Source organism: Lynx rufus, unplaced genomic scaffold (genome assembly GCF_022079265.1).
Source record: "Lynx rufus isolate CCGP_SWC_20201006 ecotype Redwood Valley unplaced genomic scaffold, mLynRuf1.p SCAF_4, whole genome shotgun sequence".
Lineage (NCBI taxonomy): Eukaryota > Metazoa > Chordata > Mammalia > Carnivora > Felidae > Lynx > Lynx rufus.
The window spans coordinates 60,449,408-60,521,496 of record NW_025814856.1 but is presented as its reverse complement, the minus strand read 5'-3'; positions in this window follow the sequence as shown (position 1 = coordinate 60,521,496).

Sequence of the window (72,089 nt, the reverse complement as noted above, 5' to 3'; positions counted from 1 at the left end):
ACAAATAAATATTTTATTGCAGTTTTATGAGCTTTTGTTCCCTCTTCACTTGCAAGTAGATGTTGTTTAGTGGTATGAAGACATTTTGCTTTTGTAAAATGTGCTAGAAATATAGTAATAACAGAATTCATATCTACAAAACTTGTGCTCCCTTAAGATTGAAATTCAGGCACATCAGTCCCCCCCCCAGATTTATAAAGAATAGTTTGCCAATGGAAAATATCCCGTCACTATGTTCAACTTGATTTATATTCTGAAATCTTTTCATCTCAAGTGTGGGCACTAATTCTTTCACATGACACTTTTGTTATTGTTGTCATTAGCAAAAAAAAATTTGAATTGTAGAAGGGGAGAAAGTGCAACAAAGCAAATACTCACCAAGGTGTAATTCTTCTAATTTTTCAGATTGTGCACACCCTGGAGGTTACAATGAAAGTTTTATATGCAGAACTGAGTGTTAGCAAGAATTGTAAGGATTAGGAAAGGGGAAAGCTCCAGGATAAACTGGCTCTCTGACATCTGTAGAAACTTCAATAGGGTTGCCTACTTTCAGAAAACCTCCCACAAAAACATAGAAATTTAGTATGGAAAAAATCAAGTAGTTTATTCCTTCCCATATACAATCTTTACAAGGAAACAGGTTTAGAAATGGTAGATTACCTACCCTGAAAATATTTTATGCCAGAACTAGGACCAGACTTGAGTAATCTGCCTGCAAATCGCTTAAATTTAGTAGTTTAAAAAAATAATAATGCATTAATTGCTAAACATTTTATAAGACATTTTGCAAATTTCGATTAGGCAAAAAGTCCACAAGAGTATGAGTACTCCGATCTAACCTGTTCATCATGCACTTTGGCCTTTCTAAAACGACCTTTGCTGTTTCTTTTCTTTTCTTTTTTTTAATATGAAACTTATTGTCAAATTGGTTTCCATGTAACACCCAGTGCTCATCCCAACAGGTGCCCTCCTCAATACCCATCACCTTTGCTGTCTCTATAACACAGTCCTGCTTGAGATATTGCTTACCGCTTTCCTAGGTTCATAATCTTTCACTTCAGATACATTTTCTTGTTTTATATTAAAAATTTTTAAATGTTTTATGTATTTTGACAGAGGGTCAGAGCGTAAGTGGAGGAAGGGGAGGGAGAGGGAGACACAGAATTGAAAGCAGGCTTCAGGCTCTGAGCTGTCAGCACAGAGCCCTGACATGGGGCTGGAACCCTCGAACCATGAGATCATGATCTGAGCTGAAGTCAGCCACTTAATTGAGCCACCCAGGTGCCCCCAGATACATCCTCTTCTTGAACCAATCCCCATCTCTCCAGGCTCAAATTGTGCAGGCAGAGAGACATAATTAGAAATGAGACTATTCAAAAGCACTTTTATCTCTGGCAAGAAGTAATGTGTATATGCCAACTTCACTTTATAGTCTAGCAAACTGCAAAGAATACCAAAATAATTTGCAAAGTACCGTGTAGATGAAAGAGATGGCATATAATAAATAGTGTGGGTGGGGGGAGTGAATAGGGGAGGGAACTTTCACTTCTAGCCAAGACAAAATACCAGAGACCTGATTAACCTTTCCCACCAGAAACACACAAACAATAAAAGGAAATAAACATATGAAACAAACGGTTTTGAGATCCTGGATATCAGGCAATGAAGGAAAGTGATCCTTCAAAATGAGAAACAGAAAAGGTGAGCCCTAAAATTTCCCCAGCCCACTGACTTGAGAAAGAGTCCAGGTTGTTATGCGTGAGGTCAAACCCAGGTTGCACCCAGGAAATTCCTTGAGTTGAAAAGTTGGTGTTGAGAGTCTGGAGGAAGATCGCTAGAGGTCCCAGCAAAGAGTATCAGAGAAAAGAGAGGTGCACAGAAAGAGAACTCTTTAATAAGAACCGGCCAAACACTGTATTCCCTAGTCTCTTTTTTTTTTTCCACCTGCTTTGGCCAATGAGATATAAGGAAAAGCTATATGTAGAACTTAACAGATAAAGAAGACATTTTCCTACTGGCTAGAAATTTAGTGTGATAGTTCGTTAGAGCAATCTTCTTTGACAATGAAGCCAATCTGCAAAACCACAAACATCTAAACCTTTGTGTCTTTAACCCATAGTGATAATCTGCAGAGACATCCACCATCCTATTTGGGGCTCGGCTCTTCGTCCACATAGGTTCCCAAGGTCACGTAAGTCAATTTCACACACATCATCTGTTCACATCTGAGAGCTCTCTTTCTTGCTACTCACCTTCCTTACCTGCACATTGGGCACACTGGAGAGAGAGTATTCTGTTGCTTCTACAACATAACGTTAAGGTATGGGAAACTCAGTGGAAAGGTAGAAGACTTTACACAACAGAGAATTTTTATTCTTGTAACATGCGGTCTCTGCAAGATCTACCTGGGAATTGAGACATAAACCTACTTGGGGATTTTCTACCCTTCCCTCAACCTTTCTGGTAAACAACCCATGCAGGGTGGCACAGCGATCTTACCTAGGGGACCCACTACTGTTGATTTCTTTTCTGTTTCTCGTTTTTCTTAGTGGACAGCAAGAATGTTTTGCTCTTACTAAAGTATTATCCAAAAATACTTTTTCTATGCCTGGAGCCATTTCTATTTCAACAAGGATCCAGGTTTTTGAAAATCAGAAGTCAAGAGGAGACAATCCATTTGACCCTGATTTCCATTGTTAAATCCTTTCCGTGATTCGCTGAACAGAGAAAAAAATGGCTAAGATAAAAAAAGAAAGTTGGAAATTTCAGGAGAAATGAATCAGGGAAGATACGAAAAGATTATCCTCCCACACTAGATTTCATGACCCTCAAGCTTTCCCCCTGGTTTTTGAACACATGGGTGCTCTGATCTGGAGAAGGGATGATTAACAATTTTGGCAGCTTTCTCATTTTATTTTATCTTCTTAGAAAATGTTCCCTTTTGTTTTCTAATAAGTAAAAATAGTTTATAATGAGTGCTTAGCTTCCTTACAGTGGAAGAAAGTTGCCCTTTCTGCTCTGGTGGTGCAGACTTTCAGACATACTAAAAAATGGGGCATGAAATAACCAAGTGGAACTCACTTGAAAAAGCAGGGAATGAATGCTCAACGAAAGCCCATGCAGACGGGATGAAGAAACCACAGCCTCTACAAATGCACAGATGAACACGGCATGGCCGAGACATTGAGGGAACTCTGGACCCATCATCCAGGAATGGAAACTCTGAAAAGAGCTAAGGAAAAACAGGTTGCACAAATCACTACTTTAAAAGAAAACATATGAGGGAGGTGGGGCTTGGAAGATGGCGGCGTAGGAGGACGCTGGGCTCACCGCGCGTCCTGCTGATCACTTAGATTCCACCTACACCTGCCTAAATAACCCAGAAAACCGCCAGAGGATTAGCAGAACAGAGTCACCGGACCCAAGTGCAGACGAGAGGCCCACGGAAGAGGGTAGGAAGGGCGGCGAGGCGGTGCGCGCTCCACGGACTGGCGGGAGGGAGCCGGGGCGGAGGGGCGGCTCGCCGGCCAAGCAGAGCCCCCGAGTCCGGCTTGCAAAAGCGGAGGGGCCTGACGGACTGTGTTCCGACAGCAAGCGCGACTTAGCGTCTGGGAGGTCATAAGTTAACAGCTCTGCTCAGAAAGCGGGAAGGCTGGAGGACAAAGGGAGGGTGAGCTGCGGAGCCCCCGGACGACAGAGCTCAGTTTGGCGGGGAACAAAGGCGCTCTCCAGCGCCATCTCCCCCGCCCATCCCCCAGCCAAAATCCCAAAGGGAACCGGCTCCGGCCAGGGAAATTGCTCGCTCCGCGCGAACACCCAACTCTGTGCTTCTGCGGAGCCAAACCTCCGGCAGCGATCTGACTCCCTCCGGCTGCACAGGGCCCCTCCTGAAGTGGATCACCTAAGGAGAAGCGAGCTAAGCCTGCCCCCCCTGCCGCCGTGCACCTTGCCTTCCCACCCCAGCTAATACGCCAGATCCCCAGCATCACAAGCCTGGCAGTGTGCAAGTAGCCCAGACGGGCCACGCCACCCCACAGTGAATCCCGCCCCTAGGAGAGGGGAAGAGAAGGCACACACCAGTCTGACTGTGGCCCCAGCGGTGGGCTGGGGGCAGACATCAGGTCGGACTGCGGCCCCGCCCACCAACTCCAGTTATACACCACAGCACAGGGGAAGTGCCCTGCAGGCCCTCACCACACCAGGGACTATCCAAAATGACCAAGCGGAAGAATTCCCCCCAGAAGAATCTCCAGGAAATAACAACAGCTAATGAACTGATCAAAAAGGATTTAAATAATATAACAGAAAGTGAATTTAGAATAATAGTCATAAAATTAATCGCTGGGCTGGAAAACAGCATACAGGACAGCAGAGAATCTCTTGCTACAGACATCAGGGGACTAATGAACAGGCACGAGGAGCTGAAAAACGCTTTAAAGGAAATGGAAAACAAAATGCAAACCGCCACAGCTCGGATAGAAGAGGCAGAGGAGAGAATAGGTGAACTAGAAGATAAAGTTATGGAAAAAGAGGAAGCTGAGAAAAAGAGAGATAAAAAAATCCAGGAGTATGAGGGGAAAATTAGAGAACTAAGTGATACACTAAAAAGAAATAATTTACGCATAATTGGTATCCCAGAGGAGGAAGAGAGAGGGAAAGGTGCTGAAGGGGTACTTGAAGAAATAATAGCTGAGAACTTCCCTGAACTGGGGAAGGAAAAAGGCATTGAAATCCAAGAGGCACAGAGAACTCCCTTCAGACGTAACTTGAATCGATCTTCTGCACGCCATATCATAGTGAAACTGGCAAAATACAAGGATAAAGAGAAAATTCTGAAAGCAGCAAGGGGTAAACGTGCCCTCACATATAAAGGGAGACCTATAAGACTCGTGACTGATCTCTCTTTTGAAACTTGGCAGGCCAGAAAGAATTGGCACGAGATTTTCAGGGTGCTAGACAGCAAAAATATGCAGCCGAGAATCCTTTATCCAGCAAGTCTGTCATTTAGAATAGAAGGAGAGATAAAGGTCTTCCCAAACAAACAAAAACTGAAGGAATTTGTCACCACTAAACCAGCCCTACAAGAGATCCTAAGGGGGACCCTGTGAGACAAAGTACCAGAGACATCACTACAAGCATAAAACATACAGACATCACAATGACTCTAAACCCGTATCTTTCTATCATAACACTGAATGTAAATGGATTAAATGCGCCAACCAAAAGACATAGGGTATCAGAATGGATAAAAAAACAAGACCCATCTATTTGCTGTCTACAAGAGACTCATTTTAGACCTGAGGACACCTTTAGATTGAGAGTGAGGGGATGGAGAACTATTTATCATGCTACTGGAAGCCAGAAGAAAGCTGGAGTAGCCATACTTATATCAGACAAACTAGACTTTAAATTAAAGGCTGTAACAAGAGATGAAGAAGGACATTATATAATAGTTACAGGGTCTATCCATCAGGAAGAGCTAACAATTATAAATGTCTATGCGCCGAATACCGGAGCCCCCAAATATATAAAACAATTACTCAGAAACATAAGCAACCTTATTGATAAGAATGTGGTAATTGCTGGGGACTTTAACACCCCACTTACAGAAATGGATAGATCATCTAGACACACGGTCAATAAAGAAACAAGGGCCCTGAATGAGACACTGGATCAGATGGACTTGACAGATATATTTAGAACTCTGCATCCCAAAGCAACAGAATATACTTTCTTCTCGAGTGCACATGGAACATTCTCCAAGATAGATCATATACTGGGTCACAAATCAGCCCTTCATAAGTTTACAAGAATTGAAATTATACCATGCATACTTTCAGACCACAATGCTATGAAGCTTGAAGTCAACCACAGGAAAAAGTCTGGAAAACCTCCAAAAGCATGGAGGTTAAAGAACACCCTACTCACGAATGAGTGGGTCAACCAGGCAATTAGAGAAGAAATCAAAAAATATATGGAAACAAACGAAAATGAAAATACAACAATCCAAACGCTTTGGGACGCAGCGAAGGCAGTCCTGAGAGGAAAATACATCGCAATCCAGGCCTATCTCAAGAAACAAGAAAAATCCCAAATACAAAATCTAACAGCACACCTAAAGGAAATAGAAGCAGAACAGCAAAGGCAGCCTAAACCCAGCAGAAGAAGAGAAATAATAAAGATCAGAGCAGAAATAAACAATATAGAATCTAAAAAAACTGTAGAGCAGATCAACGAAACCAAGAGTTGGTTTTTTGAAAAAATAAACAAAATTGACAAACCTCTAGCCAGGCTTCTCAAAAAGAAAAGGGAGATGACCCAAATAGATAAAATCATGAATGAAAATGGAATTATTACAACCAATCCCTCAGAGATACAAACAATTATCAGGGAATACTATGAAAAATTATATGCCAACAAATTGGACAACCTGGAAGAAATGGACAAATTCCTGAACACCCACACTCTTCCAAAACTCAATCAGGAGGAAATAGAAAGCTTGAACAGACCCATAACCAGCGAAGAAATTGAATCGGTTATCAAAAATCTCCCAACAAATAAGAGTCCAGGACCAGATGGCTTCCCAGGGGAGTTCTACCAGACGTTTAAAGCAGAGATAATACCTATCCTTCTCAAGCTATTCCAAGAAATAGAAAGGGAAGGAAAACTTCCAGACTCATTCTATGAAGCCAGTATTACTTTGATTCCTAAACCAGACAGAGACCCAGTAAAAAAAGAGAACTACAGGCCAATATCCCTGATGAATATGGATGCAAAAATTCTCAATAAGATACTAGCAAATCGAATTCAACAGCATATAAAAAGAATTATTCACCATGATCAAGTGGGATTCATTCCTGGGATGCAGGGCTGGTTCAACATTCGCAAATCAATCAACGTGATACATCACATTAACAAAAAAAAAGAGAAGAACCATATGATCCTGTCAATCGATGCAGAAAAGGCCTTTGATAAAATCCAGCACCCTTTCTTAATAAAAACCCTTGAGAAAGTCGGGATAGAAGGAACATACTTAAAGATCATAAAAGCCATTTATGAAAAGCCCACAGCTAACATCATCCTCAACGGGGAAAAACTGAGAGCTTTTTCCCTGAGATCAGGAACACGACAGGGATGCCCACTCTCACCGTTGTTATTTAACATAGTGCTGGAAGTTCTAGCATCAGCAATCAGACAACAAAAGGAAATCAAAGGCATCAAAATTGGCAAAGATGAAGTCAAGCTTTCGCTTTTTGCAGATGACATGATATTATACATGGAAAATCCGATAGACTCCACCAAAAGTCTGCTAGAACTGATACATGAATTCAGCAAAGTTGCAGGATACAAAATCAATGTACAGAAATCAGTTGCATTCTTATACACTAACAATGAAGCAACAGAAAGACAAATAAAGAAACTGATCCCATTCACAATTGCACCAAGAAGCATAAAATACCTAGGAATAAATCTAACCAAAGATGTAAAGGATCTGTATGCTGAAAACTATAGAAAGCTTATGAAGGTAATTGAAGAAGATTTAAAGAAATGGAAAGACATTCCCTGCTCATGGATTGGAAAAATAAATATTGTCAAAATGTCAATACTACCCAAAGCTATCTACACATTCAATGCAATCCCAATCAAAATTGCACCAGCATTCTTCTCGAAACTAGAACAAGCAATCCTAAAATTCATATGGAACCACAAAAGGCCCCGAATAGCCAAAGGAATTTTGAAGAAGAAGACCAAAGCAGGAGGCATCACAATCCCAGACTTCAGCCTCTACTACAAAGCTGTCATCATCAAGACAGCATGGTATTGGCACAAAAACAGACACACAGACCAATGGAATAAAATAGAAACCCCAGAACTAGACCCACAAACATATGGCCAACTCATCTTTGACAAAGCAGGAAAGAACATCCAATGGAAAAAAGACAGCCTCTTTAACAAATGGTGCTGGGAGAACTGGACAGCAACATGCAGAAGGTTGAAACTAGACCACTTTCTCACACCATTTACAAAAATAAACTCAAAATGGATAAAGGATCTAAATGTGAGACAGGAAACCATCAGAACCTTAGAGGAGAAAGCAGGAAAAGACCTCTCTGACCTCAGCCGTAGCAATCTCTTACTCGACACATCCCCAAAGGCAAGGGAATTAAAAGCAAAAGTGAATTACTGGGACCTTATGAAGATAAAAAGCTTCTGCACAGCAAAGGAAACAACCAACAAAACTAAAAGACAACCAACGGAATGGGAAAAGATATTTGCAAATGACATATCGGACAAAGGGCTAGTATCTAAAATCTATAAAGAGCTCACCAAACTCCACACCCGAAAAACAAATAACCCAGTGAAGAAATGGGCAGAAAACATGAATAGACACTTCTCTAAAGAAGACATCCAGATGGCCAACAGGCACATGAAAAGATGTTCAGCGTCGCTCCTTATCAGGGAAATACAAATCAAAACCACACTCAGGTATCACCTCACGCCAGTCAGAGTGGCCAAAATGAACAAATCAGGAGACTATAGATGCTGGAGAGGATGTGGAGAAACGGGAACCCTCTTGCACTGTTGGTGGGAATGCAAATTGGTGCAGCCGCTCTGGAAAACAGTGTGGAGGTTCCTCAGAAAATTAAAAATAGACCTACCCTATGACCCAGCAATAGCACTGCTAGGAATTTATCCAAGGGATACAGGAGTACTGATGCATAGGGGCACTTGTACCCCAATGTTCATAGCAGCACTCTCAACAATAGCCAAATTATGGAAAGAGCCTAAATGTCCATCAACTGATGAATGGATAAAGAAATTGTGGTTTATATACACAATGGAATACTACGTGGCAATGAGAAAAAATGAAATATGGCCTTTTGTAGCAACGTGGATGGAACTGGAGAGTGTGATGCTAAGTGAAATAAGCCATACAGAGAAAGACAGATACCATATGGTTTCACTCTTATGTGGATCCTGAGAAACTCAACAGGAACCCATGGGGGAGGGGAAGGGAGAAAAAAAAAAAAAGACGTTAGAGTGGGAGAGAGCCAAAGCATAAGAGACTGTTAAAAACTGAGAACAAACTGAGGGTTGATGGGGGGTGGGAGGGAGGGGCGGGTGGGTGATGGGTAGTGAGGAGGGCACCTTTTGGGATGAGCACTGGGTGTTGTATGGAAACCAATTTGTCAATAAACTTCATAAAAAAAAAAAAAATAAATAAACTAAAGAAAGAAATTATAAAAAAAAAAAAAAAAAAAAAAAAAAAAAAAATAAAAGAAAACATATGAAAGCAAAGTAACTCATTCCTTTATTCTTCTCTCTCTTCTCAATTACATTTGGTTTTTACAGAAAAAAGGAACCAAGCAAGCTTTCACTAGCAGCCACCCTCTCCCCATCCTACCATCCCACAGTCGCCCTCGCCAATAAAAAGATCATGTGATTTGCTGAGCAATTCTAAAGTCATAGCAGGGTAATATTTTGAAATGTTACTTGACATGTCTTTGTCCAAGTTTTGTTGTGTTCATTGACTGCCCTACTGTCAATGGTTGGGCCATTCTGGCAGCTTTCGTTATGCCTTGCCCTTCAGGGTAGGCAGGAATAAGCAGCCACATTCTTTGTTGGGTTATTGAAAACTTACTGAAAAGGCAATTTATTGAAAATAAAAACCTTTGTGATTTCTAACACTTGTGAATTTTGAGAGAGCAAGCCATTTTAGGTTTAAGAGGTTTAAGCAAGTGTTTGTGGATTTAATACAGCTTTTATTTAAAAACAGAACAAAACCAAAACAGAGTATGGAAGATATGGGTTGATGAAATGAGAGCTGTTTTCACACCATACAGCAAAGAGAGAGATAGAAACAGTTCCTGGACTAGAGCAATGATCTTGAAGAGGAGAGAAACTAGGGCTAGAAAAATTAAGCGTCTGGCTTGGGTATCTATTCTCTGTTTATGCCCATGTTTAGCACCTGCCAACACTGTGGTTGAAACTTTAATTAAGGATGGAAATAAGAAAGCAGAAAAGACTTATGTCTCGATACCCAACTGGAAGTCTTGGAAGAGACGGTCTCCCAACATGAATGATGATCATAATAGATTACAAATGATGACATACGCTCTGTCATGATAAAAGCTTTTAGAACAATAATCAGAGATAGAAAAAGTATTTCAATGTAACAATGTGTAAATAGTGATAACATCTATACAAAATAATACCAGGTCAGAAGCACTTGTAGAATAGTGATGTGAGGAGCTCTGTAGATCCTCTTCCCAGTAAACTAAAGTAACATGAAAAGCTAAAAAAAAAAAACAAAAAAAAAAAAACCCCTTTTAAATCCCCCGAAAGTCATTCAGTAAGTGGAGAAATATTTATTCAACAAAAGCTAAATCTTGGCAGCAAGAACAGAAATAGTCAGTAAATTTGAGCCATGACTTTCTCCCTTTATCTCCCCAGGTCAGAATGATGGAAGCTCTACTCTAAGCATGTGAAGCTAAGAGGATGGGGAGCTCTTTCACTACAGCTCCAAGTGTAGTGTTAGGGCATCTCCCCAAGAGGGGCAGGCTACCAGTATTTCTCATCCCTGCCTCTCCCAGCTCCATGTTGGAGAAGCTCTATTCCAGCCAAAACTAACACAGAAGTTATGGGTCCTCTTTCTCCCCCAGTCCCTTGTCATAGGAAGTTCTTTACTAGGCATGAGAGGCTGTGAATACTGGGTCCTAATCATTCTTGACCCATTTCATGTGCATAGCAAAAATTACATGATAAGAGAAGAAAGCCAAGAAGACCAGAGGCTTTCTTTGCCTAGAACTCTGTTCATAGAATATGGATGTCCCTGTAAGTGAAATGGGTTACTGTCCTCACCCCACCTCTGGAGCACTAGCATCCATGTTCTTCCCAGTTCTTCCCAGGGGGAAGAGGAAGGTCATACGGACAAACCCTCCATAGTTCTCCCTAAAAGACACACTTCATATGGGACAGAGTGTGGAGAAGTTCAAGTGTAAGGGCATGATAGAAAACAATGGAGATTTTGACAGTGAGCAATTAGTAGGGGGCTTGTGACTCTGTAACAGCAGTAAGAGAAAAGACAAAACAGCTAGAAGGTTAACAGAGATAACTGAAGAAAGAAGCAGCAAAGAAGGGCTCTCCTGGGATTGAAGGAAGCCTTAAGGTTTAGCCTCAAAGTCTCTTCCTACAAACAGGAGTCAGACCATTTTTGTTCAGATAGGATTGGGTCAGACTTCAGAGTCATTTATTTATCAGTGGGTTGCCAAAAACAATAGAGCAATCAGCTAGAAATGAGCACAGACTAACTGCTGGGTCTGATACCAATATAGGCAGACAGAGCCAGTAGCTTAAGAGGGCATTCATGGAAAGAGATAGTCAAAGTAAAACTATTGTCAAGCCAGTGGAGTAGAAGTTAGGGTACCTGTGTACATGGCCACAGTTGCACTCTCTGGGAAGCAACGTCAGAGGTGGCACATTTTGGGAAAAATAGTTTTCACTCAACTAGTTCAGTCATGTACCCCCCAAAATAAACAAGTAAGCGAACAACGACAAGCCTGGAGGTAGGGTGACAGTATCAGAGTTTCTACAATATATTACCAAAATATCCAGTTTTGAACAAAAAAAAAGGTGAATTATGAGACAAGCTAATAAACAAGAAGGTGTAACCTACACTCAGGATTTAAAAGGGTAAGCAACAGAAACCGCCTTTAGTGGAGCCTTAATGTTGTGCTTAGCAGACAGTAGCTATTATAAATATGTTCAAAGAACTAAAGGAATCCAGGCTTAAAGAATTAGAGGAAGGTATGATGCTAACGTCTCATCTATTAGAGAATATTAATGAAAAATAAAAGTTATAAAATGAACCAAAAGGAAATTCTGGAGTTCGGAAGTCTAATGACCAAATTACAAAATGTGCTTGAGGGGCTCAAGAGTATACAGGAGTGGAGAGAAGAACAAATCAGTAACCATGAAGCTAGATTAGTAAGGATCATCCAATCTGAGAGAAGAAAGAAAAAAAGAATGAGGAAAAAATAACAAGAGCCCTGGAGAAATGGAGCATCCAACTAAACACACTAACATACAGTTCATCCTCATTATTCATGGATTCTGTGTTTGTGAAATTGGCTACTCGCTAAAATTTATTTGTAATCCCCCAAATTAATATCCATGGCAATATTCAGTCATTCACCAACATGTGCCGAGCAATGAAAGATTTGAGGGACCCGACGTACACATTCTCACACACAGTCTTTTTTGTTTTTAATGTTTATTTAATATTGAGAGACAGAGACAGAGCATGAGCGGAGGAGGGGCAGAAGGAGAGGGAGACTCAGAACTTGAAGCAGGCACCAGGCTCTGAGCCATCAGCACAGACCCCGAAGCAGGGCTCAAACCACAAACCGCGAGATCATGACCTGAGCTCAAGTTGGATGCTTAACCGACTTAGCCACCCAAGTGCCCCTCACACACATTCTTAAACACATTCCGAGGTCACTGAAGGCAACACGCTGCCTTATTGTTTAAGTGTTCATACCGTAAACAGTGTCCTTTTTGATGTGTATTTAATGCCAAGCCTTGTGCAGTTTTGTGTTTTTGTTGTGATTTTGCCATTTTAAACTCTCTTCAAGTGTAGTTCTAGAGTTCTGTTTAGTATCCCTTAGCACAAGAAGGCTGTGATGTGCCTTATTAGAAAATATGTGTTAGATAGGCTTCACTCAGGCTTAGTTACAGTGGTGTTTACCTTGTGTTCAATGTTAATGATTCCACAGTGCATTACATTCAGGAAAAAGAAGAGGGAATCTGCTATTTTGTACATGGGACTGCTCCAGAGAGTGCTAAAGTAATATGTATAGTACATAATGAAGCTACAGAAAAGGTAGAAAAGCAGCTAAATTTGAGGATTCAAGAATTGATGATCAAGAAAAAGATCTTCTTTTAATTTTTTTAATGTTTATTTATTTTTGAGAGACAGAGAGACAGAGTGAGACAGAGCGTGTGTGGGAGAGGGGCAGAGAGAGAAGGAGACACAGAATCTCAAACAGGCTCCAGGCTCTGAGCTGTCAGCACAGAGCCCAACACTGGGGCTTGAACCCATGAACTGCAAGATCATGACCTGAGCTGAAGTCAGACACTTGACGCTTAACCAAATGAGCCATCCAGCCCTCCCCGAGAAAAAGATCTCTCTTGTATCTTTAATATTTGAGGAATATCTGTCTTGCATCTAAGAACATTTAAGGAATAAAAGATTCATAAATGTAGCTAACAACCCCTTGTATGGTTTTGTGCACCATTTAGATGTGGGATTTGATCTATTCTCAAGATTTCATTTGAGGACTCTTTATGGCTGGCCTAGAAGTGGCCTACAGTCCTGATAATAATCATTGAGATTAGTATTTGTGTCACAGCACCCAGATGTGTAATAATCTCCAGTCTTAAATGTTGTTTCACAGCTATAGTTCTAGCAAACAATACAATAAAGTATCTTCCAACAAATATAGAAGAAAGTCTGAAACTTAAGTTGAAATGATTCTTGACAGAAACATTATACACAACCATGACCATAAAAAATACACAGATACAGATTTATCCTGTGTTCAGATGATAATAGAGTCTTTCTCAGCTAACACTGATGAATCAAGAAAGGGCTGAAACGTGATAACAAAATGATTTTCTCTTCCTGTGTGGTTTTTAAAAAACGTTTATTTATTTTGAAAGAGAGAGAGAGAGAGAGAGAGAGAGGGAGAGTTGGTGCCCATGAGTTGGGAGGAGGGCAAAGAGAAAGGGAGAGAGAATCCCAAGCAGGTTCCATGATGACAGCACAGAGCCCCATGTGGCACTTGATCCCACAAATCATGAGATCGTGACCTGAGTCAAAATCAAGAGTTGGTCACTTAACCAACTGAGCCACCCAGGCATCGCATCTATTCCTGTGTTAAACAATACTGGGGCTAGGCATACTTCCTCTGACTCCATTAAATAATATCGAGAATAAGCAAAGTAAACTTAGGTACTTGCTCCAGGAAATACTTGCTCCTGGGAGATAGGACTATAAACAAACAAGAATAGCTTACTTACAGAGACTAACAGCTTACTCATCATACCCACTTCAAGACCCTCACTTCTCTGTGCATGCCAATCGAAAATAGTCATTTCATAAACTCTGCCCAGTCCCAACCAGTTCCCCTCCTGGTAAGACCCAACTTAAAATTCCCCCTTTCATAACCTAAAAGTATACAAATATTACCCACCTCCCAGATTTTCCCCTTCTGAAGTGCCACAAAGACTCTGTCAAAGTTGTAGTTTCCTTTATTACAATAATAAACTTAGCTTTGTTGGATTAACAGAATTTTCTCCTGGTCTTTTGGAGAATTGACAGTTGTCATACTGATTTTTATATCCTATGAGACAAAGATAGGCTCTTAAGCTCTATTCTCTTGGTATATGTCAGGAAGTGCCAAAAGATCATTGCCGCGTTTACCAGTCAGAGAAACTTATTGAACTGAAACATAGTCTTATATTTTTACCAATAGCTATAGTGCAAAAATAAAAGCGTTATATGCTCATGCTTTTGAGACTACAAATATTTTGTTTCATTGCTTTTTAATTAATTTGGAAACTATCTAACATGGAAAAATGAAACTCAGAGAATCATATCAGCCCAGAGAGAAGAAATAAAAATTGCTAGGTTTTAGGAAGATACGGTTTAAAAAGAAAAAGAGAGACCATATAGAAGGACTTTGAACTAAACCATGATGTGATTAGTAATCTGTTCCTAAGAGGGGCATAAAGATATCTGAAGGCATGGGAATGTATTTATTCGTTCAATAAATATGTTTTAATAGCCACTACAGGCTGAATACAATTTTTGGAATTGTATGGCAGTGTAAGGCGGTGAATAAAACAAACATGATCCCTAACTACATGGGACTTGTGTTTTAGTGGTGAAAAGGCAATCTTTAAAAGGAAATATACACACATATATAGAATTACGATTTTTGGTTAGTACTAGGAGGTAAAAGAGACTCAAAATAGACTCAAAGGGTACTGGGAAATTAAGTAAACTTTGTGGAAGGCATGGCATAAGATTAAGTTCGGATGCAGATTTTTTTTTCTACTTTGACTAGAAGGATTAGGGCTAAATTTCCTAGCAGTTGGAAATGTGCAAATCTCCCAAAAACTGAGAATGGAAATTCAATTGTCTTACATAATGGGAAGTAACAGATAACAGGAATGAGACCTCTTTTATCAGTCTTGTATCCAATGATGCACTAAGTTTGGAGAGAAAGGACTGAGAGTGTGTAAAACTGCCACCACTAGAAATTCTATTCTCGTGTACCATTTTCAAACACTTAGGCAAAGTTATTGCGAAAGAAGTTGGAATTAGGACCTATTATGAAACCCTAAAGGAAACCAAGTTTACTGGCATAACAATCTAACTTACTGATTTAATTACACATTATCAGTAAATGCATTTCACATTGCTTATCTAAAATGTCCAGGGCATAACTTGTTCTGTATTAATGAATTTAGATATCTTACCTCCAAAAGAATGCACAAATAGGATAAAAAGCATTTTAGCATGAAATGACACACAAATACACACACACATTCACCCAATCACAATTTAATACTTTTAAAAACATTTAAATTTTTAAAAATTGGACCTTATATGCATGATAAATGACAGGTGCTTTATAAGATTTTCAGTAAATCCCACAATTCAATAATGCCACTTACAGAGGAGGAAATTATAGCTGAAAATGAAATAAATTCCTAAAGGTCCACGGCTAAGTAATTGGGTAAATGAGTTTTGATGTCAGGCTTGTTTGGATACAAGAGTGCATGCTTTCTTTTCTTGGCTACTTGTTCTCATGGAGTAATGCTGAACTTAACATTTGTCAAAAATTCCTAGGTATGATCCACCAGGATATAAAAGTGGGAGAAAGTAAGACCCAACCTATGATACCTTTAGACAGACAAACAGGGTACCACAACATACAGAGTTTTCACTGCCACATCAGGAAAACTCAAAAAGTTTGAGAACACACCTGTGATTTGCAAATTGTTGATAGAAGTGTGAATTTGTGAAATTCCTAAGGAGGTAAAGTTGGCAGAATCTATTAAAATGACAAATACAGAAACCTTGGAACCAAGGATTGTAAATTTGAGCTTGTCATGTCCCCGGCCTTCTGGGAAAGGATTCCTCTTCTGATCCTCTGTCCTGCTCTTTCTTACAAGCCTGCTCAGTATTTTCACCAGCTTCTCAGTAACTGGATGGGTTCTCTTCTGAATGCACTTGTCACCTAGAACCATATTCCTAGTAGTCTTGACCTTGAATATTTCCTAGAATCTCTGGCCACCCTGCCCAATTCACTTGATAAGACTCCTTAGAGACACTTGCCCCCAAAAAAGTGTGAACCCATAATAACCTTTTCATGATATGCAGTGGCTGTGGGTTACTGCGCCCCAGTAGCCAGATTTATAACCCTCCCTCCATCTCTGTTCCCTTTGTGCAGTGCGATGGACAGATTGGAGCATACTCTGCAACTGGGTTTGCTCAGTAAAAATACTGACTCTACTGCACCCCATCAGGCACGACACTAACTCACTGAAGTCAAGAAAGGAATGTTTTTGAAATATTTTCTATAAGGTTAAGTCCTCTGCTAGCAAACTTCTACATATATTATCTGATTCAGTCTCCATTGAAGACCTGTAGTGTAGCTATTATTACCTTCATTTTCTGTTGAATAAACCAAGACCTAGAGACAGTACCTTTTTAAGGTCATATGTTAAAGATTGAGCTGGGATTAGAGCCGTGATCTTCTCTTTCAATCCAGTGCCATTTTTTAATTAAACCTCATGGCCTCTAAACCACCTTCCTTTTAATCAGAAAGGGATATTCAATCAAAAGTCAAGTTTCCATTTCAGCAGCTTTAATGAATATAGAAGATGTTTTCTCTATACAACTTCATGACTCCTCGGATACTATATAAATTCATTGTCCAATGGATTTTAATATCTTTTGTATATTCCTTTGTGTTGTGTTACATTGGCCTTTTGTTTTTGTTTTTTGTTTTCCACCACATCAAATCTAGGCCTAAGTCAAAACATGATTAATTTCTTCATTTATGAAATATCCTAGAGTATTTTTCTTTGCAAATCAATCATATGCTATGCCTTTTCTAGGTCTGAAACACAGGCAATCTCTGTATTTTGGCAGTAGGTGACTTATGAAGCCCTACAAATGGAACTTGCCATCTGATAGCTAAGGATTTCAGGCTTGATTTGTCAAAAAGATATTTAATCTGTATTGATAAGTATAGGTTTATATAGTCATTTTTAATTTTTATGAGTTTAGAGGATATCTCTGTACATGACTTTGCTCTTCATGTTGTTTTTTTTGAATTTAGAATGCTCCTGGCTCTTAACACAAGTCCAGTTGGTGTGGTCTACTCCATCTAGTCTATCTACCTTGTTTGAGACACTTCGATTTGAACTGCTCCATTTCCACTTTAGATTTTCTCATTAGTGTTAAAGTTACCTTTCAGATAAAGTTACCTTTCAGATAACTGAACTTTTTTTATTTTATTCTTCAGTCTTTCATTCAATAGAAATGGGGGCAGAGATTTCCATTCACAGTGTTAGGGGATTTAGCTTCATCTTATGTATTCCTTTTCACAATGAGATGTTTTAAATATTTTATTCCTATTTTAGATATGAGAACATGAAAGCTTAACCTACTGATGGCATTTTCATGGGATACATGTTGTTGCAAACTTCCTGGACTTTATTCCAATGTTGTATCTTCCATATTGGATACACAGTGACATGATGTGCTATCAGAAGGCAGAGGATAAATGCCACATTACCTGAGTCATCAATTTAAAAAAAAATTAACATGTATTCATTTTTGAAAGAGACAGTGTGAGTGGTGGAGGGGCAGAGAGGGAGGCATAGAATCCGAAGCAGATGTCAACACAGAGCCTGACATGGGGCTCAAACTTGAGGACCACAAGACCATGACCTGAGCTGAAGTCGGATGCTTAACTGAGTGAGCCACCCAGGCGCCTTCCCCCCCCTCCCCCAGGTCATCGATTTTACTTTAGGTATATTATGGTATAAAAAATAAAATGTTTGAATTTTTCAAAATAAAATAAGAAACTGAAGAAATTTAAAGTTTGCTGTTCATTATGTCAATTGCTTATATATATATATATATATATTTTTTTTTTTTTTTTTGCTATAGGGTGTACGTACCAGATAAGAACTTAGGTCAGCCTCATTAAAGAGATATCTGAAATATCAGTGGCTTGTATGAGGTAGAGGTGTTATTTATCAGGTAATGAGAAGTCAAGAGTGAGTTAGGGAGTCCAGTGTTGGCACAGGCTGTCGGGAAGCACCTTCTGCCATGGTGCTCAGCCAGCCCACATGGGTCACAAGATGGTTCCTACTCTGTATCACCATTGAATCTATATTCCAGAAATAAAGGAGTGTGGAAAAGATGAAAGGATAACAGACAAGCCAGCCAAGTTTGTCCCATTTTAAATGTCTCATTGGAAGCACCCAATAAAATTTTCTTTCAAATTCGTGGGTCAGAACTGTTTCACATGGGAAATGTTAGCTACAAGGAAGGTTGGGAAAAGTAAGGGTTTTTAGCTGGACAATCGCCACACCCAATAAAATTGCTATTGTGTTAGTAAGGAAGTAAATGAGAAATAGGTATTGAGTAGGTAACAGTTGCCCACCCAAATAATTGAATGTGATGGATAGAGAAGTTTCCATTATACCTTGGAGACATGTCTGTTGGTCACCACAGAGGGCCCACCCTAAGAACTGGGCCTCATAGAAATGAAATGAGTTTTAGTTTCAAGTTTTGGGAAGGACTGATTTACAAATATATGCCATCTGGGTGGCCCTTTGCCTTGCAAAATCTATTGACTGCTACTCGAACTCATAAGCAAATGATTGATTTAACCCCCTATAAATTAAGCTTAGACTACTCATGTCTGAAATTGCTAGAGATGTTCAAGCTATGAATTCTCCATTTTCTGCTGACCTTGTGAGTGTTCTGTGTCTGCTTCTTGTTGGAGCATTTACACTAAAATTGTTGTCTTAATTTCTGAGAATTTGAATGAAAGAATTCAACTGTTGAGTGGCCTTACCTGGACCATGAAAATACCAAATACATTTTAGTTAGGAGAACTCTGCTGTGGACAAATGGACTCAGAAGAACCTAAATTGGCTCAGTTATGGTGCTCTGAGGTCGGAGCAGCAGTGCCTCGGAAACTATTTTTGTTTCCCTTAGAAAATTAAAATCTCCAAACCAAGAGTCCCCAGGTGCTTATGAATATTCTTATTATTTAACTGCATTGTGGTCGGTGAACCCAGGCCCTGCTGATGATAGAGAGGATAGCATCTTGTTTTCAAAAATCTATTATGTTTATGTCAGAATAGAAGGAATACTTTTCAGTATACAAGTCCCAAGATTCAGATGTTCAACACCAAACTCTGTGATGTGCTTAGACCTGGCGACTTTAGAGGAAAACAAATGCCACTTTTTCTTTTCTTTTCTTTTCTTTTCTTTTCTTTTCTTTTCTTTTCTTCTTCTTTTCTTTTTTCTTTTCTTTTTGTTTACTTATTTTTGAGACCAAGAAAGAGAGAGAGAAACAGAGCATGAGCAGGGGAGGGCCAGAGAGAGAGGGAGGCACAGAATCTGAAGCAGGCTCCAGGCTGTGAGCTGTCAGCACAGAACCCAACATGGGGCTGGAACACACCAACCGTGAGAACATAACCTGAGCTGAAGTTGGACGCTTAACCTACTGAGACACTCAGGCACCCCGAATGTCACTCTTCATAGTGGAGGCGGGATTCGGTTACATTTCCCAGATGAAGCCCCCACTATAATCTAGTGTTTTCAATTTACCCAAATCCCACCAGAAAACATAGATTTTGAAGGGCACAGGAAATACCTGGAGTCAAAGTAGTCAGACAAAAACCATTATGAGGCTGAAAACTCCATAATTAACAGTGTAATACTTCATGTCTCACAAAAACACAGACAATTAAAATGGACCAACCACTAACAACTCAAAGGAACAAACAAGGTGAAGATGGCCTCACAGTGCCCCCTAGCAAACATCGCAAAATTCCTCTTTGTTATCGTAAATCTGGGATAAGCTATTTTGAAGCCACAGTCCAGACATTTGTTGTTCCTAATCACTATTGAAACAGTTTGAAAATTATGAAGCTATATGCTGATGGGCACTTAATACTAAACAAACAAAACATAATAATATTCTTTGATTGTAATCTGCAACTACATACTTATATGACTGCTGTCCTTCTTCCTTCCATCTGTCCTTTCCATTCTTCCTTCCTTTCTTCAGTTTAAAAAATTTTTTTCCTTAGCCTATAATCTTGAATGTGAAGCACAACAAAAGTAAAAGCAAAGCTAATAAGATTTCAAAGCTGTTTTTCTCTTTTCCACAAATTCACATGTGTTAACTTGGATCATCATTCAGTTCTGCTAAGCCAACACTTTTTATGTGGGACTAGCTGAATTTACAGCCTATTCATCTTACACCTTTTAATTAAATGGCCTCTACCTGGGGCCAGGTCTTTAGTCCACTGTCTTACATAATGTATCGGCTTGCATTTTTCCTTCTGATTAAGAGTAAGAAATGGTTATAGGGAGTGGAGTAGAAATATGTGAGGATTGCAACAAGGCAAAGCAATTTCATTTTTCACCTGGATGTGTCCTGAGCTTTTCATTCAGGCCAGCTGAGCTGCTAAATGCTGTGATTGATTGCTAATTGCACTTGGTTTTCCCAGCAAAGCTGAAGGTAATGAGAGGAAGAGATTTTGTGACAACCACAAGGTGGATAGAAGCATAAAACAGTAGTGTTCAATTTGGAGAAAGTCAACAGAAATGTTAAAAATTAGCCAACTCTTCTGGGTGTTATGGAAAATTGGAGAGTGGAAATAATAGGTAGATGACATGTGATTAAATATTTAATTAAGCTAAATATAAACCTCTTAATTCTGAATGTGTTCTGTAGAATTGTATTCCACCAAAGTGAAGTAGAGAAACATTTTTAAACAACTCTCTCTTCTGATTATATTTAATTGCTGACTTGATCAGGCTATAACACATCATCCAACATTACTCTCAAATCAAGTCCCGTTTCATATCGCTATTCCATGTATCAGACCCAGTTTTGCAGACGGGATGATGCTCAGGGTACGAATTTCCCCTGCTTAGTCACCATATTGACATATTAACATTTCGCCTTCTTGATTAATTTAACTGGCTTTGGAGAGGTTTACCCTGTGGCACTCAGGGACCAACATAATTGCATCATAGGCCACTCTTGTCAATGCTGATGTTCAAGAAGATAGAAATGTGATGATGCTTTTCTGGACAAGGACAACTCTGGAAGAATGGGGGAATATCCCGGATTAGATTTTGAAGCTCAGTGCTCTTTAGTTAAAGGAAACTCCTGAGTGGAGATCTAGCACCTTGTCCCATCAAGTTTAACTCCAGAAGATATTCACACAAATGCACCAATACTCCTGTTTCCAGAAGAGTATTCAAAATCACTGGAGGAATTCAAAATCACTAGATAGTGGTTAAAGAGAGATGCAGGAGTAGAAAAGGTATTTAAAAATGTTTCAAAAATTAAGAAGTGCTTTAAACTTGTGCGTATACATTTGTGAGCGCATTAACTCCAGATATAGAAAGTTGCTGCTATGGTCGTCGTGGTGTTTTCTTTCCTACTGGTATGCTTAATTAATCATATGTTTATTTCTCCTACTAGACTGTGACTCGCCCAGGACAGGAACTGAGTCGTAGGAAAACTGTATTACAAGTAGTGTACTTGCACAATGTAATTGGTACACGATTACTGATTGAATTGGATGGAATTGAATTAACTTATTACTGGTAATTGTCACTATCCCATCAGTCAGCAAGCACCGGAGGCTTGTACTAGGGAAACAAAACACTGGCTGGCCCTGGGACTAGGTATTCTGTAAAAAGAAGGTTGGTTATATGATTTTGATTAAAGCTAATACTGCTTTTTTCTAAGCATAGTAATGAGTAGTTAACTGATTCTGCATTTCCCCTCGATCCCAAAGGAAACTGGGTACCTGTTATGCAATCTTCAACATTCTAGTACCTTCCCTTTTCCATAGCATAAAATAAGCTATCCCTACAGAGACGATTTATGAGTGTACTTTGTTTGAAAGCACATCTGTCTTGCAAACCAGGATTACAGGTGCTGTATTTTAGAGGGCCATTGACCTCTAAATAGTTCCAGAACACTTGACACTCAGCAACCATTTTCTTCGTGCAATAGCATGTGGTGCACTAAAAGAAAAAAAAAATCATAATTGCAAGGTTACAGCATAATCAAACAAACGGGAATGCTAACACAATCAAAATAACTAAATAAAGGCACTTAACAAAAGAATTAAGAAGAAATCTTGCGAGACAGATGAAGTGGTCCGTGTTGTGATGAAGTGGGTTCAAAGCTGAACTCTGAATCATTACAGAGGATTTAAATTAGGCTCTTTTTCTACTGATGTGGGGGGCCTCACCCCTGTGGCTGCTGCTCTGAGCAATAAGCAGAGAAATAGGCTGGAGGGGAACTGAACAAACCATGTACCACTAAGGCTGAGAACAAAGGGAAAGAAACTAGAAACAATGCAGAAATGCTGTCAGTGTAACTGGTAAAACCTCAAAAGACAGAGCCACTGGACCGATTTAATGGCACAAAGAGAGAGTTTCCTCTGATCACGCATTACCCAAAAGTAAAGAATGCCTTGGAGTGGAACACAGTTCATCCATAAGCCCTCGGGATCAGAAGCATCAATAGTAATCCTTGGGGTACAGGAAAGTTATGTGATTCTTGTCATCGTGTCTGCCCCTCCACCACGCACACACACACAGACACACACACACACGCACACACACACACAGAGTTTATCTCAAGGCTGGTTTGATATTATGAATTACAATACATTAATGAATGTTTGGATTTTAATCACCTTAGTTAGGATTATTCACCAATTTAATTAATATCTGTCAAAAATTCATCAAAATCTGAATAATACGCAACCTCTGGGCAGATGTCATACATGCAAATCCTGTAAATCCTTTACCCAATTCCTTGTGATAGAACAAACTTCTACCTTGTTTTTTTTTTTTTTTAACTCATTTACAGGAAATCAAGGTGTAAATCAGGATCATTTTCTTTTTTTTTCTTTTTTTAAATGTTATTTTTGTTTATTTTTGAGAGAGAGAGAAGGCAAGTTGGGGAGGGGCAGAGAGAGAGAGGGACAGAGGATCCAAAGCGGGCTCTGCGCTGACAGCAGAAAGCCCAATTCGGGGCTCAAACTCATGAACAGTGAGATCATGACCTGAGCTGAAGATGAATGCTTAACCAACTGAGCCACCCAAGTGCCCTGTAGGATCATTTTCTTAAGCCCATGCACCATGTTTTGTCTCACAATCTTGAGTGGTATTGATAGCATAAAAAAAAAAACCTACATTCATATTAGTAGATTAAAACATTACAACTGGTAGTAGTTTATGTTTATTTCTTTTAAAAATTATTTTTATTTTAAAGTAATGAATTAAATGCTTTCAAGTCATATATTTCCTTTTTTATAAATTTTTAAAAATACTTTTATTTATTTTTGAGAGAGAGACATAGCACAGTGGCAAAGGGGGAGAGGGAGACACTGAATCTGAAGTAGGCTCCAGGCTCTGAGCTGCCAGCACAGAGCCTGATGTAGGGCTCGAACCCATGAACAAGATCGTGAGCCGAAGTCAAATGCTTAACTGGAGGCATCCAGGCACCCCTCACGTCACATATTTTCTAAAAGTTTTTTAATATAAATTGCAGTCCCCTCCACTTTTTCTATGTCCCAACCTTGTCTCTAAAATATTTTAATTCTTCTGGCTGTTCCTTCTACTTATCTCAATATTCTAAAATAATTGACTTGCATTACTATTTCTTCAATCTTCAATTTCAGATATTATCACTTTATTTTTGTTATGGCAATTAAGTCCACCCTGCCTCAGTCACACACATAAATAAGCATGTACACACACACACACACACACACACACATTCTTCCCTTTCCCTCATTCTCCCAATATAGTTTAACATTATGTTTTTAGGGGCGCCTGGGTGGCTCAGTTGGTTAAGCATCCGACTTCGGCTCAGGTCATGATCTAATGGGTCATGAGTTCAAGCCCTGGATTAGGCTTCATGCTGATAGTGGGAAGCCTGCTTGGGATTCTCTCTCTCCCTCTCTTTCTGCCCCTCCCCACTTACTCTCTCTGTCTCTCTCAAAAAAAAATTAAACATTACTTTTTTAACAGGAAGTCAGGGATTACATTACTTAGTGTGTGTATATATATATGTGTGTATGTACATATATATACATATATATGTACATATATATACATATATATACACATATATACATATATACATATATATACATATATATATACATATATATGTACATATATATACATATATATACATATATATGTATATGATAACATTTTTTTTCTCTTACATTTTTCCTGTGGAATTAATTAATCATTGCCTTTCCTCCCCCTATTTTCCCAGTTTCATTTGGAATCATTACTACATTTTCCAAATATTCCAACAGATCTTTCAAATGCCTATTGGTAAATGTTTCAGTTGACTGAGCAGAATTCCTTTTTTTATTTGGCCTTGATTGTTTTCTGGAACACCTTCACTCTGCAGGTGTCTGTCCCCTGCTCTGGTTTTCTTAGGTCTCCTGTGCTGTTCAGATTCTTCCTTAGCTAGATTTCATGTCCTTCTCATTTTTCATTTTCTCTCTTGTTTTTCTGATACACATCCCACAGTAGCTTCCTAAGAGGAGGATCTAAAGAGATAAATTTAAAGAACTTGTACGCCTGAAAATTAATTTATTTTCACTTCCCATTCTATTGATAATTTCCCTGAGTATAGAATTCTGGATTGAAAATACTTTCCTTCAGAGGTTAAAGGCATTACTTCCCTATTTTATAACATCCCGCATTTTTATTAAGAAATCTGATGGCAGGTGAATTCTATTTTGTTATGTTTGATAATGTTTTCCTCACGCCAAAAGCTTCTAGGACTTCCTCCTTTTCTTTACCGTTTTTAGATTTTCTGATAGGTTTAAGTAGTTTTTAGTTTTATTTTATTCATTTGCTTGATACCCGTGAGCTTTTCTAATCTGATGATGTGTGCCTTTCGGTTCTGGAGATTTTCTTGTCGAATTTATTTGGAATTGTTTTCCCTTTTATATATTTTGTTGGCCTTTCTCTAAGCACTAATGGTGAAACTCCTGGGATCATCCTTTTTCTTTTCTCATATATTCTATTCTTTTCATGCCTTTTTTTCAATTTTCTGGGCAATTCCTCCAGCTTTATTTTTTAAGAAATTAATATACATGCATTAGTTTGTCTGCTTTGTGTCTATTTATTGTAAGCCCTTTTATTTCTGTTTGTTTGTTTCCCTCATTGATATTGCTTCTCCTCTCAGAGGACCTGCACCATGGCACATTTATATTTAGGTATCAATTTACATTTGGTACTCTTCTCACCTTCATGTTTGAATGACATCAACGTCAGAGCTGATAGAAGGAGGGAAAAATAAAACACAAATGTGAAGTGCTAAAAAAGAGCAAGTCAGAGCAGTGTACGTGTTGCTGAGTTATGAGTGTTCAAACTTGCCTCTTTTATGTAGTAATCACTTCTTCACATTCATAAAAATGGATTTTCCTGACAGTTTAAAAGTTAAAACATAAGAATTCATACATAATTCAAAATACATAGGAGTTTGTTACAGAATTCAGTTGCTGAAATAAGAAAAATAAAAGGAACCTAGGTGTCCCACTATTTCTATGACTAAATCATACCAAAACAAATCAAAACAGAAACATCTCCCAATGGCGGGGAAGGCTATTTTCCATGATCTTCTTGGGGACTTGAAAACACTTACGCCCTTGCCATTTCATTCCAATTCTGAGTCTTTTTTTTTTTTTCCCCCAGAACAGCAATAAACAAGCAGACACAAAATACTAAGAGAAGGAGGACGAGGTATGATACGGGAACATCAAGCTTAGACTGGAAATTGAAGTGATGGCCGTGTCTTTCTATATGTGTTGGTTTCAAGGTTCATAGCAAAAGGGTTGCCCCTGAGGTAAAGCCCAGCCATTGACTCCACCTTGTACTCGAGGAGCCACCTGGCCATAAATGCGGAGACTCCAAATGCCACACATTTATTTACTGCAGAGTGAGACCCGTGTTGCAAACCCTGTTTGGAAGTCAGCCAAACCCTGTTGTGAAATTGCCCCAGCACCAGACGTACAGATCCGAGAACTCTGCCATTTCTGATGGCCACCGTAGGGACTCCACTTGAAGTAAAGTCTCACACATGCTCCGGGTGAAGAGCAGTGAAGGAAGTGGGTTCAGTAATCACTTTTCCAAAGACAGAGGTAGTATTTTAAACTACTCTAAAGGGCATAACCAGATTGAAATTGAGGGGAGGAAAACAAACGAACAAATACAAAAAAAATCCATTACTCTAATAATTCAGAACCAACTAGGCCACTTCCATTGTTCCCCTTCTCATTTTGGGATGAATATTCTATCTCTCATCTCTTGTTCTATTATTTTATACCCCCATCTTTTCTTCTTCTCTCCTTTTTTATACTTTTTTTTCTTTAAGCTTTTCCTCCTCTTTGTTTTCTGTTTATGTCTCCCCATCTGCTCCGCCTCTCTCTCCTTGATTGATTTCCTTTATGTTTCATTCCATCGCTGCCATAACATTGATATAAAGATCCGATATAAGGACCCTCTATCACTCTTTCCTATCTTGTTTGCTCCTGTCACTAAGGTAACAAAAGAGCTGTGCAAGCAAAACACAGCATGATCTGAACCTCATAGTGTTTTCTTTTCTGATCTTGGAGAGCACCCTTCTAGAATGTGAAAGCGGTATGTATTCTGGAGTCCCTCACTTGGTGAGGAGAAATCTGGACGATGAAAAAGGTGGGGCTTTCTTGCAGGTTTCTTGTGCAGAGCCACTCTGATTCCAGCTCCTGCCGGAATAAGAAGACACATGGCAGTCCATAGAGGTTTTCCCGGAAAAGACCTATAGTCACATTGTAGCATCCCTGCAAGCAGCGGTAGGGCCATCAGGTGATGGCAGTTTGTGTGCCGGGAAATAGCTGTGTCTACATGTGCATCCATGTGCCTGTAATTCTCAGTGCTTGTGTGTATGTGTGTGTTTGCATGTGTGTGCATATGCCCGTGTGTGTCAGTTTTGTATGCAGTTTCCCTAGATGTATATATAATCCCCTAAACCTTGCAATTAATGGTGTCGACTATCTCAATAAAAAATCCCATCACCGTTACATCATGAGTGTTTATGCAGGTAAAAGTGCATCAAATAGTACAATTGAAATGTGTTCATTATACGCCCAACCCATGTCAATGTACCAGGAAAACAAACCTCTCATCACACAATATCTGTCACAGAGTCAGAGACAATAGGACCTCACCTCCTGGTAGGTCTCACGGCATGACTGGTCACAATATGTCACTCTTGCCATTTTCCTCACACAAAACACCCTTCATCTGAGGCTCCACAATGAGTCCTCCCAAGTCACTCAAGTCACATTGGGTACATTAAGGTGGAGAAAGAGAATCTCACCAGTGTGATGGGAGAATCCCCACTTACATTTGTGTCCCTCTGCCAGTGGAAAGAGGGGCTTGATGTAGTGTGAAGAAGGCTTTTGCAAGTAAACAATTTAAGGTAGCTATCCTAAGACAGTATAAATATAAACAGTGCCAAATTATGATCTGAGTTCCCTTTAGAGGCTAAATCTTGTGAACTGTAAAGTACCCAACTGCTACTTTTCTCAAGGTTCCACTTGTAGTACATCACTTTTAGCCCCATCACAGAAACAAACGAACACAGCATAGTAACATATTCACATCTGAGAACAGGAACCTGAGGAATGGAGCCCTCTCCGGTCTCTCTCAAGTATGTGTAGATTCTTATTGTGATGTCAACCCTGGCCATCACGTGTGGTGACTCTGCTTTATGGCATTTCTATTAGTGTCCCTGCTAAATATCAGGACTGGCCCACCAAACCTGGCTGTGGGCCCTTTTCAGTGCAAACCAAAGCTCAACATCTTCCTAAGTCCATTTTGAATGCATGAGATTTGTTGGGCAGCTGGTGAGTAGGGAGAGCGGGAAGTTGACTATGGGTAAAGTATGATGAATTGTTCTATGGTCTTCTGCTAGCAAGATGCCAACCTTACTCTAATTCTCTGCATTTCCCAGAAAATTGCTGTAGCAATGAAGCACAAGATGTGCCACCCAGGACAACCACATCCATAAAGAAAGGAGACCTCTTCTGGTTGCACATGAGGATGCAACCTCTTCCTGTACCAGAGGAAGGTACCATGGAAATTTACTCACTAAGTTAAGAATAACTTTTTTTCATTCATTGTCCTGTACTACCGGAACAGTATAAAATGTCGAGGCAGGTGTTTCAGTGATTTTGAGGCTACAAATTTAAATTCCTTAAGTCAATCATAGTACAATAACTATAGAAATTAAGAAGCATTTCTATATCAACACAGGATCCATGTTGAATAGTACACAAGTGTCTAGTATCGCGTTAGCTACCTTTTGAACAGAGCTCAATATCGATCTCCCCGTGAAAGAGTGTTTCCAGATTTTTTGACAATAGTAGACATGATTGACAAAGGTTCACTTAACATAAGGTTAAGGGAAATGTTGAGGTTGTTTTCGGTTAACGTGTGTCCCTAGGAAAGTCATCTCAGTGACAGAATTGACACTGGATATGTGGATACTGTCAGTACTCTCTCCCTCTAGGTACCCAGCAGCCCAGATGCATGACAGGTACTCTACAAACAGGAGAGATCAGGGATTGTTTGAGTGGTGCCAGGAAATCACCTATCTTTCCTCATATTTGAGAACAGTATAATTGTGGAGGTTGTCAGAAGAATGGAAATGGAGTATATCTGGGAAGGGAGGAGGAAGGGGAACACGAAGTGTGAGTTGCAAGGAGGGACCTAGGCAAAGTCCTGCACAGTCATGGGGACAGTGAGCGCCTGAAGGATGGGCAGGATGACACAGGCTTCATTCCTCGTCATGGAGATAACCTGAGATGGTACAACAGCCACCCAAACATGGTTGATGCCCTGTCCAAAGGAAGGCAACTCCAAGGATGGCAAGGATTCAGACGAAAGGAGCCATGTGCTACCTGTAATTCATCTCCTCCTCCGTGTCTTGGACAAACTCTCTTCTGCCATCCATAAGCAACGCTTTGGAGCCCTCCCCATTCAATCCTTTTATAATCCCCATGCTGACATACCTGGCTTCATGCAGGCAGTGATGACTTGCATATGTAGCGTGTATGCAACCTCTCTGCAGAACCCCTCAGTCCCTTTCTTAGTGTCCCTCTGGACACTTAGTGTCAGCATGTTACTTCAGCACGAAGTCTGGAGAAAATGTCCCAAATGGCCCAGAAGGGAGGGGGTGAAGGAGTCAGCAGGGCTGAGCCCAACTTGTTGGACCTGTCTCAGGAAGTGGGGATCTACCTGGGTTCCGTCACTGTGTGTTTCCTGCCTGAATGGATCTTTTCATGCTAGATTCAGTTCTTCCCTCCATCTCTCAAGAAGCACCCCTTCGCTCAACTTACGATTAAAAGCAGGGTAAGCAGGTTTGCTGTCACCAGAGGAGCAAATGCAAATGTGGTGAGTTTGTCATGAAAAGGGTAAGGAAACCTGGGCACACATTCTCCATCTCTGCATAGCTTACATGGCAATTCAGGAAACCCAGCCAAAACCTGGGATGCTGCCAGGGCTTGTGACCACAAAGAGGAGACAAGATTAATGCCATAATCCCTGTAGACCCTGAAGGATATCCTGAGCACATTCCCCGAGGAACCTCAATCTAATCTATACAAGGCCATGAAATCCTGGGCTATCATTCCACCAGCAGCTGCTGAACTTCGAAGGAGTGCTGTGGTTGCCAGTAAGGGACCTGGGGGGCAGGAATCCAGGAGACATATGCACTGTATTCTAGGAGAAGAGAGCCCCAGGAGTTGTTCATCATCTCACTCTGCAGGACCCAGCCCTGTCCTGCCATCCTGCTCAAGTGATCCAAGAGCTTCCCCTGGACATCACTAGTGGGGATGAGACATTGGGCATTTTTTGATCATCCCCTTCAAACATCCGGGAGTTGAGGGAACCTGACAGAGTCCCTGAAGCTCATGTGAGGAGGACCCCTCAACTCACCTAGCTGTGCATCACTGGGAGCACTGAGTAGATGCAGTCTCAATGGGGAGGGGGCTTGTAGGATCCCTCCCTGATTGGGAGACTCCAATGTCCTCGGGTCCCCTAAACCTCCAGTAATGCTGTGGGAGATACAGGGTCACCTCAGAGTACCACTTCCAAGTATGAGTTTCAGGATCTGTAGATGCTGCCTCATCTGTAGTCAAGTCGATCAGGGAAGTCCACAGTGTCTGTTCCCCACACAGTCACATCAGTGTGTAGAGTCACATCCATGTGAGATAGGAGCAAATATCACCACCGCGTGTCCCACAACACTCACATGTGCCAGGGTCCTTGACAGAGCAGGGGATGTTGACAGCCCTCAAATAGAGTATGAATAGGACATCAAGCAGTGGAAGGACTCAGCAGTCAAAAAATTAGGGCAATCAGGGAAGGGGCCCGAAGACCCTGGGATGTAGCCTTCATTCAGCCCAGGGCCAAAACGTGGAAGGTTCTCTTCCTTCATGCCAGCCATGGATTCTATAGGGAAACTTCCACTCCAAGACCTCAAAAGGCATGTTCCAAAATAAACCCTAGCCCAGTTGTCAGATCTGCCTGAAACAGCATGCCACACAAGCTCATACAGCTCCACCTAATGTTTTCTGCAGCTGCAAAAGAAAATAGCTGGACCGTGTCCACGATGCTCCAGATGCCACAGAAGATTTCAGAAAAAGTGAACCAGGAGTGCCCTCGGTCCCCAGCCAACAGCTTTGAAGGTGGCCTAGAAGAACCAGATGAAGACAGTACCTAAATAAAATTGGAAAAGAAACAATGCTGGAGGAACTCCTCTCCTGCACCTGAATCTTCTGGGCCATACAAATAGAAGATGTTTGGGGTTGCAATGAGCAGAGAAGACTGTGACTCCTGGGGACAAGGGGACCCAGCAAGATGGCCACCACACCCTGGTTGGTTTTCCAGGCACCGCTGATGACTGACACTATGAGGAGGAAGCAGCACCCCAGACCATCAATAGTGCCCTGTGGGGTGAGTGTGTGCCCATCTGGAAGCATGGGGCTGAGCAGCTTTCCAGGGTTTCCCCTTGCCTGCTGCAGGGCTGCTCCTGCTCCTGCTGTCTCTCCAGTCCCCAGCGGGAATGTGCAGAAGGAGAGATGCAGGGAAATGCAAGTCTGCCATGGTCAATGGCCACCCTGGAATGCGCTTTAGGGGCAACCTGGCTGTATCCTTTGTGTCAAAGGACACCTGACTCAACTGGACCCCTCTCCTCCCTGATATATCTGCCTCCAGACATCTCTTCACACTCACTGTCCTCAGCCCCTTACACCCAGATGGCCCCTGCTGGCTTCCAGATACAAAGCCAAGCCAGCAAGTCTTGGGCAGCACCACACAGGTAGCTTTTGTTGATTCATCACCTATTACTTCTCCCTTGGGCACAGGCACCAGCACCCAGCCAGGCTTTGCTGCCACCCAGCTAGATTTCCCTGTGGCACAACCCCTGGATCACTCCTATTGCCTCCATGCAGAAGACTGTGACCAGTGCTGGGCTGAACATTGCCAGCAGCACCACAAAACAGGCCCACTTCAGTCTGGGGGTTTTGGAAGCACCAATAGGTTTAGGGAGGAGAGGCTGCCCCACATCTGAACTCTAACTGTGGAGCACTCATCACCAGAACATTACCACGCGTGGCCCCAAGTATCACACTGCAATTTGGGACCTGAACACTCAGGACCCCCTCACCAGAGACTCCAGTGGCAACCACGAGACCCAACATTAAGGAAAACCATGAATTTGGAGACATTATTACCCGACGCTCACATTCCCAGTGCCTTGTTCACCAGAGTCCCCAGACATAAAGCTGGGGGCCCAGCACCACTGTCTGAAAGACTCTCCTTAGAGCTGTTTGTCCAGCATCTACTCTTAGCATCCCTGCCCCAGTGGTAACCACAGTGAGGAGCGCCTTACCAAGAGTACCCATCATTACCTGTCCAGGGCTTGCTTAGACACAAAATGCTGAGTTATGCACCATGACCTTTCTCTCCAGGGAAGCACCCACTTCCTTGGGTCTAAGAGTAGAATGCTGGCCTTGAGAACCACTGTCCTTAGAATTTTCCAATGTGCCCCTTCCTCCCAGGCTGGAGCACAGGTGAGCCTTGTTTCCATTTGAAATGCGTCTCTACCACTGACCTCTGTGGCCCTGGAGCAAACTAGAGGCCCACAGCACAGCATGCTTGAAAGTGGGTGGTTTGAGGCTGCTGTTCAATTTTTGTCGTTGGAGCCCTCAGCATAGTAGAGAGAGAACCAGGTTCCCCTTTCTCACAGTCCTGGATCTGGAACTCTCCCGCGGCCTATATTGCACTCCTGCCCTCTGCCTGTGTTCTTCCCAGGACTCTCGTAACTTCTCCATATTTGTCATAAAGCCTGCCTCTTGTTCACCTGCAGAATTCTCCTGTGAGTGTGCTCTGTAGATCAAGTGTGGAAAATCATGAGGGGCAACATGAGAGAATGACCCGATTCAAATTTCCCGAGACTCAACTAATGGATTAGAGAAAGTAGCAATCCTTGATGGTTAGGATGGACACCTGAGTTTTAAAAGTGTGGTTGGAGTTTAAGGATAACACTTGGAATATACCAAAAGCGCAAGGGAGGAATAAACAAGGACAGTCATCCATGCTTGTTGAAATTGCTACCACTAAAACACCACTCTGACGAATCTCTTCTACCATTACTAGTTGTCACCAGGAGTCCACATTAAATTACCCAAGAGTCCAAGACTAAAAGCCTCCTCTATGTAACAGTTTCATTTTTTAAACATTGTTGCTTGAAAGTCCTAGGCATATCACTTATGTACACCTTTCATCTACATACTGTGGGCCTGGTGGGAAGCATTCTTGCCAGGGAAAAGAAGGAAAACTTTGATTCTAGCCTGCCACATATGCCCATGCGATTTGTGACATGCTGATTTGAATATCAGGACTCTCTCTGTTCCTCTCCTCCTTTCTGCAACTTTAGGGATGAAAGGGAGCCATTCGAGCAGGAACCAAACGAAAATTAGTCAGGTGTTTAATAAAAAAGAAGAAATACTTCTAATTTGTGGTCTGATATGTATGTAGCTGAGACATCATCACTCCCGTGCTCACCACAAGAGAAATGCAGAACAACCTGAAAATAAACAATTCCTAAAATTTACAGAGAACTGATCTCACAGGGCAAACTATCATTGTAATAATTGCAGAATTATTGGAGAATAATTGGCGAATAGGTGAATACAGAAGAGTCAGAGATTCAGGAGCAGAGACTTCTGCAGGAGCAGGGATCTGGGCTGCAACACTTCCACTCTGAATGATGAATTTCTGAAGGCTCAGTGTGCACAAGCTGCAAAGGGCAAATTTCCAGGGGCCCAGAGGGTGGGGCCTCCATACATCCATGGTTTACCTCCAGTACCCCTCCACATTCTCAAGGTGAAAGTCAAAGAAAAATCCTTCAAACTTTGGACCAGGGAGAAGAGAATCAACCATTCCAAAACACACCCAGTGCCCTCTGTTCTCTTTAAGGAAGCCTTCATTCAAAGGAAGTGTCTCAGCAGAGCAATCACCTTGGGTGCGACAGGAGCATAAGTGGCCTGGGGAAAGGGAATGCCCAAATCTAGTCACTCCAGTTCCCATGCAGAGGAAGGGACTCAACTCCCTCTTGAATTCTCTCACCCCATGGGAAGGAGGATTCTGAGAAGCACTGTCACTGTCAAATCCCAAAGACACAGGCTCACTGGAAGACTGAGGCCTCATCATAGAACAATACGCCCCCTCCCCTATACATTTCTGCTGCATGAATAGGGATTTTAAAAATCCTATATCAAAAGGGGATTTTACCTGAAGAACTCCAAGTCTCAGATGTTACTGAAGATGTATCAAAGGAAACCCAAAGCACACAGGAGAGACAAAATAAATAACAGCAAAAATCCTTCAAATAAACAAACAAGCAAACAAAAAACAAAGGAAATGGTAGCTTAGATATCTATCCTAGCAGCGAACTGAGAACATAGTTTAACTCCTAGAATATAAAAAACTCAACTTATTTGAGTTGGTTTTGCCCAACACCTTATGTTCAGCTTTTAATAAAAAAAATTACAATGCTTATTAAAAGTCAAAAGGCAACAGTTTGAAGAGACAGAGCAAGCACCATAATCAGATTCAGATTATGACAGAGAGTAGGGAGTTATTAGGCTATGGATTTAACATATAATTAAAACCTTAAGGGCTGCAATGGAAAAGGTGTAATTAGCCATGTGAGCAGAGAGATGGAAATTCTACTGAATGTAAAGTAAATGGTGGGAATAAACACTATATTAGAAATGAAGAATACTTTAGATATGCTCATGGATAGCTGGGGACAGGAATGAAGAAAGGATCTGTGAGTTGAAGCCATGCCACTGGAATCTTTACAAACTAAAGAAGAAAATAATGACAGAAGGAAATGTAAAGGAACATCCAGGAACTATAGGACATTGTAAAAATGGTAACATCTGTATAAAGAAACCAGGAAAGGAAGGATGGGAGGGAGTGAGGAATGTGGAAGGAAGGAAGGAAGGAAGGAAGGGGCACAGAAAATATTTCAAGCAATTAGGGCTGACAAATTCAACATGTATGAAACCACAGATCCAGGAATGTCAGAGCAAGAGAAATACCAAGTGATCAATACCTTTGTAAAGCATTTGCAAAGGGCAGTAAATCAAGACAAAAAGGAAAAAAAAAAAGAAACTTGAAAGGAGACAGAGGGGAAAAGTCCTATGTGTAGAAGAACCAGTATGAGTTATTCTGGATTTATCTTCAACAACCATGCAAGCAGGAAGAGAGTGGGATTAAAGTGTAGAAAGAAAAAATTAATTAGATGAATTCTGAATCAAATACATTTCTCCTTCAATACCGCTGCAGACATAAAGTCTTTCTAATATAAATAGAAATTGGAATTGCCAACATTAAATGTTCCTTACAAGGTATCTTGAAGAGGGTATTCAGAGGGAAGAATAACATATATGTCAGCAACTTGACTCCACACAAAGAAAGGGTTTTGGAGAAAGGAAGAAATGAAGGTAAAATTGTCCTTAGGGTCTTATTTTTCTTCTTTTAAGCTGATTTAAAGACTCATTTCTTAATATAATAATTGCAAAAATAATTTTGATGATAGTTTATAAATAATGAAAACATATAACAAATTTTGTTCAGTGATGGGATAGAGGAATTGAAAGAATTCTCTTTTGAAAGTACTTGTTGCCCTAACCATGAAGAAATAGTGTCGCTGGATGAAGAAGGAGGAGGGAGAGAAGGAGGAAAAAAAGGAGAAGAAAAAGAAGCAGCAGCAGCAGGAAGAGGAATTTCAAACGTTTTCCTCTAAATGGAAATGAAAACATACAACTCCTGAAAGTGTGTGTGAAATGAAGTGAAAGCAGTTTTTAAGAAGAAATTCACTGCACTGAAGGCATGTATTAGAAAGAAGACTGATCTGCAACAATAATCTTAGGAAAAGAAGAACAACATAAACCCAAAGCAAACAGAAGAAAGAAGTAACAATTACTGTAGAAGTTCAATGAAGTTAAAAATGGGAAGACAATAGAAAAATCAAGAAAACAAAGCTAGGTCTTAGAAATGAAATGAGAACAAACAAAAATTAGTAATAAATAAAAATTTGGTCGGGGAAATGACATATTCCCTGATGAAATCTGTCGGATCTATACCAAAGCTGAACATACTCGAAATTTCCCCCTTTCCCATGTGACCTTTAGTTTCTACAACCACAATGCGGACATGGATATGTGATAATGCTTAAATAACTTTTGAGTAGGACTCCAGTATCTATACATTAGACCTCACTAAAAGGTAAAACTTTAGTGATTCAAAGGACACCCCACACTCTAGAGAAAACTTTACAGTTCATAGAGCTAATGAGAAACATTGTTAGTGTACAATTACAGCTCATTTATAAGAAGATAAGGAACTCCATTTAAACATGGACAAATGAGTGCCAAAGACTGTTCTCTGCAGAAGGTATTCAGAACACCATTAAGGACAGGAAAACGTGTCCAACAACCCTCGTCATCAAAAGCCCAGAAACCAAAACCACCATATATCCTTTCATAGCCACAGTATAGCTATAACCAAAAAGACATGCTGAGACTGTCAGTGAAACGATGGAGAAATTGAAACCCTCTCACCTGGCTGGGTGGAATGGAAAATTGTAGTCACACTGGAAAACAGTCTTGCAGGTATTCAAATAGGGACATAAGGACTTAACTTTGGACCCAGCAATTGCACTTCTCTAAACAAATGAAAGATATGTCCACACAAAAACTTGTCTATGAATGTTCACAGAAGCTTTATTCACAATAACCCCAAAGTGCTAACAGTAACAAATGTTCATCAACTGAGGCATGAATAAACTGTCCTGTATCTGCACAATGAAATATTATTCAGCAAAGAGGGAATGAAGTGCTGACCTATGTTACAACACAGGCAGACCTTTTCAAAGGTTCAGAATTTTATAAAACATTTTTAATAATAGTCTTTGTGAAAATATAGAGCCTCTCAAACTTCTAGAATCAACTTTATCTTATACAGTGCACATTTTTTCATTGTAGACTACCAGCAGATTACTTATGCAATACAGAAACCCATGACTTGTTTGTTTTCATGTCAGAATTTTTTGCTTGCCTGCACCAGAATTTGGAGTTCTATGAAGACAAGATTGTATATTTGACACTGCCACCCTCATAAACAGTCCAGTTTCTGAAGTAGTGGAAGGTACCATGAAACAGACATTACTCAGTGAAAATTTGATAAATGAGTGAATAACGTGATTTAGGTGCTCCTACTCCTGCATGGCACGTTCACACCATTGATTCCTCAGTCTGGTTTTCCCTTGAGGATCAGAAAGATGTTATAGACTTTCTCCCTCATTCTCCCAGGTGCATATGTGTGTAGACAACCCAAAATGTTGCAGGCAACATCTTATGTTTTAGAGACTCCTTGAATACCATGCCTCACCCATTCAACTTAAACAGACCTCAGGGATATAATAAATGTTTTGACCAACGAGGAAAAAGGAATTGATCTGAAAACAGGCCAGAACTCATCTTAGAGTTCCTACATTCTCCCTACGTTAGCATTCTTGCAGGTGTAACTTACAAAACAGAAACTCTATGTTAATCATTGTCCTAGCACCTTCTTTTAAAAGACCATTCATATAGAGCAAAGAGTAGATGTCTGCAGAGTCCAATTCCAAATGGATCTCTGAGTGGAAGTGCTTTGTCTTTGCAGGAATGACCTTATGTACCCATTGCTGTTCTAAGATGGAACTGGAAATGGGACCCTTTCCAGTTCTGCAATGGTCTTTCACTTTCTCAGTCCTGGAGATATCTATCTTGGCGGGATGGGGTAGGATTTGCTAACACAGTCCAATATAGGGAATGAACCACTGCTTGAATCACAGAAATGTTAGGGATTTCCCGTCCAGGTACCCACAATTCTCCAGGGCTGGCACAATTATTGAAGATGATGTTAACTTACAATTCTCTTTGAAGTTGTGGTGAAAGTCCTAAATTAAAACGTCACAATCATAGAATTAATGAAGCATTGGAGTTTCATCACAGAGCATGTGTTCATTTTTATTCACATTATCATTCATTCTTGTCATGTATCTAGGTATCCGAACACTAATATCATAGTTAACACACATCATATCGGGTTCTACATTTTCAGTTAACATTCAAAGTTATCTCCTAATGGGGCACCTGGGGGGGCTAGGTGGTTAAGTGGCCGACTTCAGCACAGCTTGTGAGTTCGAGCCCTGCGTCAGACTCTGTGCTGACGGCTCAGGGCCTGGATAGAGCCTGCTTCAGATTCTGTGTCTCCCTCTGTCTCTGCCCCTCCCCCTGGTTATGCTCTGTCTCTTAGAAATAAATAAATGTTATTTTTTAAAAAAAATATGTCAATCTATAGTCTTCTGACTTTTGTCATCCCTATTGAAAGGTCATATCTATTGTACCTTTGAAGATTATTGGTCTTTGGTCTATAGCTGTATTTTTAAAAATTTCTCTGCCTTAGTTCTCAGTTCTCCAAGGATAGATATGAATAGGGAGCCTAAAGATTAGACAAGAGACATCTTTGGGAATCATTAGCATAAAGGGGAAAAGTAGGAGTAATGAGGGGTGAATGTTAGGGACAGTATGAAAAGGAGTAAAGAAAAGGGAAGCTAGGAGATGGAAAGGAAAGAGAAATATATTTAGAAGACAATAAATAAAAGATGGAACCCATAATTGACAAAATGATCAGAGAAGGAGGAAGAGGTTAAGGGTGTCTACTATCTGAGATGCAAGGGAAGAGAGTCACAAAGAAGGGGTCAACAATGTCATGAAAGATAGGGTTCAGTTACATGTCTATAGAGTGCATTGTTTACATGTGGAAAAACAGAAATCACGGGCAAAATTACCTGCTGTTAAATTTAATGTATCAGCTTCCTTTGCTTTGGCAACAAATTACCACAGACTTAGTGGCTTAAAACAATGCCAATTTGTTATGTTACAATTTTAGAGGTAAGAAGCTCGAATTTCAGGGGTGCCTGGGTGGCTCAGATGGTTAAGCATCCGGCTTTGGCTCAGATCATGATCTCATGGCTCCTGGGTTCAAGCCTTGCCTTGGCCTTTGTGCTGACAGTTCAGAGCCTGGAGCCTGCATCAGATTCTGTGTGTCCCTCTCTCTCTGCCCCTCCCGCTCATGCTCTCTCTCTCTCTCTCTCCTCTCTCTCTCCCTCATTTGTTTGAAATAAACAAAAAAAATTAGGGGCACCTGGGTGACTCAGTCGATTAAGCTTCCAAATTTGGCTCAGGTCATGATTTCATAGTTCCTGAGTTCCACCCCCACATTGGGCTCTATGTGGACAGCTCAGAGCCTGGAACCTGCTTCAGACTCTGTGTATCCCTCTATCTCTGCCCCCCTCCCGCTCACTCTCTCTCTCTCTCTCTCTCTCTCTCTCAAAAATAAACATTAAAAAACTGTTAAAATTTTTGAGTTCTAATTTCAAAGTGCGGGCAGTGTGACATTCCTTCTGGTGGCTCTGGGGAGAATCTGTTCCCTTGTCTTTTCAGTTTCTAGAAGTCATCTGCATTCTTTGGCTTGTGGCTTCTTCCTCCATCTTCAAGGCCAGGAGCATGGCATCTTCAAACCTGTCTCTCTTTAACCTGTTTCCATCACCATGTCTCATCTGACTCTAACCCTTCATATTTCCTCTTTTAAGGACCTCTGTGATTATGTTGGGCCCACTTAAATAATCCAGCATAATCTTTTCATCTCAAAATCCTTAACTACATAGGAACAAAGTCACTTTTGCCATGTAAGGTAACATATTCACAGGTTCTAGGAAGTAGGGCATGAACTTCTTTGGAGGATCCTTATTCTATCTACCATAATCATGTCACACAACCCGTTATCTGTGTCTCAATTTCCTTATTTGTAAGACAGGTAAAATTATACTGATCACACTTTGCTACTGAAATAATTCATTTCCATTAAACTGAACCCTGATTCACAGTAGACAGGCATTAATAAACAGTGGTGAAAAGGGAGTTTTCATTTCTTTGCCACTGGTGGGAGAAGGTTAAAGGAGGCAGAGTATGAATTAGGAAGCATATCAAGGCAAATCTCCTGGCAGAGGAAGTAGTGAGTATGTTCAGGACCGGGTTCCCCAGCAGCTGAGGAAAAGGGGAAATTACTGTTTTGAAAGATAAGCCACATATTCCCTAGCAATATTTCAAATGTCTTTCAGCAAACTGTCCTCCAAGAAAGAAAATTAGCAAAACAAAAACCAGAACACACACACACACACACACACACACACCAAAACTTACAGGGAAAAAAATAAAAAAACAAGAGAGAAATAAACCCATGTGTAATCACACGGGAATGTGCAGTCCCCTGATCCCCAGAGGCCAGGCCTTCTAAGATGAACCTAAGAATTGCTGGGCAAAAGTGAGTAAAAGTAAGGAAGTCAATATTCTCTTCCTGTACATGATTTTGGCTTCCATTTCAAGTGTCAATTTCACATGAGCAGCTCTAGTCCTCTGTTGCAGAACACCTAAATTGGTTGAAATAAGTATTAGTGGAAGAAAGGGTGCTATGGGCTGGGACTGAAGAGACATAGACTCTGGTTCCACTGAATTAGTGAATAATTTTAATCAAGTTGTTTTCTTCTTTCTGGGCCTCAGTTTTTCCCTGTATACATCAAGAACTAGACTGAGCTAACAATGCCATAAACTCTTTCATTAGTGGATCTTGATTTTATGCTCTTGTCCTCTCCATCCCTCAGAGATCTCCCTTTCATGACTTTGACATTACTTCCTTACTAATAACTCCCAAATCATGCTATCTTCTCATTAGCAATCAGAATTATAGCTTCAGCTATCCACTAGTCATTTCTACTTGGTCATTTTGCCACACCTCACACTCAACATGACAAAACCTTCATTATTCCTTTCTTAAAATTTTAATTCTAGTATAGTTAACATACAGTGTTATATTAGTTTCAGGTGTACAATATAGTGATTCAACAATTCTATACATTACTCAGTGCTTATCATGATAAGTGTACCCTTTAATTTTTTTTAATTGTTTAATTTTGAGGGAGGGGAACAGAGAGAGAAGGAGACACAGAATATGAAGCAGGCTCTAAACTATGAGCTGTCAGCACAGAGCCTGATGCAGGGCTCAAACCCATAAGCCATGAGATCCTGACCTGAGCCAAAGTCAGACTGAACCACAAAGGCACCCCTTGAGAAGACTGATACCCCTTGATAAGCATTCACTTAATCCCTTTCATATATTTCACCCATCCCCCCCATCCACCTTCCTCTGATAACCGTTAGTTTATTATGTACAGTTAAAAGTCTGCTTTTTCGTTCAGGAGTTTATATCTAGGCTTTCCATCCACTCCATTGATCTTTGTATCTATTTTTGTGCCCGTACCACAACTATTTTGATTACTATAGCTTTGTACTACTATACCTTAATATTGGAGACTGGGGCACCTCCAGTTTTCCTTTTTCAAGACTGCTTTGGCTATTCAGAGTCTTATCTGGTTCCAAACAAATTTTGGATTGTTGGTTCTAGTTCTGTGAATAATACTCTTAGGTCTTTTCATAGAGATCGTATTAAATCTGCAAATTGCCTTGGGTAGTGTAGACATTTTAACAATATTTGTTCTTCTAATCCATGAGCAGGAAATATCTTTCCATTTGTGTCATCTGTAAATTCTTTCATCAACGTTCTGTACTTTTCAGAGCACAGGTCTTTCCCTCTTTTGTTTATTCCTAAGGATTTTATTATTTTTAGTGCAAATGTGAAAGGCATTTCTTTCTTAATTTCTCTTTCTGCTACTTCATTATTAGTGTATAGGAATGCAACAGATTTCTGTACATTGATTTTTTATCCTGTGAACTTACCAAATGTATTGTTCAAGTTCCCTGGTTTGTTTTGTTTTGTTTTGTTTTGTTTTGTTTTCCTGGAGTCGTTAGGGTTTTCTATATATAGTATCATGTCATCTGCAAACAATGCAAGTTTGACTTCCTTCTTACCAATCTGATTTTTATTTTTTTCTCTTTTCTGACTGCTGAGTGTGGGACTTCCAGCACAATGTTGAATAAAAATAGTGAGAGTAGATATCCTTGTCTTGTTCCTGACCTTGGGAGGAAAGCTCTCCGTTTCCGCCCACTGAGTATGATGTTAACTGAGTTTTTCATATAAGGCCTTATTATATTGAGTTATGTTCCCTTTAAACCTACTTCGTTGAGTGTTTTTATCATAAATGAATGTTGTACTTTGTGAAATGCTTTTTCTACATCTATTGAAATGATCATATGGTTTTTATCCTTTCTCCTACTGATGTGATGTATCACACTGATTGATTTACGAATAATGACCACCCTTACCTCCCAGGAATAAATGCCACTTGATCATGGTGAATGAGTTTTTAGTGTATTGTTGGATTCAATGTGCTAATCTTTTGTTCTGGATTTTTCATCTATGTTCACAGGAGATATTGGCCTCTAGTTCTCTCTTTTGGTACTGTCCTTTGCTGGTGTTGGTATCAGAATAATGCTGGCCTCATAGAAGGAATTTGGAATCTCCCTCCTCCTCTATTTCTCAGAATAGTTTGAGAAGAATAGGTCTTAAATCATCTTTGAATGGTTGGCAAAATCGCCTGTGAAGGCTACTGGTCCTGGACTTTTGTTTGTTGGGAGTTTTTTGATTAATGATTCCATTTTATAGCTGGTACTCAGTCTGTTCAAATTTTCTATTTCTTCCTGATTCAGTCTGGGGAGGATATACATTTCTAAGACTTTCTCCATTTCTTCTAGGTTCCCCAACTTGTTGGCATACAGTTTTTCATAATATTCTCTTATAATCTGTACCACAGATATTTCTGTGGTATCAGGTATTTCTCTTTCATTTCCTGTTTTGTTTATTTTTTTAATTTAATGTTTTCTTTATTTTTGAGATACAGAGAGAGACAGAGTGTGAGTTGGGGGGGGCGGATGCGAGAGAGAGGGAGACACAGATTGTGAAGCAGGCTCCAGGCTCTGAGCAGTCCACACAGAGACCGGTGCAGGGCTCAAACTCACAAAGTCAGAGATCACCACCTGAGTGAAGTCTGGCACTTACCCAACTGAGACAACTAGGCGTCCCTCCTGTTTTGTTTATTGAGTCCTCATTTTTCAGGGATGGGGATAAGTCCAGCTAAAGGCTTATCAATTTTGTTCTTTCCAAAGAAGCAGTTTCTGGTTTCATTGATGTTCTCCTTTTTTTGTTTTGTTTTGTTTTGTTTGGTTTGGTTTTGTTTGTTTTATAGTTTCTATATCATTTATTTCTGTTCTAATCATTATTATTTCTTTCCTTCTGCTGGATTGGGGTTTTGTCTGGTCTTCTTCTACTAGATGCTTCAGGTATAAGGTTGGGTTGTTTATTTGAGATTTTTCTTGTTTCTTGAGGTAGGCCTGTATTGGTATAAAATTCCCTTAGAACCACTTCTGCTGCATTCCAAAGATTTTGGAGCACCGTCTTTTCATTTTCATTTGTCTCCATGTATTTTTTTTTGTTTTGTTTCTTCTTGGATTTCTTGGTTAACCCATTTATTGTTTAGCAGCATGCTATTTAACCTCCATGTATTTGTGTTCTTTCAAGACTTTTTTATTGCGATTGATTTCTAGTGTCACAGTGTTGTGATCAGAAAAGATGCAATGTATGATTTCGATCTTTTTGAATTTGTTGAGACTTGTTTTGTGGCCTAATATGTGACCTATTCTGGAGAATGTTCCACGTGCACATGAAAACTATGTGTATTCTGCTGTTTTTGGATGGCATGTTCTGAATATATGTTAGATCCATCTGGTCCAATGTGTCATTCAAGGCCACTGTTTCCTCTTTGATTTTCTATTTGGATGATCTATCTATTCATGTAAGTGGTGTATGAAAGTCTTTACTATTATTGTATTACTATTGATTACTTCTTTTATGTTTGTTATTACCTGCCTTATGTATTTGTGTGCTGTCATGATGGGTGCATACATATTTACAATTGTTCTATTTTCTCCTTAGATTGTTCCCAGGATGATTATGTAGTGTCCTCCTTTGTCTTGTGTTACCGTCTTTGCTCTGACAGAAGTGTTGCTACCTCAACTTTCTTTTCACTTCCACTTGTATGATCAATGCTTCTCCAATCCTCCACTTTCAATCTACATGTGTCTTTAGATCTAACGTGAGTCTCTTATGGGCAGCATATGATGGGTCTTGCTTTTTTCTCCATTTCAGCACCCTATGTCTTTTGACTGGAGCATTTAGTCCATTTACACTCACAGGAATTATACATAGGTATGTAACTTGTTACCATTTTGTTATTTGTTCTGCATTTCTGTTTGTAGTCCTCTGTTTCTTTCTTCTCATGTTCTTTCATCCCAAAGTTTTGTGGTTTTCTTTAGTGATACACTGGGATTCCTTTCTCTTCATTCTTTGCATATCTATTACTAGACTTTGATTTGTGGTTACCATTATATTTGTATGTAACATCTCCCACATATAGCAATCTACATTAAGTTGATAGTTGCTTACATAGGAACACATTCTTTACTCTTTTCCCCCACTCATATTTTAGGTATATGTCAGATACTTTACATCCTTTTATTTTGTGAATCCCTCGACTGGTTTTTATAGCTAAGCTTCTTTTTATGCGTTTGAGCTTCCTACTTTTCTTACTCCTACGTTCCAGTCCTTTCCTTTCCGTACCCCTGGTCTTTCTTTCCTTTCCACTCAAAGAGTCCTCTTTAACTTTTTTTGTAGAAGTGGTTTAGTGGTGATGAATTTCTTTTCAATTTTGTTTGTCTAGGAAACTTTATCTCCCCTATTCAGAATTGTAGCCTTCCTGGATAGAGTATACTTCTCTACAGGTTTTTCTTTTTGTACTTGCCATGTCATGCCACTCCCTCCGGGCCTGCAATGTTTCTGCCAAAAAAAAAAAAAATTCAGGTGATAGCGTTATAAGATTTTCTTGTATGTGATACTTTTCTTTTCTCTTAGTGTTTTTAAAATTCTCTCTTTATCAATACTTTTTGCCATTTTAATTACTAATGTGTCTCAACGTGGACATCCTTGGGCTGATTCTATTGGTAGCTCTCCATGCCTCCTGGACCTGAATTTCTGTTTCCTTACCAGATTTGGGACATTTTCAGTTATAATTTCTTCAAATAAATGTTCTGCCTCATATCTCTCTTCTCGTTTTGGGATTCCTATAATGTAAGTATTATTATGCTTGATGGTGTTACTGAGTTTCCAGAGACTATTTTCATTGTTATTAATTTTTCTCTCTTGTGGAACTTGACTGCTTTCTGATACCTTGACCTCCAGGTTGCTGACCCATTCTTCTACCTTCTCTAGCCTACTATTTACTCCATCTAGTCTTACTTTTAATTTCAGTTATTGAGCTCTGCATCTCTAATTGGTTTTTTTTAAGTGTTTTCTATGTCTTTGTTAAGGGTCTCACTTAGCTCCTCCACTCTTCTCAAATCCAGTATCTTTATGACCATTAGTTTAATTTCTCTATCAGGCATATTACGTATCTCCATTTGGTTTAGGTCTCTTGCTATGATTTTGTCCTATTCTTTCATTTGGGACATACTGCTCTGCCTCTTCATTTTGTCTAACTCTCTGTGTCTGTTTCTATGTCTTAGAAAAGTTAAGTCATGTCTCCTGTTCTTGAAAGTAGTGGTCTTATGAAGGGCATTACAGTGCCCTGCAATGCAATATCCCCTGTTCACTAGAATCTGGTGCTCAAGGTGGTCTCCTTAGGTCTACTGCATGTGCCCAGCTGTTGTGGCTGAGCTGAATTTGCCTTCACTCCAGTCATCTGCATGGCTTTCTTTGCCTTTTGTAGCCAGTGTTTGGTCCTTGTGTTGTTAGTGAACCAATCTGGGGCCATCTTAGGCTTGAGTTGAATCAGACCAGGCATTTGCCAGAGATGCAATAGAACCAACTATAGGTCATTTTCCCTGTGTTGTCCCCTGAGGAGCTTCACTGATGGGTGGGATCTGCACTCAGAACAAATGTCTGTCCCCAGCCCACTGCCGGGACCATAGTCAGACTGGTGTGTGTGTCCTCTCCCCAAGAAAAGAGTCAATGTCAAGGCTCTTATACACTGCCAGGCTTGTGGCACCACTCTGGATGGGCTCCAGCCAAGAGCGATTTGGAGGGAGCAGGTCTGCAGGAGAATAAAGCAGTGGGGCACCCTGTACCAGCAAGGACTCTAACACAGTCCACTGTGAGAGGGGACCTCCAGAAACCAGGGACCAAGGCAAGGTTGGAGGCGGTGGTGTATATGGCGTTTGCAAGGTTTGCATGGGTTTTCTATGGGAGGAGGCCTGGAACCAAGGCCTGGCTTGAGGCGGTGTGACCACAGGAGAATTCAGAGGCAGGGCATTCCATTAACAAGTTAGGTAGAGAGTAATGGTATCATGCTGGTTCCTGCAGATGTCCCTGTGTCTAATCTGGGAGGCAAAGATGGAAAAGGCACACACCAGCTCCTTTGTTCCTGGAGAAGTCTCCCAGGAATCCCTGCCCCTTCAGCACACATTTGGAGATTATTAAACAAATCTCTCTCCTGTATACCTTAGGCATTTTTTTTTTTGAAAATGCTGCTTCTATGCTATGTCTGTAAGGAGCTGTTTATTCCCCTATCTTTTTTAAGGGCAGGGATTCAGTTTCCTCTAGCCCTCCTGTCTGTCCCAAAGCTGAGCACACTGATTTTTAAACTTCCAGGTGTTAAGCCCCATTGATTGTAAGATCTCATAGATTCAGCCTTTCTGGTTTTCAAAGCCAAATGTTATGAGGATTCGTCTTCCTCGTGTAGATACTCCACCCCTGGGATATGCTAGGAGAATCTGTTTCTTTCTCCTTTCTGCACCTGCAGCATCCTTCCCTTCCTTCCTCCTGTAGATCCTTTTGCCTCCCAATGACGTTTCTGTCTTTCCAACCTTCTTTGATATGGCCTCTTCTCTACACATAGCCCTGGGGAGCCTGTTCTGCCAGACTTCAGGTTGTTTTCTGGGTTATATACAGCCATGTGCATGTTATCTAGTTGTATCAATGGGACATGGTAAGCTTAACATCCTCCTACTCTGCCACCTTCCCCAGAAGTTTCCCAAATGGGATTGTAATGAGCTTCTTCCATCCACAGTATAGTAACTGTGTTTAAGCCCTATTCAACTAGGACATCTTGTTTGTGAAATGTAAAAATTTCTTCATCTTCCCCTTCATTTCTGTTAACATCCTCAGCTTCCAGTAGCCTAAGTTGTAACACTTAACCTAAAATTTATGGATAAAAAATGTTTCTATTCATTTGGTCTACAAATGTTAATTGAATACCTACTAGGTAGCAAGCATATACTAATTGCTATTTTAGTCTCTAATCTTTAGTCTTCTACTCTTCTCTATCTATATTCTATGTAGATAGATACAGATAGATATAGATATAGATCTCTCTCTCTATATATATACATATGGAGTATTACTCAGCAATCAAAAAGAATGAAATCTTGCCATTTGCAACTATGTGGATGGAAATGGAGGGTATTATGTAAGTGAAATTTGTCAGAGAAAGACAAAAATCCTATGACTTCACTCATATGAGGACTTTGAGACACAAAACAGATGAACATAAGGGAAGGGAAACAAAAACAATACAAAAACAGGGAGGGGGACAAAACAGAAGACACTCATGGAGAACAAACTGAGTGTTACTGGAGGGGTTGTGGGAGGGAGGATGGGCTAAATAGGTAAGGGGCACTAAGGAATCTACTCCTGAAATCATTGTTGCACTAATGCTAACTAATGTGGATGTAAATTTTAAAAAACAAAAAATAAAATTTACAAAAAGATTTTTAAAAATTAACACTGAGCAATGATACTGAAACTGAAGCCAAATGAAACCTTATTAACATCTCCAACATGATCAGTTGCTTAGAAGAAATAAGCCCAGGAGCATCATGGAAACCAAATGTGTTTTCTGATCATTAATAAAACTGTATACTTGCTAATGTTACAGAAAAATATATAGGTGACAAAAAGAATTTTAAGCTTTAGAAAATATTTCTTCTAAAAAGGGATAAAATTATGTAAATCCACATTCCCTTTTCCACAATTCTGAAATCCATAAATCTCTAAAAACAGCATTTTTTTTCATAAATTTAGTGTCAAAACTATTTTGTCAATGAAATGTAAGCTAAATTGACATGAAACTATTTATAACTTATTCATTTACTGTGAATGTGATATTAATGTGTTTGATTACAAGGTACTCTCCCATACCCCATGGGGATATTATGTAATCAACCGTACATATGCTGTATTACTTTTCCAAATCAAAAAAAAAAAATCTAAATTCTGAAATATATTTGCATCCAAAGCTCCGAATAAGGGGTTCTAGATGTACATTTCCTCTTCTTTAAAAGACAATTTTACTAGTAAGCTTTAGGAAAAGACACACACCCATGCACACACACACACACACGCAGATACCAAATAAACTACCATTTCTTTGAGGGTAGGGTGTAACACATTATGCACTTTCCAAATCTATCTCTAACTCTCATCTGAGAAGTTGATCTTACTGTTCCCAATTACAACAGACTTAAGTATTTTGCCCAAGTACTAACAAAAGATGAAAACACTATTCTCATTTCTAAGGCTTTTAAAATTTCAACATTCTATCTATAGATGATTTCAGGTATCATAAAATTACTTTTTAAAATATATGCATTTATTTCACAAAGTGATCGAGGTACAGGCCCTTTTTTTAAGAGAGAGAGACACACAGAGAGTAAGCAGGGGAGGGGGGGAGAGAGAGAGAGAATCCAAACCAGGCTCCGTGCTGCCAGGACAGAGGCAGACATGGGGTTCGAACTCATGAAACCATGAGATCATGACCTGAGCCAGAACCGAGAGTCAGACGTTTAACCAACTGAGTCACCCAGGCACCTCAAGGTACAGGCCATTCTTAACAGACTGCATCATTCTAAAATTTCTGGTTGGTATGGGCCTCCACAAAAATAACACATTTGGCAATACAGGAACAAAATGTGACCAGGTAATTCACACAAAGCTTTCCTTTATACAGTTGGCAAGGAAGAAGAATCTGAGAAATTGAAGCAAGTGCAATCTAGGGTGAGACTAATACTCCTACATGTAGTTAGCTATAAGGTTTCTGTTTTATTATTATTAATAGTCAAATTGTTGGAGAAGAAAAATTCAAACGTTCTTGTCCTCATTTTAAAGTACAATATTTTAGGGGCACCAGGGTGGCTCAGTCAGTTAAGCTTCCCACTTCAGCTCAGGTCATGGTCTCGTGGTTTGTGAGTTCAAGCCCCACATCTGGCTGTCTGTTGTTACTACAGAGCCTGCTTCAGATCCTCTGTCCCTCTCTCTCTCTTTCTGCCCCTTCCCGGTTTGTTCTTTTTTTTTTTTTTCCTCTCTCTCTTTCTCTCAAGAATAAACAAACATACATACATACATAAATAAACATACATACATAAATTTAAAAAGTATATAATATTTTAAAGAAAATTCCTTTTGCAAATATGACCTTCTAACAGACCTTGGAAAAAAACATTTAACTATCCCTTCACTCCAAGAAATTCCTCAGAATCCATCTCATATACAGACCTATTCCATGACATTTAGTTCACATAACAATTCCGCATGCTCCTAAACTTGGTGTCTGCCTTTCTTGTAACAGTAAATACATTATACCAGTGGAAAAAAAAGGAGGTAAAAAAGAATGTCTTAAATTCATCACTGTATGCTTAGAGCTGGCTTTTATATGTATAGGTAATACATCTTAATTTTTTGACATTCAATCTTCAGGGGGTACTAAGAAAATATCATTTTTCGTGCACTTCAGATATATTATTTCTAGAATTCACAACTATCCTGCAGATATCACCCCCATTTTATAGATGAGGAAACTATAGATCAGAAAATGGAGTCCATAGTTCTCATCTAATAGGTTACAGGAACAGATTTTAAACAAAGATCTGAATTCCAGTTCTTTCCACATTACCTTGCTAACATATGCTTACCTTAGAATGACGTTTCCTGTAGGACAGGAATTTCATCATGGCTATTATTGCTTCATTATATAGAATATTGCAATATAAAGAGAAAGCCAAATAATGCATCTGGATAATGTTAAAATAAGCCCCAAACAGGGGTGCCTGGTTGGCTCAGTTGGTTAAGTGTCTGACTTTGGCTCAGGTCATGGTCCCCTGGTTCTCGGGTTCATGCCCCACAGAGATATGCACTGGTAGTGTGGAGCCTCCTTGGGATTCTCTCTCCCTCTCTGCTCTTTCCCCACATGTGTGCTATCTCAAAATAAATAAAATAAGCCCCAAACATGTATAATCTTACACTTATTTGCAGATCTTGAGCAAGTTGCTTAACTTCTCTGTGCCAAAACTGCTTCAAACAGTAGTGATAATACCTTAGAAATTAGTTATGATGCTGACATACATTAAAATATATAAAGCTCTTAGCACAATATCTGGAACATAGTAAACACTCCAGAAATGTTAGCTATTGCTACTGAGATGAAAACTCACCAGATGGACATGTTTTAAACCAGGTGACTCCAGTCAGCAATAGCTGGACATCTAATCCAAAAACAGTCAATCCTACACTGGCTTGAAATCTATGATATGATCCGGTGAAAATATGATGCATGTCTACTAGTTTCTCTCTCTTGGGAATCTGAATTAAGAAACAAGGACTAAGCCCATTAATCGTAATTCAGAATTTATATGGTTTGGCTCCTACCTTCATCAATTTTTCTCTCATCAATGTAACCAACAATGCTAAGACTGTTGCTGAATCTAGTCTTTCAGTCTTCATTTTTATATCATTTGGCAGCATTCCATATGTTCAAGACCATTCTCCTCATTCTCTTTGGAAAGCACTGAAAAATTGCAGCTATTCAACACTTAATCCCAAGCCTCTAATCTCCACACCCCACTGTCCCTCTATGCAATTTCATCCACACTTTTGACTTCACTAATTATCTTCATGTTAGCTCAGACTTGTATTACACATTCAACTGCCTTGTCCATCTCTCACTTCTCTGGATGGCTCAACGATAAATGATACCTCCGACACCATATGTCCCAAACCAAACTCATGATCTTCCCTCTCAAACATAGCCAAGATCCCTTCCAGTGCTCCTTACCTCCATAATGGCCCCAAGAAGTAACCAGATCACGAATTAGAAAATTAGAAGCATGCCCAAATACCTCCTTTTCCTTTATCCCCATCTTCTACTAAATCCTATTAATTTTCTCTCTTAAATATTTCTCAATTCCTTCTCTCCATCTCCACTGCTACCTTTTAACAGGTATACCTACATCCATTCTAATATCTTGTGTACTTTCCATACTGTAACAAGTTATATTTTTTTATGATTCTAATCATGTCATGTTCCTGCTGAAGAGTCCACAATGGCTTCCTACTATTCTTAAGATATTTGGTGAAAATACATATCATAGTAGTCAAGACCTGCAAGATATGTTTCAGCTTCTTTCCCTCTCCTGTTGCCCTACATGCAGCCATATTTGTCTTTTTTTTCAGTTCCTTAAACATAATAGATTATACTTCCTGCTACCTTAGGATCTTTGCACATGGTTTCGTTCTGCCTGGACTACTCCTCGTCCTTCTCTTCACTTAATTAATCCTTATTATATCTCATCTCATAATACTTCCTCACAGAAAGTTTCTTGAACAACTAGACTTTATCAGATCATTTAGTTATTTATTCAACAAATATTTAATAAAAACCTACTATACACCATGTATAGCTCTAAACATATGGGATTGAGAAACACAAAAAACCCTTCCCTTCATGAAGCCTACATTCTAGTGGAAGCAAACAGGCAATAACCAATAAAATAATGCATAGAATGTATAATATATGTAAAGCCAGTAAGTCTGGGGACTGGGGGTAAGGGGGGAAGAAAGAAAAAAAAAGGGTAAGAAAATCACAAGCAGAGAGTTTCCAGTGCCTGAGTTGGTATCTGACATAGAGTTGGCCCTCAAGAAATATTTGTTGAGCAGATGAATGAATAAAGGAAGGAGCATGTTCAAGTTATGAAAAAGTGTAAACTGTAAAAGACTAAAGGAACTACTTGATGGATGAAACAAAGAGAAACCAGGCAGGTCTTGAGAGATAACAGTCTCTTGAACCATTCATTCTCAATGGCTTCATTCAGCTCCAGTTCCAGTCATTATATGGTCTTAGTATAACCATATTTAGTATCCATACACTTCCTTCCCCAGTGCCAAGGGCTGGATAATTCAAGTGGGTCACTCTTGAAACCAAAATACCTAATCAGGACACGGATACAAGATTGTGTATACCACCTCCATCACTCACCACCACACATATCCCTAAAGCCACTTCTTTACTACACACACACACACACACACACAGATATCACATGTGGTGAAGCTTCCATTCTCCAGTCCCCAGCCCCTTTCAGGTACAAACTCCCTCCCATATACACAAGACTGTGAAAGCCCTTGCTCTTTTCCCTGACCCTGTGAGACACTTAGGTCACTACTATCCAAGTCCAGTCAAACCCACAACGGGGGGCCCCTCAGGAAAAGGAACCTGGGTCTCTCCTTCCCAGCAGTCTCCTGCACCTTAAAGACTATCTTCTACCCACACGTAGATGGACATGAACTACTTTGTGATTCTGAATGACCTTCAAGATCACTGATCCCATATATACTCAAACTCAGGCTCCAGCATCAGATGGCAAGTTCTGAGGGACTGGGTCTCTGAGTGCCCCCTCAAGCCTCTTGTCTTTATCAGAACCCACAGAAGGATTTGTATACTTTCTGGGTGGCCTGGGCGGAAACCAAGGCACTGTACTTCCCCAAAACACAAATATTCAGTGTATACCCCCTTTCCATGGCACTGCCTGATATTACAGTAACACTCGCCTCACAGATACCTGCCTCCTCACAATTAGAGACTCTATCAAACCATGTCCCTTTAGGGAGCCCTCCCATGTTCCCACAAGTCTGTGTACCCCGCTCCATGACTAAGCCCACTCCTATGATCAGCCCCATCACAAGCGCCCCTCAGGATTGGAGTCCTGTATCTTCCCTGGAGTCCCAGCACTTTCTGGGCTCATGCTCACTCAGGAGTGGGCACACTCGCACATACATCCCTGCGCCTTCTCTGGGACTCCGAGGTCCCTTCCCACCATTCAGAGTTGTATGACTTCCCTTGACCCCTGACCCCGAGGTCCCAGCCCCACCACACAAACACACAGGGATGCCTCCTCAGGAGTAGGGCCATGCCCAAGTCCCCTCTCCCCTCAGACCCAGGACTGCCCAGCTGCTTCAGCGCTTCCCCCTGAACGACCGCCCCCACAGACCTGCCTCAGGTGCCCTCTGGCTCTGCTCTGCCATGTTTTGTTGTCCCTCCACTTCTAAGCCCATGCAAAAATCGCGGGGCAGTGGGGAGTGGGCAATAGGATCCTCGGGGTGACATACCTTCCTCAGGAAGACTGGGAACAATGGCTGATAGAGCAACTGGTGGTCCACGTGCTAGCTGCAGGCACGTAGAGGGCCTGGCAGGGAGGTGGTAGGTGGGCTGGGAGGGAGCAGTCGCCTGAGGCCCCACCCCCCCATGGCCCCAGTCCTCTTGGGTCCAGGTGCCCACAGGGCTAGGAGTCCCCAGCACTTCTCATTTTGCTCCTGAGCATTCGAGTCCTGGCAACTGAGCATGCTCAGCCACCTCTGGAGACCCATTGTGCTGGGATGGCGCTCTGCTGCACTGAGGGGTTCTTCCTGCCCACCCCAGACATGTAAGGACTGGCTTTACTGCTGTTGAAGCTCAATTTGGGACTTGAGACAGATTTCCTGATTTCCCAACACATCTCCTCCTGGCCTGCCTGGTTCTGGCCGAGGTGCTGGGTAACCTATTTCTTCAACTGAAATGCACTGAGGAATCAATAGTTCTGTGCCCACCGATACCAAACTCGAAGAGGCCCAAAGAGTTCTGGCTCCTTGCCCCTCTACAACTGCACCAGCCCTAACCCTAGACTTTACTGCTGTATTTCTCAGTATACTTAGGATGTATTTTCCCATCTCCCCCTGGTGAATCGACACGATCTTCTAAGACCAAGCTAAACATTACCCTTTTCTGAGCTGCTTTATCCTCCCACAGTCACCTGTGTGTCCCTGGCCTGATGCTGACAATGCTTTATGCATTATTTACTTCTCTCTTCCTCACTTAAGTGTGGGGTGAGCTCTCTGATGCCTGGGGTCTGACACTTCATCTAGGTATACTCCATACCACAGCATAGTGCTTGACACAAGGTAAGTGCTTCATAAAAGTAAATGTTTGTGGAATGAAAAATGAATCCTAAGTTCACTCCTGCACATCCTACCAGTTTTATTGAGCACTTAATTTTTTAACAACTACCATTCTAGGCCCCTTCTCTTCAAAGGTCTCACAGAGAAAGGAAGAGATTATGGCTTTATATACCTCATAGAGACACCACCTCCAGCCTGGACTTCCACTTATTCTAGGATGTTAGCCCACCAGAGAGTGGACACTCCATACATTTCTTTACTGAACAAAAGGATGTAGTCACAGAAACAAAAAGAGAGAGATGGAGAGAAAATGGCTTTGATAGAGGTTAACTAGTGTTTGAAGTGCTACCGAATCACAGAGAGAACTCTCAATTAGAGGTGGCAGGAGTAAAACAACGAAAATCCTAAAGAGGAGTGGATACCCTAGCTGAGTCTTGAAGAATGAATAGCTGTCAGCCAGGCAAAGGAAAGGAAGACTGTGCCAGGCAGAGGGAGCAGCATGAGCAAGGCAGAGTGTAGGGAACAGCAGTGATACTCAAAGAAGTCCAGGAGGCTAAAGCACAAAACTCCTAGGGCAAAACATTATCTCTAAAGAAACTCCTGTATAGCTAAGTAATGTCTTCAGTTGGGTTCCCCAAAAGCAAAATCTGAGGCCAGGACATGGTTGCTGGTAATTTGTTTGGGAAGTAAGCTCCAGAAACAGATGGGAGGGAGACAAAATGAAAGAGGGGAAAGTGGAAAAGCCAAGAAAAGTGTGATATTGAGCTGATAGCTTTACTAGATAATTGGGCTTGAGCTTACTGGAGACCCTCTGAAAACCATGTAGAAGGTGCCTCAGCTTTGCACCACCAAATAGCAAGGAAACTGGGTCATTTACCTCTTAATTTTCATCCCCATTATTTGAGGGTTATCTCAATCCCCCAGCTGGAACTCATTAACATTTCCTGATTATGCTTGCCCAGGGTTAAGCATTCTACTAGGATTTGAAAGAAAGCCTTGAGGCAGAAAAGCAGATGGACCAGAAAGCATTTGAGCTAGTAACAGGCTTAGAGCTACACTGAAATCAGGCATAAGGTTTTGAAAGGGCGGGCCTAAGCCGGCTGACTCCATCTTCTGTGTCCTTCACCTTGACCACGCCTCCTCCCCTTGAGTAACCTCCTGCTCACCTGCCTAACAGGACTCCGACCCTTCCCCAACCAATCAGCTGAGGCCGCAGCCATTACCTCACCAACTGCCCCTAGGCCCCAATAAAACCTTTGTGCTTCTGAAACTCGCTCTCTCTCCCTGGTATCTCACCGCTGCGTCGGTGCAGGTAGGGGATTGAGCTCGAGCTAGCTCGAATAAAGGCTCTTTTGCTTTTACATCGGACTTGGCTCCCTGGCGGTCTTTGGGGATCACGAATTCTGGGCATAACATTTGGGGGCTCGTCCGGGATCCCCAAGGCCCCCGAGGGACCCCCGACCCGGAGAGCCTGACTGGCCACGGTTAGTGTCTGTTCGTTCCGTCTTTTCTGTGTGAGCTCATTTCTGAAATTCTGGTAGTGCCCGACGCGGTCTAAGTGGACGCACTGGAGGACCACGCGCCGGGAGTTTCAGAAGACGTTCCGATCCTCCCTTTTGGAGGGACGTGGAATCCCCTCATCGGTTTTGGAGGGACGTGGAACCCCCTCAAAGGTCTAAGCTAGCTTTCAGTTTTGCTTCCATGGAGTTGGAAGACTTTCTAGGGGCCCTGTTTGTTTTTGTGTTTCTCTGTTTTGTTCTGTGGACTTACTGGACTTACTGGACGGACGTTATGGGACAGACTCAGACTACTCCTCTAAGTATTATGATTAATCACTTTAAGGATGTGAGGGGAAGAGCTAACAACCTCAGCGTGGAAGTCCGAAAGGGTCGATGGCAGGTTTTTTGTTCTAGCGAGTGGCCAACTTTCAATGTTGGATGGCCACCAGAGGGGACCTTCGACCTCCCTACCATCCACCGAGTCAGGAGTATCATCTCTCAGCCTAAGATGGGCCATCTTGATCAGCTCCCTTACATTATCACTTGGCAGGACCTTGTAGGAGACCCAGCCTCTTGGCTTAAGCCTTTCCTAGCCCCACTCCCTCCGGAGCCAAAACCCATTCTTGCTTTGCAGGGGACAAAGAGGAAGAAAAGTCTTACCCAGCCTTCAGCACCCCTCTACCCTGTCCTACAAGGGGGGACTGAAGAAGAATTAATTTTTCCTCCCCCGTATAACCCCTCTAGGATGCCAGAAGAACACCATCCTCCCCGCCCGGGGGAGGCAGATGCTGTTCCGAGAGCGGGAGGCAGAAACGCTCCAGTGGGAAGCCCACCCTTTACCAGACAAAGGGCTCAGGGGGAGCAATCCGCCTCCGCCGACTCCACTGTTCTGCCCCTGTGAGCCACTGGACCCCCAGACGCAGAGGGGAATCAGCCCCATCACTATTGGCCTTTTGCCACTAGTGACCTCTACAATTAGAAAGCTCAGAATCCTAAGTTTCCCAAGAAACCGGCAGGGCTTATTGATTTATTAGACTCTGTTCTTTTTACCCATCAGCCCATGTGGGACGATTGCCAGAAGCTTTTGCAGGTCCTGTTCACGACTGAAGAAAGAGAAAGAATCCTCAATGGGGCCCGAAAACTAGTTCCAGGAGCAGACGGGAATCCCACCACCAACCAGGCTCAGATAGATGCCTCCTTCCCCTTAACTCGGCCCCAGTGGGATTTCAACATGGCAGAAGGTAAGGAGAGGCTCCGGGTCTACCGCCAGACTCTAATGGGGGGGTCTCCGAATGGCTGCTAGAAAGCCAACCAATTTGGCCAAGGTAGGAAATGTACAACAGGGAAAAGATGAATCTCCGGCTGCCTTTTTAGAACGGAGCATGGAGGCATTCCGTACCTATACCCCCAGGGATCCAGAGGCTCCGGAAAGCAAGGCAGCTGTTATCATGGCCTTTGTAAACCAATCGGCCATAGACATTAGGAGAAAATTACAGAAAATAGATAGACTAGGAGAAAAAAGTCTGCAGGACTTACTGGTGGTAGCCAAAAAGGTATATAATAACCGGGAACCTCCTGAGGACAAGCAGGCTCGCGCCATGGCGGCTGTCAGCAGTAAGCAGACTCGAGACCTGGACAGAATACTACTAGCTACCACTGCTGACTTCCCCGAGGAACGAGACCGCCATCTCCGGCAGCTGGCAGACAACGCAAGAAAAGGTAAAGGAACCACAAAGGGGGGGAAGCAGAGGCTGCAGAAAGATCAGTGCGCATACTGCAAGGAGATAGGGCATTGGGCCCGGGATTGTCCAAAAAGGGCCAGTGGGAAGGGAAGCAAGACTGATCGAGTAAAAGTCCTAGAGCTAGATGAACTAAGTGATTAGGGGAGTCAGGGTTCGGACCCTCTCACTGAACCCAGGGTAACTCTTAAAGTGGAGGGGACCCCTGTGGACTTCCTTGTTGACATCGGAGCACAACATTCGGTCCTCCACACCCCACAAGGAAAACTAGCCAGCAAGAAGTCCTGGGTACAAGGGGCAACTGGTATGAGCCAGTATTCATGGACTACCCGAAGAACGGTAGATTTGGGGACGGGACGGGTATCCCACTCCTTTATGGTAATACCAGAATGCCCCTACCCACTGTTAGGATGGGACTTACTGACCAAGATTGGAGCTCAGATAACTTTCAGACAAGGGAGGGCCTCAGGTCACCGATGGCAAGGGCCACCCCGTCCAGGTCCTGACCATGAAACTGGATGAATACCACCTCCACCAGGAGGCACTTCCAAGAGAGGATAATATAGACAGATGGCTACAAGAATTCCCCTCGGTTTGGGCAGAGACCGGGGGGGATAGGACTAGCCGCTCACAGGACCCCGGTCCTGGTAGAGCTCAAGCCAGGAGAGAGTCCGGTAAGGATCAAACAATACCCCATGTCTCAGGAGGCCCGGAAGGGGATCCAGCCACACATCCGGAGACTACAAAGCCAAAGGGTACTAGTTCCTTGCCAGTCTCCCTGGAACACCCCCCTACTGCCGGTCAAAAAGCCTCACACAAATGACTACCGACTGGTTCAAGACCTCCGGGAAGTAAATAAGAGGGTCACGGACATACACGCAACTGTTCCCAACCCATATACTCTCTTGAGCTCCTTGGCGCCCTCCAGGGTCTGGTATACTGTACTAGATTTAAAGGACGCCTTCTTCAGTCTGCTGCTGGCACCCCAGAGCCAACCCTTGTTCGCCTTCGAGTGGCATGATCCGGAGGAGGGCTACAGTGGGCAACTCACCTGGACATGGCTACCTCAGGGATTCAAAAATTCGCCCCCCATCTTCGACGAGGCACTACACGAGGACCTGGGTGAGTACAGAAGGGAGCACCCTGGCCTCACCCTCCTACAGTACGTAGATGACATCCTGATTGCTGCCGACATGGCCAAAGACTGTGAGCGAGGGACCCAGGACCTGCTGGCTACCCTGGGGGCCCTAGGGTGCCGGGCATCCACGAAGAAGGCTCAGATATGCAGGGAGAGGGTAAGTTACCTGGGATATATCCTCGAGGGCGGACAGCGGTGGTTATCAGATGCCAGAAAAAAAACTGTCCTAAAGATCCCTACTCCCACCTCCTGAAGAGAAGCAAGGGAATTCTTAGGATCAGCCGGCTACTGCTTGCCTCTGGGTTCCAGGTTTTGCTGAGATCGCCAGGCCCCTATATGAAGCTACTAAAGAGGAGAAAACATTTAAATGGGCTGAAAAAGAAGAAACTGCCTTTAATCAGTTAAAAAAGGCCCTCCTAAGTGCCGCAGCCCTGGGCCTACCAGACATTACGAAGCCCTTCCACCTCTTTGTAGACGAACATAAGGGAATAGCAAAAGGGGTTCTAACTCAAGCCTTAGGCCCCTGGAACCGCCCAGTGGCTTACCTGTCCAAGAAACTATACCCAGTGGCTGCCGGCTGGCCGCCATGCCTAAGAATTATTGCGGCGACAGCACTCCTAGTCAAGGACGCAGACAAACTGACCCTAGGAAAGGAGATCTGGATCACGACCCCACACGCCATTGAAGGAGTCCTGAAACAGCCTCCTGATAGATGGATGAGCAACACACATATGGCTCATTACCCGAGCCTCCTACTCAACCCTCCACGAGTGCAGTTCCACCCCAGTGCAGCCCTCAATCCTGCAACCCTGCTGCCCGACCCTGACCTAGGTGCTCCACTACATGACTGCGGGAATCCTGGAACAAGTACATGGATTCCAGACGGACCTGACCAACTGGCCCCTCCCCGATGCCGAGGCTACTTGGTTCACTGATGACAGCAGCTTTGTGCGAGACGGACACAGGTATGCAGGTGCAGCGGGGGTCACCGAAACGGACACTGTATGGGTGGAGGCTCTACCCTCCGGAACGTCAGCCCAGCGAGCAGAGCTCATAGCCCTCACCAAGGCGCTGATGCTGGGAGCTAGAAAATGGCTTAACAACTACCAGACTTGGGAGACCCAGTTTTACCAGCCCAGCCCAAATACTCCCAGGAGGAGTTACAGCGGATCAAGAAACTCCCCATGGCCCAGGAGATAAAGGGATGGTGGTATACACCTAACAAGGAGCTCATGCTGCCAGACCGGCTCGGAGTCTCAATATTAGAGCATGTGCATCAGTCTACTCACATGGGGGCCTGAAAATTAAAAGACTTAATCCGACATGCCAGAATCAAGATTCACCAACAGGACACCAAAACAGAGCAAGTTGTATCTGCCTGCAAGACCTGCCAACTCGCCAACGCGAGAGCCACATCAAATAAAAAAGGAACCAGGCTCAGAGGCACCAGACCGGGAGCACAATGGGAAGTCGACTTCACTGAAGTCAAACCAGGAAAGTATGGTTATAAATATCTTTTAGTATTTACGGACACCTTCTCTGGCTGGGTGGAGACATACCCAACCAAGCATGAAACGGCTCAGACAGTGGCTAAGAAGCTACTAGAAGACATCTTACCCAGGTATGGTTTTCCTGCCATGGTAGGATCAGACAATGGACCAGCTTTTATCTCGCAGGTAACACAGGCAGTAGCCAAGGCGGTGGGGGCAAACTGGAAATTACATTTTGCTTATAGGCCCCAGAGCTCAGGACAAGTAGAAAGAATGAATAGAACACTAAAAGAAACCCTTACCAAATTAACCATGGAGACTGGCGGGGACTGGGTGACTCTCCTACCGTATGCCCTTTACCGGGTTAGAAACACTCCTTACACTCTGGGTTTTACTCCCTACGAGATCATGTTTGGCAGGCCACCCCCTGTTATTCCCAACCTTCGAGCTGAACTTCTTACTGAGTTTAAAGATCAAGAACTTTTTCTTTCCTTGAGAGGGCTCCAGAAGGCACAGGAGGACATTTGGCTGCGCCTCCGTGCCATCTACGAGGCTGGCCCAACCCTGACACCTCACCAGTACAGGCCAGGAGACTGGGTCTACGTTAAGAGGCACCACCGAGAGACCCTCGAGCCGCACTGGAAGGGACCCTACATCGTGGTGCTGACAACACCCACCGCTCTCAAAGTAGAAGGCATTGCGACCTGGGTCCATCACACCCACGTTCGGCCAGCGGACCCCTCCTCGATCCGGAAGGACTTCGTCACGTGATGGGCCATCAATCGGGACCAACACAACCCACTCAAGCTCAAGCTACAGCGCATTCAACCCACCTAATATTGGTAACTCTGTTAACTCTGCTTGTCATTGCTCATGCTGCTGGGAGTCCCCACGCCCCCCAAAACATCACCTGGCAGATCACAGACACCAGCTCAGGGACAATACTTAATCAGACCTCCCAGAGCCAACCCAGGGACACTTGGTTCCCAGAACTTTGTGTAAACCTGCAAACTCTGTTCCCCTTGTCACCATAAATGCAGCTGGTCCCATGATTGGGTCCGTAAGCTACATGACAAGGGGGGAATGAAAGGGCGGGCCTACGCCAGCCAACTCCATCCTGTTCTGTGTCCTTCACCTTGACCACGCCTCCTCCCCTTGAGTAACCTCCCGCTCACCTGCCTAACAGGACTCCGACCCTTCCCCAGCCAATCGGCTGAGGCCGCAGCCATTACCTCACCAACTGCCCCTAGGCCCCAATAAAACCTTTCTGCTTTTGAAACTTGCTCTCTCTCCCCGGTATCTCACCGCTGTGTAGGTGCAGGTAGGGGATTGAGCTCGAGCTAGCTCGAATAAAGGCTCTTTTGCTTTTACATCGGACTCGACTCCCTGGCGGTCTTTGGGGATCACGAATTCTGGGCATAACAGTTTGGGCACCAGAAGAACCTCTACAAAAAGTTACATGAAAAAACTCATCAGAAATAGCCCTCCATAGCTGAGTAGTTTAAAAATTCACAAGCCTTGTCACTACAACTATCAAGGTGAATATACACAAGCTTTTACACATCAGTCATAATGATTGGTAAAGGCTGTGGGGGGCTATAGGAATTTCAGTGTGGGAGGGGTCACTGAAGGCTGAAGAGGACAAAGGAGCTTCATGAAGTATAACAAAATGGAAACAAAGGCCTTTGAGAACCAAGGTTCTACTCAAACTCTTGGGCAAATCACTTAAAGAGACATTGAGCCTCAGATTCCTTTTCCAACAAACCCAAACAACAGTGCTGCCTACCACAAAGAGTGCAGTAAGTCACAAATGAGACGGGTTAAAATGCATTTTATAACTATAATTATGGTAAATAAAGAACCTGGCATGTTTTCGAACAATTAACATAAACATACCTTGATTCCATTGCTGAGTAGGCTCTGTGCAGATGCTAGTGTTAAACTTAAAAAATAAAAATGACAGGGGTGCCGAGGGGCTCAGTGGGTTAAGCCTCTGACTTCAGCTCAGGTCATGATCTGGAGCCCTGCTTCCCTTAGAGCTCTGTGCTGACAGCTCAGAGTCTGGATCCTGCTTCAGATTCTGCGTCTCCCTCTCTCTGTCCCCCCACCCCCACCCCGTTCATTCTCTCTCTTTCTGTCTCTCCGTCTCACACACACACACTCACAAATAAACATTAAACATTTTTCTGAAAAAACAGATAAAACTGCCAGCTGTTTTACCAATAAAAACAGGTTTCTCTGGGAATAGAGAATTGCAACCTGAGACAAGCAAACTGTGGCAAAACCACAGACAAGGCCTCCTGGAAAGGAGAGATATGCTCTCTCATAGAGAAAAGGGGGAAAGTTGGAAATGCTGTTATTGAAGTCCATTGGACGAAACTAGGAGTTTAAAGTATACCAGATTTTCATTGAGTATGTTGTGACAGGTTTTCATTGAGTGTGTTGTGACTGTTTCTCATTGTTCCTCACTTCCAGTAGGTCTGTAGGAAACAAGGAGTACTCAACTTGACAGCTCCCTCTGCCCTCTGCCCACCTCCTGACTCCTTTCTAAATGAGGTTTCCTTTTATTACTTTTCACACCGAAGATAAAGAAAGAAATGAATATACCACTGTCCGTGGTTTCTAGAAGCTCGCAATCCAAAAAAGAAAGGAGAATTAATCCATAATTATAACCTAGCATGATCGATGTTCTGATTAGAGCAACCATGGGAGGCTGTGGGAGCCCAGAGGGAGGCATACAACCCAGCCTGGGGTAGAGAGGATAGGCTAAGGGATATTTAGGGGAAACTTCCTGGAGGACAGTGTTTGATCTAACTCTTCAAGGGCAGGTAGGAATAAGCTTGGCAAAGAAAACAGTGGGACAAGGGGAAAAGGTGGTTGGGGCAATGGGAACAGCATGGACAAAGCAAAGGACAGTGTGTCTGGGGTGGACAGCAAGGACAGGAGTGGCTGCATCAATAGGTAAGTACAGATTCTGGAGAACTCAAATAGCAGGGGACCTGATTCTGAAAATGATAGAAACCCATTGAGGAATTTTTAAGCAGGTCAGAGACCTGGTCAGCTCCTCTGGTCGCTGTGTAGAGAGTAGATTTGAGACAGAAAAAAAAAAAAAAATTTGAACAGTGCAATTCTATACAAATGTGTTTGTTGACATTTCAAATTACCATGTGATGAGAACCTTTTATGTGCTATATACACTTGCCCTGTACAATTTAAATCTTAAGTGAATTTAAATACCAGTTATTTAGTCAGACTAGCCACATTTTAACTGCTCAATAGCTACCCTATATTGGAAAGCATATATAGAGAACACTCAGAAAGTTTTTTTCCCACAGCACTGAAAGACAAATTACAACTGGGCAGAAGAAATAAAATGCCTAGAAACATTCAGGACTTAAAAAGACCAGGTTCAGGATACCTGGATGGTTCAGTCAGTGAAGCGTCTGACTCTTGATTTCAGCTCAGGTCATGCATGATCTCACGGTTCAAGAGATCAAGCACCAGGTTGGGCTCTGAGTTGACAGCATGGAGTCTGCTTGGGATCCTCTCTCTTTCTCTCTCAAAATAAATAAATAAACTTAACAACAACAAAGTCCAGGTTCAGTTCTGTATGTCAGCTTCTCCTCAGGAAGCTGGGAAGGAAGGAGGATAGACTTCACACCTGCTGGAGTCCTCAGAGACTTCCTTCTGATATGACTAGCACAGCATGAGGACTGGGATAGAAATGTCCCCCTCATGGTCTCCTGGGAGTCGGTTTTCCCATGCTATCATTCAGAGTGTACCCAGGAGGTCTGCCTTCCCCAGGGATTTCCTGAGGTTTCTTATCTCCACAGATAGCCACTTCCCACCCACCATAGAGCCAGGGTGCCTTCTTTCTCACAAAATATTCCCTATAAGATTCACCCACTCCCTCTGTAAACATTTATTAAAATGATGCCTTCCATGTGCCTGTCACTGAGTTAGATACAGTATGGAAAGACAGATATTCAAGGTATAATCACATTTCTCACATGGGCCAACTCATTTACATCTCAAAGTAACATTGTAAAATTACTATTAACATCATCATCCTGTACAGAAGATGAAATTGAGATTCAGAGAGTTTAAGTCACACAGTCAGGTAGCAGTAGCGCTATGGAAGGCTGAAATGGTGCTATGTGGTCTTAAGTAATTTCATACCAAAACTCCCATGCTTTTGATGTTCACAAACACGTTGGGAAGAAAAGATGAACACACACAAATACAATTTATAATTTCCAAGCAATGTAGTAAAAGCAGTGTTACAATCATGCTCAGAAAAATATTGAAGCATCAAACAGGGATGCCTTTCGTGGACATCATGGAAGGTTTCCTGGAGGAAATGACCCTGGAGCTAGTTGGAAGCATTCCACCCACAGAAGCTAGGGGCAAAGTTGTTATAGAGGAGAAAAAGAAGCAAACCAATTTTTTGGTTATAGCTTAAGCAGTTGTCTGATTTGGGAAAGCCTAGGTGGCTGTTTGTGACTGGCTGTCCTCAGGGTTCATTTTCTTGGATTCAAATGCACTGACTCTGGCTTAGTGTTTGCTTTGGTTAATGAGGCGTTAGAGCCACCCTGTCTAGTGGCCTCCTCCTTTAAATATTTTCACACCAGCATATATTCTCCATAGGTTTAAGTTTAAATATAATGAGCAGGGACAGAAACAAACCTTGCTGAAGCAAAACTGTTAGGGATACTTCTTTTTCTTTTAAGTTTATTTATTTATTGAGAGAAAGAGAGAGACAAAGAGCTTGAGTGGGGGAGGGGCAGAGAGAGAGGGAATAGAGAGACCCAAGCAGACTCTGTGCTGATAGCAGCACACGCTGAGAGCAGCACGGAGTCTGACTTGGGGCTTGATCCCACGCACCGTGAGATCACGACTTGAGCCAAAATCAAGAGTTAGATGCTTAAAAGACTGAGACACCCTGGTATACCATTAGGGATGATTCCAACCTGACCTTCTCAATTTAACTTTAATACTAACAGAGACAAAGATGGCTCACACTGTCCAAATATCTTTCTTATTCAATTATTAGATGGATTATTTATGAATGAATTTTATCATAACTGCTAATTGATTAGATAATTGCTCATCGTTTAGCAATAACGAAATCCATAATATTTTATTTCATTTATGGGGTTACTTAAAGCATAATTACATTTATTGTCATGATAAAAAGATTTCTGGTTTTTTTTTTCTTTTTTCTTAGAGAGAGACAGAACACAAATTGGGGAGAGGGGCAGTTGGAGAGAGAAAGAATCTCAGGCAGCCTCCACATTCATCATGGAGCCTGATGTGGGGCTCAGTCCCACCAACCTGGGATCATAAACTGAGCCAAATCAAGAGTCTGACGATCAGTCACCTGAGCCACCCAGGAGCCCCAAAGTGGGTTTCTGATATGATTTCTCAGTACCTTAAGCATTGGAAATCTTCAAACTGGTCTTTCTAACGATTATTTTCAGGCTATCAGGCCAAATTTTCTCTCTATATCACCTGCTTTATGCTATATGCTATATTGCTCTGGGTATTACAATCATAATTCATGCCAGTGTGTGTTGAGATGTCACTTTTATGTATTTGGTCTTTATTATTAATTGCATAAATGCCTGTTTGCATGTATTTGTCAAAAATTGATTTTTAGGGAGAGTAGTATTGGTTTTTACACTTTTCTAATGCTTTCAAACACATTTCTGTCTCACTTATCATCACCTAGGACGTTTTTCTTCTTAATTAGATTGCTGCGAATGTGCTAAGGTACTATCTCTCCACTTCAAGCCCCCATCTTCTCAGTTCTCTGATTACATGGCAACACGTTCTCTAACTCTTGCTTCAGTTGCTTCAGTTTTATGACATTATCTAAGTCACACCTCTTAAGTGAAAGAACCTTTTCACCAGAAAATGCAGATCCAACTAAGAGTCAAAAAACCTCGATATTGAGTTACTTTCTATGAACTACATTAAGCATTCTCTCCACCTCAAAGTCACAAGTATTTTGTTTTTATTTAAATACCATATGATACGTGTTCACCAGAGCCTTGCAGTTAAGATACACTCAATGATTGTGTTGAGTCATAAGAAAACCCATTGGCTGACAGAGGTAATGGACACCATACATTTTTGCTTCTCAGTCTTTTCAATTGTGGCATTCAACATAAGTCTGTTAGCTGAAATAAGAATTTCTAGGCTGATCAGTAATTCAATAAATTATTAACTTCAGTTGAATACATGTGTCAACACGTAATTAAGAAGGTCATCAACTCAACAAGAATGATGCTACCATCTTCATTGTGTATTAACAACCTCTCAAAGAGTAGCTCTTCAGTCTTCGGGGTTTGCACTGAATTCATGTTTTGAATACAATTCTTAATCCAACATTAATTCATTTAAATTTACCTTTGTGTACAACCTATCTACTTCAAGCAGGCTTTAGTGGGACCATTGGAACTCAGGGACTCTATAATGCCAAAGTGTAAGACTAAAGGAGTTTAATATGAGAACATTTATATTTTATCAGAACATGTGAAAAGTCATCTTCTTCATTTGTATTTTGGTCTAGCACATTATTTCATGAAACTATTTTCTCCTGAAAATCAATTTGCCACAAAGCTTTATTGTATAACCTGTTATATACAATGCATTAGGGTAATAAGAATTTCAAGTTAGAATGGTTACTTCTTTTGAGAAATGTCCATTATTATTTACAAATATTTTAAAATCTCTAACAACATACAATGAGATATGATAATAACTGTATGTGGTCAACTCCCCTAATGGTACAAATGGGAAGAATGTAGATACTGATGAAGGCTGAGAAAATGTTTCAAAAAGTAGAATTCGAAATTTTAGGATTGATAAACAGCACTTTTATAAAAGGGTGAAATTAAAGGAAATAAAAAGTGATCACAAGGATGAAGTATCAGCACTACATCATTACAGAGCAGTCAGGAAACTAACCTTAGTTTGTCAATGAGGTGGATGACATAAAAAATTAAAATCCAGGGATGTCTGGGCGGCTCAGTCCGTTAAGTGTCTGACTTCAGCTCAGGTCATAATCTCGCGGTTCCTGGGTTCAACCCCACATCAGGCTTTGTACTGACAGATCAGAGCCTGGAGCCTGCTTTGGATTCTGGGTCTCCCTCTTTCACTGCCCCTCCCCCACTCACACTCTGTCCCTCTCTCTCTCAAAAAAATAAACATTAAAAAAAATTAAAATCCAGACAGATATTTTCAAAACATTATTGTGCAGACAGTAGATTCACAAAAATACAAGTATTATCAATTGACAATTATGGGGATTTCTTTAGAAACTCTGAACTGTTTCTTTAGAAACAACTCAGTTGTTCCTGTCATCACTCCTCTGAGTTGTAAATGAAAATAACAATACAGTATTCAGTAGCAATAATTTAGAGAGAAAATAATCAAATAAACTTTGAACTTGAGGTGAGAACCATAGTCAAATAAGAAGAGAACCCAAAGCAGTTAAACAGAATAAAACAAATTAAAAATTAAAAATCAGGTGAAGAGAGACAAGAGAAAAACTAGGACGCAAGAGTTTTATGAAAACAAAGGGAAGAAAGTATGTTTCCTCCCCTGTTTTTTTTTTTTCTTGTATGGGAATGCACACTTAAGGCTTTATCACAACTTGTTATTTTTAGTTCACAGTTCTTAATAGACAAGCTAACCTATAATTACCAAAGAATGACTCGGAGTAGTTCTTCAGAGAACAGGACACTGAAAACACATTTCCACTTAACAGGAGGGGATTAGTTGGTAGAATGTGTTAGAAAAGCTGCAAATCTCCTACAACAAATATCAATCCTCTCATTCAGGGGTTGTTTTTCATCACTGACTAAAAAATATAGTCAATCCATTAAACTTTCTTTCTTTCAAGTTCTAAAATTGTCCCAGGTGAATTATCAGGGTTTTTTCCCCATCGTGTCACTCTGGTGGGCTGATAAAGACCCAAAAACACCATATGGTCAAATGTTTACTGTCAAACAGCAATCTCTTAACATTAAAAGAAAATGGGTTTTGGATTCAAAACTACATTAAAGAAACACTTTTGTTAGTTTGTTTTTAGTTTATTATGTGCCAAAAACTGAGGTGGGCACAAGCACCCCCCCTCAAAACAAAACAAAAACCCACAAAAATAAAAAACAGAAAAGCAAATGTATTACCATTTAGTGATAAAATTAAACAACAACAGCAAAAGAACACACAAATACCAACAGCACGATATGATGTGGTAAAACATTCTGAAAAGATAGAAGGGAAAGTGACTTTTTGTAAGGTGAGAAAAAGGCAAGTAGTTAACTAACTTGGATCTTAAAAGAGAAGTTGTTTTCCTTTTGTTGTTATTGATTTTTGTCTTTTTTTTCTGAAAAGAAGTAGAGGAAGGCAAATGGGGAATAAGTGTTAAGGTATGAACCCTATTCATGTTTGAGTAGCATCAAGCTTTCTATGAGATTGGAATTTAGCCACACACACACACACACGGAGGTAGTAAATGATTGGTAAGGCTGTTCTACTTGACATCATCCCTGTATTAGCCAGGGTTCTCTAGAAAAAGAGAACTAATAGGATGTAGACACACAGATTAGAAAGATAAGGAAGGGAGGGAGATTTACTATAGGAATTGACTCATGCAGTTGCAGAGATCTAAAAGTCCCGTAATCTTCCCTCCACAAATTGGTATAATTCAATCCATGTCCAAAGGCCCTTGTACCAGGGGCTCGGATATTTGAACACAGGAAAAGATGAATATCCAAGCTCAAGAGAAAGAGTGAATTTGCCCTTCCTTTGCCTTTTGGTTCTATTCAGGCCCTCAACAGATTGGATGAGGTCTACTCACATTGGTGAGGGCAGAGGTCTTTATTCAGTCTACTGAATGAAATGCTAATCTCTTCCAGAAATACCCCTCACTGACCACCCAGAAATAATGTTTTCCCAGCTGTTTGCATTATATAATAATTACAGGGTCTATCCATCAGGAAGAGGTAACAATTATGTCTCTGTGCCGAATACCGGAGCCCCCAAATATATAAAACAATTACTCATAAACATAAGCAACCTTATTGATAATAATGTGGTAATTGCAGGGACTTTAACACTCCACTTACAGAAATGGATAGATCATCTGGACACATGGTCAATAAAGAAACAAGGGCCCTGAATGACACATTGGATCAGATGGACTTGACAGATATATTTAGAACTCTGCATCCCAAAGCAACAGAATATACTTTCTTCTCGAGAAAGTTACAGTTACAGTTACAGTCTTGTACACTAACAATGAAGCAACAGAAAGACAAATAAAGAAACTGATCCCATTCACAATTGCACCAAGAAGCATAAAATACCTAGGAATAAATCTAACCAAAGATGTAAAAGATCTGTATGCTGAAAACTATAGAAAGCTTATGAAGGTAGTTGAAGAAGATAGAAAGAAATGGAAAGACATTCCCTGCTCATGGATTGGAAGAATAAATATTGTCAAAATGTCAATACTACCCAAAGCTATCTACACATTCAATGCAATCCCAATCCAAATTGCACCAGCATTCTTCTTGAAGCTAGAAGAAGCAATTCTAAAATTCATATGGAAACACAAAAGGCCCCGAATAGCCAAAGTAATTTTGAAGAAGAAGACCAAAGCAGGAGGCATCACAATCCCAGACTTTAGCCTCTACTACAAAGCTGTAATCCTCAAGACAGCATGGTATTGGCACAGAAACAGACACATAGACCAATGGAATAGAATAGAAACCCCAGAACTAGACCCACAAACGTATGGCCAACTCATCTTTGACAAAGCAGGAAAGAACATCCAATGGAAAAAAGACAGTCTCTTTAACAAATGGTGCTGGCGTGGATGTGGAGAAACGGGAACCCTCTTGCACTGGTGGTGGGAATGCAAACTGGTGCAGCCGCTCTGGAAAGCAGTGTGGAGGTTCCTCAGAAAATTAAAAATAGACCTACCCTATGACCCAGCAATAGCACTGCTAGGAATTTACCCAAGGGATACAGGAGTACTGATGCATAGGGGCACTTGTACCCCAATGTTTATAGCAGCACTCTCAACAATAGCCAAATTATGGAAAGAGCCTAAATGTCCATCAACTGATGAATGGATAAAGACATTGTGGTTTATATACACAATGGAGTACTACATGGCAATGAGAAAGAACGAAATATGGCCCTTTGTAGCAATGTGGATGGAACTGGAGAGTGTGATGCTAAGTGAAATAAGCCATACAGAGAAAGACAGATACCATATGTTTCCACGCTTATGTGGATCCTGAGAAACTTAACAGAAACCCATGGGGGAGGGGAAGAAAAAAAAAAGAGGTTAGAGTGGGAGAGAGCCAAAGCATAAGAGACTGTTAAAAACTGAGAACAAACTGAGGGTTGATGGGGGGTGGGAGGGAGGGGAGGGTGGGTGATGGGTATTGAGGAGGGCACCTTTTGGGATGAGCACTGGATGTTGTATGGAAACCAATTTGACAATAAATTTCATATATTGAAAAAAAAAAAGCACAGCTCCTATCCATGGGTCAAGATGTGCTCTGAGAAGGACAGTGGGCACAGGACATTCACATCGGCAGTGTCACACTCAGGGACATGGCATCATGAGTGGAGCCAGCCAGACATTTGAATTACAATTTTTCTCTCTACTTCTGCATTGTGTTTAAACAGAGCCCATAAAATTGATTTCCTATAAAACAGACATCAACTGGGAGCATGGGACAAACACTGTTACCATAAATTAGGATTCTAGGATGCCACCATTTCCTAAAGCCATCTTATTTTATACATCAAAGTACTTTTTATTTCTTATCTACCTTAATTACCTTGACTTATTTGAGTAAAAAACCTGCATGCTCTTTCAAAAGCTTTTATATCACCGTACTAAGGGGAAAAACTGGGTATACCCTAGAAATCCATCAGGATGACATTACTTGTATTACGACAATATCCACATATAGTGTAAGAAGAAAATATCCAGAACATTTAGGACAGGAAAGCAGATTTCTACATGAAGCAACATATTCAAGAATTACCATGTCAGGGGCACCTGGGTGGCTCAGTCAGTTAGTGTCTGATTCTTGGTTTTGGCTTAGGTCATGATTTCAGAGTCGTTGGGATCAAGTCCAGGTTGGGCTCTGTGATGACAGCATGGAGGCTGCTTAGAATTCTCTGTCTCCCTCCTCCCCCACTCACACACTCTCTCAAAATAAATATAGGTTTTTTTAAACAAATAATCCAGTGAAGAAAGGGGCAGAAGACACGAATAGACACTTTTCCAAAGACATCCAGATGGCCAACAGGCACATGAAAAGATGCTCAATGTCGCTCCTCATCAGGGAAATACAAATCAAAACCACACTCAGGTACCGCCTCACGCTGGTTAGAGTGGCTAAAATGAACAAATCAGGAGACTATAGATGCTGGAGAGGATGTGGAGAAACGGGAACCCTCTTGCACTGGTGGTGGGAATGCAAAGTGGTGCAGCTGCTCTGGAAAACAGTATGGAAGTTCCTCAAAAAATTAAAAATAGAACTACCCTATAACCCAGCAATAGCACTGTTAGGAATTTACCCAATGGATACAGGAGTGCTGATGCATAGGGGCACTTGTACCCCAATGTTTATAGCAGCACTCTCAACAATAGCCAAATTATGGAAAGAGCCTAAATGTCCATCAACTGATGAATGGATAGAGGAGATGTGGTTTATGTTTACAACGGAATAGTACTTGGCAACGACAAAGAATGAAATCTGGCCATTTGCAGCAATCTGGATGGAACTGGAGGGTATTATGCTAAATGGAATAAGTCAGACAAAGAAGGACGGATAGCATATGTTTTCACTCGTATGTGGATCC